This window comes from Pholis gunnellus, assembly GCF_910591455.1.
Source record: "Pholis gunnellus genome assembly, chromosome: 12".
In the NCBI taxonomy this organism is placed as follows: Eukaryota; Metazoa; Chordata; class Actinopteri; order Perciformes; family Pholidae; genus Pholis; species Pholis gunnellus.
In genome coordinates, this window is record NC_136539.1 from 3,957,718 (window position 1) to 4,009,030 (window position 51,313).

A 51,313-nucleotide genomic window follows, 5' to 3' on the forward strand; every position below is an offset into this window, starting at 1 on the left:
GAGGTTAAATATGGCTCAGATACTATTTTGGGGGATAGGAGCAGTGCTCAGAATTCGATGGGAACTCCAGCGCATCAGATGTGATTACAGCTTTCCAAGACTATGAATCATCACAGCCTGCTTGTAAACACTTAGTTGTGAACTCTTGCGTGTTGTGCTGCCAACATATGGCCGAGTCTGGCCTCTTTACCCGGGCTAATGTCAGTTAGTAGGTAGGATTTACAACTGAGTGTCTGGCCCGGAGGACCACCGCCATGACGGGGCCCCTAAACACAAATCCACACTACCGTAGAAGAGGTTTTCCAGTTATTATGCTGCTGTGTAGAAAAAGGTGGAGCCTCCTGCTTGTCACGTTTCACGCAGCGGCTCTGCCCCTGCCCACTTCCCCAGCACATGGGACGGTTGGGGCGGGTCGTCGACGCGCACACAGCCGCTCCGCCTTACGAGGCGTTGTGGAAGAAAGGATCACAGACCGGGAGACTGCATTAAGAGGCGATAAACAAGCATGCGATGCATGTTTTTTAGAAAGGGAAAAAGAAACATAGCCACCACGCCGGTTAAGCTTCAGTGTAATAGGATTCCGGGGTTGGGTCTGTAATGCGCCGTCCCGTTGTGCGCTCATGAGCCGCGTCAAAGAAATCAGATTTCTCTGGGCGACTTGTGTTTACACAGGAGCCGTCCACAGCCACGTTTTAAAGCACGTAAGCGAGCTCGTGCTTGGACAGTACGGGACTGTTCTGGCGTTTTGAGTCGCTGCCCATGCAAACAGTGGAGGACCGGAACAGAGAGAGACACGCTGCAAAACACGCCACCATATAAATATATGAATTGACGTGACATTGGATGTGTGATTTTTGGATGACATGCAGCTGATCGACGGGCCGAGCACATGTGCGTGTAGCAAATCGCTTGGTTGCGTGCAACTTTTTGCCGTGGATGCGGACAGGGAAACTCTTGCAAACTAACCACAACTACGCCCCGGCCTCGGTTGCAGGGAATGGTACATCTGGATCGTTTATTTATTTTGTTAAACTAGTCTTTTTAGTACCCCGCGTCGCTGTCAACGAGCCTGGACCGAGTCCCGCCGGGGGTCGACATGGAGAGTCCGGATGAGAGGGAGATCAGTCCCCCAAAGTCGGACAGGAGGTTCGCCCTGACGTACATCGGCTGGTCGTCGCTCGACAGGCGGACCACCCTGCCCATGCTGCCGTGGCTGGTGGCGGAGATCCGCAGGAGAAGCGAGAGGGGCGACTGCGGCCCCGCGGTGCAGCCGAGGGAAGTTCAGCTGGTCCTCAACCCCCCGTTCGTCCGGTGCGTCCCATCCAACAGCAACTGCTCGTCGGTGTTCATATTCGAGCACAAGGCGCAGCTTGTCTCGCGCTTCATACACAACAGCAACGACCTCACCTACTTCGCCTATCTCACGCGGGGCCAGCCCGACAACCCGGAGTCCGAGATGTCCTGTCACGTCTTCAGGGCCAACGACCCCAAACAGGTAGGGCCCCCCCACCGAGAGTACAGACAAAAACACAGTTGACACGTGACACAACAGCAACTATACCAGGAAGAGAGAGTGGCACTATTTTCTCAGTCTATTGTTCTTCACAGTGATGTTGATGGGAGCAGTAGAATAATCTGTTATTAATGTTATTTCTGGATTATTGCACTAGATAAGTGAGTTTTTTTTAGTGACTTCACACTTCTTAAAACTGCAGTTCAAACAATACCAAGCCGTCTTTTTAATGTTTTCATCATATTCCAAAAAGTCCCGAGGGCCCGTAATTGTAAATGTGATGTCAGGATTTACCTGTTTACTTTTTCTGATGGACTGAATCTAGCTCCACGTGTAAGCAGAAGCTATAAAAGCTATGTCTTGTGCAGGGCCTGGAATAGAAATCTTCTTTTAGGTGACAGCTATGTCCTTTAATCTCAAACACAGAGAAGATTAGTCAACGGTGCAAACATGTTTGCTTCGGTATTAAGTATTTAGGCCACCGGTCAGTCGCTGCGAATGATAAACGGAGCAACCCTGGATTGTTTTTGTTTTTGTTTTGTTGGCAAAATTAATCCATCTCTGTGCTTTTCCCCTTTTTCGGGGGTGGTGGTCAGACATCTCTCTGGTGGCTGTAGTGTGACAACAACAGTATAGGCACAATATCGAGTCAGCACATTTACACGCTGATCAGCATGCCACTCTTGAGTAATGAACTGAAATGTCGTAAGCAGTCAAAAAAAACAAAAAATCAGGAACGTGGGAGTCAGTGTTTTAAAGAAATTGAGCTGCAGTCATGTTTTGTTTTTTTCATCTTTGCTGAAATGCACTTTTTGGGTGACAGTGTTTCAGGCCCTGTGCTCAGGAGTTATCCACAGTGACACTGTGGTGGTGTGTGTGAGCTTGCAGTAGTGAATTAGTATTGTTGTATTAGTTTGTTTTTTGTTGTTGTTGTGTTTTTATATATGAATCTTAGGTTCTGGGGTTGTGCCAACAAGATTATTCACCTGCTTTAAGACCAGCTGAAGTCTTACACTCTGTCGATGTTATTCCTGTCTCCCCAAACAAAGAAACCGTCTCAAATCATGTCTGCACACTGATATCCAGTGATGCTGGCGTTCTGCATCGATCTCAAATCCGCCTGCGTTGTGTCATGTTTCCTGTGGTGTGTGCAGGCTGTTGGTTTTGCTGGTGAAAGCTGAGAGCAGAAGAGCAGAAGAGCGCTCCAAGGCAGACGCACTCTCGAGGTGTCGGGCCCCTCTGCTGCCATCCAAATGTTTACAGCAGTCAGGGGGAGAGGCATCTTGAACATACCTCCGTCGGCGTAATTACGCAGCAAAGAAACTGGTTTGGCAGCCGGCGAGCGAGCAAATGTGCAAGGTGGTCCATGTGGAATGCGTGGCTTATTCTACCAGTGCACCGCCACGTGTAACAGTCTGTTGCAGACATCGTTAATGATTAGATTATTTCCCAGGTATTTCATCTTTATAGTACAGGGCTACAGGAGTTCTCATTGTGCTTCGGTGGGTTTTTCTGTGTCCCGACTGAGTTTGAAGACATTCTTACTCTTTGGCTTGTTTTGGAGTGACAGGCATGTTTTTTCTTTTTAAATCTATTCTGAGCACGAGGCCTGAGGAAAGACCCCTGGCGTCTACCAATACGATGTGAAAGGTTAAAAATGAAGCGACGCTCGTGGAGTCCTGAAGAGGGGCAAAGCTTAGCTGGCTCTGTAGATTTTGTACGAGTGGGAGGAAGAAATGGAGTTTTGACAAGAAGAATTGCTTACAAAGCACAGTCTATGAATAAACATGGAATGTCCTATTGTGTGTGTGTGTTCCTATGTTTTGAAACCTCCTCGACTTGAAATGCAACTTCGGTCCCCGTGTAGGGTTTTGATGCTGTCGTTAGCGGTTAAGCATAAGGTGCGGCCATTCTGTGGCATTACTGCACTCTTGATTGGTGTGTCCATGACAACAGGCTCCACATAATAGTTCGATTGTAGCGTTTTTACTTGGCTCAGAGTTTGGGACGCTCCTTTACGTCCCCAGTGAGAGACTCATGACCGCATGCTCAAATGTAACTCTCAACTCATCTCCATTGGGCCGTTATCACGGCAGCAGTAGACAGCCGGAGCCTGCTCAGTGTAGACCACAGGCCTGCGTGTTGTCCACCTCCGCTCCCACTTGGACCTGGACCACAGTGGAATCTCTCACTGTTGTCTTGTGGGTGCTGGTGATCATTCAGCGACACGTAGCGATAGTGGGACACAATCTTAACTGTAGAAAGTCTAAATCAGCATTTAGGAAACCTCATTCTGTATTTTGAAATGGTACAAAAAAAGTCCTGAGTTTCTTTTCCCATTCTTTGCTATTGAGCGGTGTTGATAAACTTGCTGAGTCAGACCTGTGCTTGCTTTGGTTAGCCGATCAGGCCAGGTTGCCGTGATCTTGGTCACATTTCCTGCACAATGAGAAACTATTCTAGTTTGGTTTTCATGATTGATGATAAAGTGTTTAATCTGCAGTGCATTGGGAACAAATTGACTTTATTCATATGTTGACAAGTGTTACATCTAAGTGAGGACGCGTTATGCTGTAAAGAAGTAGCTTTGCATGCTTGGAAATAGTTCCTGCCTTTACCTCCATGCTTCAAGAGTCAGCTGACTCCATTTATTTCAGTTGATTCTTTTTTCTATGCTGTAAAATACATTGGTTTGTCTGTGCAAATCACATTATGTAACTGTTTGATTGTATGCACAATGTGAGAGTAAATTTATAGCCAAAATATAATTGGTCTTGTTCTGACGTCGTACTGTAATGACACGCTAAAGACACACGCCAAAATAAAAGTGTCTGGAGGATGTAAAGTAGAGTTAATGTCTCTGCTCTCTTGAAACATTGTGATATTCCATGATCACATGAGCTTCTTGGCCCATGTCAAGGTGATTTAAGAGCCTTCGGGTTGCTTTGTGTTGAGTTGGGACATGAACTTTGTTACACTACAGTGCCCAGTTTGTGTTCAGGCAGATGGAAAAGCACTGGGACGACCTGAGGTGAGGTGAGGTGCCTTTTGGAACCAATCCTTGGAGAGCTCCCGCCACACAAAGACGGCTGTGTTTAAAGCAACAGTATTTATCCAGGTTATAAACAAGCAACAGCAGATGCCTCTATTTCATGAGGTGCTTTCTGTTTCAGTGTTTCTTTTTAAAAGTTGACATTTGAAGTTTGGACAAATTGCTGTTATTGGATTTATTTATTTTGAGTAACTTTGCAAGAACTTACAATTATGACTTTCAATGTAAAAAGAAAGCATGTAATCTTGGAATTGCTTCTGTTCTGACACAATGATAACCTGTGTGTCTCTAAAAGAAGTCTTGAATAGGCTTAATTGCAGATGGTGTGTGCAAGTGTGTTGGGTCACCAGCGTGCGTTGGTTTAATGGTGCCGATAAGGGCAACAGAACTATGTGGCCTGCTACTGTTTGACCTGATATTATTAAGGGCGACTGTTGGTTTGACATGACATGAGCCATGCAGTGAGAGCGCCCGAGGACTCCACCAGCTCAGAGCTCAGAGGGAAACGATCCTCGTGTTGGTTTTCTCCTGAGCTCTAAAGCTGCTGCTGTTTGTTTAAACGGGCTTTGGATCACATATATTGTTTGATAAAGCCAGGCAATGATGGGTGAAGGTTGGATGTAAAAACCAGTTTGAAGAAGCATCAGAGTGGGAGGCTATGTTTGAATAGGTTTCTGGGGGGGGACAGCTCTTTGCCTGTCTGTGCCTGTCTCCACCCAAGGATTGAGCACCTTTACTGGATCTGTATTAGGTTGACTGCAAATAATTCATCAGATCAAATGGTGCTTTGGCGTCATCTTACTCATGTATAATCCAGCAGTGCCCTTACATGTTAAGATGGCGCCGTTGGTGTTTTATTCCTACACAGGCCTTACAGATCAGACAGTGCAGCTGTGATTCTCTGAATTACCTTGACCTTTTTGTGTCGGTACTGCTTTGGCCAATGCTTTTCTTCCCCCCGACAAAGGTGTTTTTATGTGTCCACATTGGCCTCTTCTCTTGAAGTTTGCTGTTATTTCAAAAGGTGCTTTGACATTTTACAAAGATTCCAGAATTTAATTTAGTTATATGAATGTATTTAATTTTTTTTTAATGTAACAAAATGGGGCTGCTAACTGCATTTCGTTGCACAGCCCTGTTGTAACAATAACAAGTGAACCGTGTACCTTCGAGATGCACTTAGCCGTGTGGGGGGCCAATTATGAAGAGTAAGTGAGGAGCCAGCTGGCAGTGAATGGCAATTATGAAATGGGCAATAAAAGGTGTTTTTTTTTTTAGAAAGCTTGAGTCGCCTCAACCGCCAGACGTCCTTGAGCTTACAGCCGTAACTGGCTCCCTGAAATATTTTGTTGTTTGCCGTAGCACAATGGGAGAATAGCTGTGGACAGATGTAGAGGTGCACACATACATACGTGCGACCGATCGCATGATCCTCCTGGCGGATATGATGACAATTACACAGGTCGGTGTTGTTCGAGTGAACAGATGGCTGAGCAACTACCCGCCACCTGCCCTTCTTCCTCATGTCAATGCAGCGCTCTGTCACCAGCCACGCACGGCTCTGCCCCCTGCGAGGGCAGGCACTTGGAAAACGGGACTTTAAAATAGCTCATGTGGCCACAGCAGCAGTGTGGCCTTTTTGATCCCTCCAGTGTCTCGTACATAAACTGGCCTCCATAAAAAGCAGGACGTTTGTATTTTGTTTACACTCGGCTCTTTCCTGTTCTGCCTGCCCTCCCGCTTCTCTCCTGTGGTTCTGGTCACACCTCTGATGTAAGACTGATGTTGTTACATAACTTCCCTCCTCAGTCTACATAATAAATGTATTTGCTCAACAGTCAGTTGGCAGCTCTTATCAGATAGCCGCTGTTTGTTCTAGCGCTCATTGTTGTCTTAACCAGAGTATTTGACTGACCTTCACTGTGGCCCTCGTTCTTGCTTTTTAGAGAGCTGGAACTCTGGGGGGGGGGTCTCCACCAAGAAGAATGAAAACTCAATTGTAAAAGTGGCTCATGACAGAAAGATGAACTGCCTTTTAAATTCCGTAGTGTTGCATAAGAGTACGCTTTGAAAGACATACATTTTCTGTCGTGACTTGTTTGGTTTTTTTCCTGGTCTCTCACACACACACACACACACACACACACACACACACACACACACACACACACACACACACACACACACACACACACACACACACACACACACACACACACACACACACACACACACACACACACACACACACACACACACACACACACACACACACCAGTACCAGGCTCAGTGACCTTCAAGTCCCCGATTCCTTTCCAGCTCTTTGTTGTGTCCTCTTCACCATAGAGTGCGGGCGTTTCCTGTCTCCTAACCTACTTCTGTTCCCGATGTGGTGTTTGGTCTGTCTGTTGTTGACTAGCCTTAGTTAGTTCAAATATTGTCCCTTTTTCTTTTGTTTTTTTCTCAAGTCTTGAGTTATTTCAAGTCAGATGAAGTCAGGTCATGGTATTTGTTAATCCGAACATGTTCTTGTGTGAACTGCAGTTGTCAGCCAAACATAGTTTTACTTGTTCTGTTGTGACTGCTCTTTGTGTATTTAGTCAACAGGTGCGTCCCCAAACCCTGCATTGATTATGATGTGATTTTAAACATTATAGAAACTAGAAACAACTCTCAAATGGTGCCTTTTGAGTTAAAAGAGTTTTTGCAAATGATGTTGTTGTGTCTGTCTCAGTAGTGTTGAGTTATGTTATTCTCCTGTGTGCAGTCGTGAAGGAAGAGCTGCAGAGAAAAACCTCCTCCTTGGCTCCAGTCCGCTTCCCTTTCCTCCTTTGTTTTACGCTTTTCCTCGTTAATGTCTTCCTATTTGTCATATACCTCCGGTCCACTCCTGTCTTACAGGTCCCTGAGGTGATCAGCAGCATTCGCCAAGTGTCCAAATCAGCCTTAAAGGAAGACGCCAAGCCCAAACAGGAAGCCGACGAGGCCTTCTACAACTCCCAGAAGTTTGAAGTGCTTTACTGTGGCAAGGTAGAAATGAATGAGCTCCTTACTAATGAAGTGTTTTTCCATTTGATCTAGGCAAATTGTATTAATGCAGCTGAATTTATAACAAATATCCAGGTGACAGTGCTGCTCAAAAAGGCTCCTGCCACCCTCATCGACGACTGCATCGACAAGTTTCGTCTGCATGAGGTCGAGCGCAAGCGCCTGCGACCGGTCAGCGGCCGGCGAGGGTCCACAGAGGGTGCCCCCGTGGAGTTCCTCATTGGGGGAGAAGGAGACCCCCTCTCCTCTGCTCTGAATGAGAGTACAGAATACACGGAAGGCCCCGGAGTGGAGGACATGACTGGAGGTGGAGGTGAGAGAATCATGCCTCAAGCGCTCAAAGCTGACTCTGCAAGGAGCTTCACTCAGATTTTTACCGCACACAACTAACCGCTCGCTAAGCCCTGCACCCCTTAGTTACTGTTGCTACGCCTGTCATGTCTAATTGCCAGCAGGGGGCAAATCCTCTGGTTGCAAAAAAGAAGTCTGATTGTACAGAAGAAAATGACCCAACTTCTGACTCGATTTACTACCTCAGTAAACACCGTGTTATTCTCTTGCATTGTGGAGCTAGTTAGTATGTATTCTAATTGTATTATTCTCATTATTGCATGCAAGTACGGAACACGTTAGATAATTATTTGATTAAACTGGATGACAAACTGCTGCATTCTGATTGGTCATGTGGTGGACCTATGCACCAATTAGAATAGCGGCTAAAATAGTGTGAATGTGAAGAAACAGCCACGCGTGGCTCTGCTCCGTGTGTCTCAGGTAAAAGCCTGTCGAACAGTGCCAGTCAGAGCAGCCTGCGGGGAGCGTTCCCCGAGTGCATCCTGGAGGACTCCGGCTTCGAGGAGCCCCAAGAGTTCCGTACGCGCTGCAGCAGCCTGGCCGGGAGCCTGCAGAGGAAGCCGGGGGAAGGCGTCATCTTGGGCCCCGTGCGGCGCAGACACTCGAGCGCTCCGAACCACGTTCAGCCGTCTGACTCGGACAAGAACCGCACCATGCTCTTCCAGGTAAGAGGACATTTGACAGTGCAGTCAACCTCCACGAGAAGTAATGATGTGCTGCTCTTATGCTGATGTCTTGGTTTCAGAAATAGTGGTTTCTTATCTCCGAGTCCAGATAACTGGAGCTGGTAGAACTCAGCACTGAGGAGCTTTATCGTAACGGCAATGTACTCGCATCAAAAGATAGCTGCTTTGTTGTTGAGTGCTTAGTTTGTAACCGAGGGCCTGGCCAGGACCCAGGGTTCTATTCTATTTTAATTACAGTATAAATGGACATTTGTACTGAGCTATTTTTAAAAATGTTACTATTTGGATTTACTCCAAAATTGCAGTGGCCGTTAGGTTTATTGGACTCTAAATATACATCCTTTGTCAATGAGATGGATGGATGTTTTTTATGGATGGAGATATTAATGTTTTCAGCTTGTCCATCCGTCCCACTCTCCTGAACACCTTGAGCGAATTTCTTAAAATTTGGCACAAACTAAATCTACTTGGACTCAAATTTGAACTGATTTTGGAGGTCAAAGGTCACTGTGATTTCACAAAATACAATTTTGTTCTCAACTGAAGAATTCGTATGCTACATATGACAATTGCATACAAACGTCTAATAGCATAAGATTATGTCATTTTGGACATAAGTGGATGTAAACCGCAACTTGTCCGGTTTATTTCTAATTTGTGTATTTCTAGTTTTCCCTGAACTCAATCTGTGACACCAGAAACCCAAATGACCCGCTCGCTTCAAGTCATTTTTGGATTTTGAAACACTCTCTTTATTTAATTCTGAGCTTCTTGCTACTGCAAGTCATTTTTCTGTGCACGTGGCTGGCCGTAATATAGCAGCGACTGGCATCGGGCCGTCTGTCGCAGCTCCGGTTAAAGAGGCCGTAACTCCTGCGTAAACCACTTTGTGGGCAGCATGCGGCCCACGGAGCGAGCCGGCTGCCATTCCTCACACACTATGTCCATTTGCTCATGAAGCTAATTCTAAAAACTAGAGCACAACGCTCAATATGATATTGCACATAGCAGTCAATTGTGGGAAAAATCGTTGGTGCAGACTTGTTGACCTCGATTTTCAGAGTGGGCTTTTATGTGTGTCGCTGAACGGGTCTCAGAACAGTTGACACTGAGATTCTCTTTGACTCGAGTAGAAACGGTGTGGTGATATTGTTTTGTGTTCGTACTCTTTTATGTATCTGTATGTGGTCTCACATGAATCTGTCTGACCCGAAGATACTTTTTGTGTTTTCGCAGGTCGGGCGTTTTGAAGTGAATCTCATAAGTCCGGACAGTAAAACTGTGGTGCTGGAGAAAAACTTCAAAGATATCTCATCGTGCTGTCAGGTTGGTTTATTCTTACTCACTGCATTTACACTAAAAGCCTCTCTGTCTCTGCTGCGGCCCCAGCAATAAGATAAGCTCAGACTAATTTGATGCATTTCTTCTGTGGACATTAAATGCATTACTGCCCTCCTTTACAGCCCAGCAGGCCTTTTTATTTTCATTTAATTCTGGCGTCTTTATCAGTGATGTAGAAATATGTTCTTTTTTTTTTTTTACTGTGCATTGCTATCCCATTTTTTCCATCCAGGATAAAGATAATGCACTGTCTAGCGTGAGCAAATTGGCCATTTCACTAACCTAATGGAAAACGGAAATGGTGTCTGTAAAGAGCCGTTATGGTATCTGAGACGTGTGCTGTTTTATTAAGTTGCAGCTCGATGATTTATATCGCCGAACTGAATGCAAAGATCCAAAAGTGTGGTCTTCCCTTGCCGTGATTCATTCTAGTTTCCCCGTTTATCTCGAAATGTGATGCAGGGCGTCAAGCAGTCCGACCATTTTGGATTCATCGGTCGCGACCAGTCCGAGGCTGGTCCCAGTCAGTATGTGTGCTACGTTTTCCAGTGTGCCAGCGAGTCGCTGGTGAGTCACGCAAAACACGCCACTTCAGCTTCCGCTCTTAACCCGATACTTGTATTTTACTCCTCGCTATCCTTGCGTGTGCGTGCTTGTCTCATCCCCACTTTTCTGCCGCGTACGTCAGGTGGATGAGGTGATGCTGACCCTGAAGCAGGCCTTCACGACAGCAGCGGCATTGCAGAGCAACAAGACCCCGATCCAGCTATGCGAAGCCTGCCCCATGCACGACCTGCACAAGCTCTGCGAGCGGATCGAAGGTGAGCCGCGGGAACTCAGTCGCTCCCTCCGGCTTGAGTCATAAATGTGTCGATGCGTGGTCAGTTTCTCCGAGTTCATGCGACACGAAAGGGCTCTAATTCTCAGTTCCTCTTCTGTTTCAAGGTCTCTACCCACCCAGAGCAAAGCTAGCTATCCAAAAATATCTCTCCCAGCTGACTGACAATGAGCAGGCAGAGATTTTTGAGCGAGTTCAGGTAAGGTTCGCTCAGCACGCCTTATTAGCTGAAATTTGTGACATATTGACAGTTTTTTTTTTGTGGTTGATTTTTGAAGACTGCTTCAAAGCAGTGCTTTTTTTTTCCTTCTTGTGTTTTGAGTGTTTGTGTATCCATGTCTGCAGAAACTGAAGCCCGGGTCGGACCAAGAGGAGAACGAGCTGGTGGTTCTCCATCTGAGGCAACTCTGTGGAACCAAACAGAAGTCCCACCTCCACATCGGAGAGGCCCCGCAGGTAGATACTTCAACCTCTAGAACCTGAAAAGAAATCATAGTTACAGATTTGATTTCTTTAGCTTTACTAGAGAACCGAAAAAACATTTTCACTCAAATCTGAATCAAATGTAGAAGTGCGAATGCCTAAAACATTTCCAAGGGCCTTTAACAGCCTTGAAACTTGAGAAAAGTCACTTTAGTGCTGAAAGGTTAAAACAATTATTTGGTTTTATTTGCAGAAAAGCAAAGAATTTCACGTTGTCTCAGCCCTCTGGACCTCTCTGTCTACAAGTAGTTATTATCCTAAGGATTGTTGTGTGAATTATAGCAGCAGTTTTAAATAGACAAGGCCACAGAAAGGAAAAAAAAATAGACAGGATTGTACAAAACAAGATAGTTTGAGTCCTTGGATTCCAGTCAAACTGTTTTTTCTTTTCTATTGATAAAGCAACTTTTCTGTGAGTGAATGTAAGGTTGCATAGAACGTGTTAAGGTCATCACAGTATAATGTTCCTACAAAGAACTAAGCTGGTTATCAATTGACTGGCTGTTACATTCAAGAAGCTTCTGCGGGGACAGCATGCCATGCAAGTATGAAATGGTAGTGGATAATTACTTTAGCATGAGGTCACACATTTTTTATTTCTGTGATTGTTTCCCGTTCCTCTGCCCATTGTCATCGTCTGACAGAATGCAGCAAACAGCTCATCGGCAGGAGACGGCACGGCCGCCAGCAGTCGCTTCAAACTCGACGTCCTGAAGAATAAAGCTCGCACCTCGCTCACCAGCTCCCTGGAGAACATCTTCGCAAGGGTGGGTCACAAGAAAGAGTCTTTCTTTTTATGACACATTTTCTTCTCTGCCCCTGCCTCTATCTTAATTCAATGTTCTGCTGTTAGTTCATCAAAGGTTTTGTTATGCCTCCTCACCCTTTGCTTGAGGCATTATGTTTTTGGGTTATTTGTCTGTCCCGTCCGTCCCGTTCAGGCGGCAACCTCTGGGTCTGATGGGTCTGTTTTAAACTTGCATTCTCTCTTATGGCCAGCAGGGGGCGACTCCTCTGGTTGCAAGAAGTAGTCTAATTGTATGGAAGTCTATGAGAAAATGTGACTACTTTTGTCTTGATTTATTCCCTCAGTAAACATGAGTTTATGGTCTTAATCTTTAGTTTCAAGTCTTCTTCAATACTGCATAATGTTCATTTCGTAAATTATGGTCCATCTGGAGACAAATAGACCATAAAGCAGAGAGTGTTTTAGGGCAGGCCAACCTTGTGATTGACAGGTCGCTACCGGAGCCGTCACAGTGACGACGTCCACTTCTTATACACAGACTATGGTCCTGTTCTTGTGAACACGATATCTCAGGAACGCCTGGATGGAATTTCCTCTAATTTGGCACAAAAAAAATCCTCTTGGACTGAAGGATGAACTGATCAGAGGTCACTGTGACTTCACAAAACGTGCTTTTGGCCCTAACTCAAGAATTGATATACTAATTATGACAATATCACACAAATGTCAAAGAGGATAAAATGATGAAGTGATGACATTTTGGACAGACGTGGATGTAAACTGCAACCGGGCTGGTTGGCGGAAACGTACAACCGCGACGCAGTGATTCTGTTCCTCTCTGTCTCTAAATTGAATCTCTGAATCTTAATTCTCAGCCCCAGACAGAATGTGGCCACTGTGTTGTCTACCTATTATGTGTCTCTCACTCTCTCTCTCTATCAGTTGCCGTTTCTGTGTCATTGTCATCCAGGGGATTTGGATTGACCCACATCTGCCAGTGAGACAGCCGTATAATTCCTTAGTGGAGGGATCCAGGCAATCTGAGACCTCTGCTGCCATCTGTTATTGTCTCAGAGAACTTAGCTCAGCGCTGACATGTTAACGTTATCAAGTCAGGAAATGTTAGTTCATCATGATTCATGTTTTACTCCCTTCTTGAAAATACAAACGGCACCTTCTGTCGTGAGCGATAGCTACATTTTGAAAAAGGATTGTGTAAACATGTTTTCATTTATGTTCTTTCAGAACTTGTTTTATATTGTGTGATCTCCTCTGTCCCCAGGGGGCCAGCCGGATGCGGGGCCGTTTGGGAAGCATGGGAAGCATCAGCAGTTTTGAAAGGGTAAGTGTTCCTCGAGGGGTTAACACGAGAATTCCCAGAACTTCACTCGAGGGGCTCTGGGAATTCTTACTTTTGACCCAGTGGCTTTTAAAAGCATGTTATAGTCCATCTCCGTCCTAATGATTGCCTTTCACTTCTGTAAGTGTCACTAGCTGGAGGCGGCCAAGAGTTCTTTTCTCACGTGGAGAACATTAATCCCACATAGTCTCATCACACAGCTGCACTGCCCAAAAGACCGAACAGCACAGCAGGGAGTGAGTCTACAGAGCTGTCAGTGGACCATTTGGGGTTGTCGGCTCCACGGTGTCACCGCTGTGCAGAATGTGGAGCGAGTGTGCGATGTAGTCCCTCTGACTCCCCATCAGTCATGATGGAGTTACTCCACCGATGTTAGCGTCGCACCCCTGGAACGTTGTCGGAGTTGCAGTGGACGGATTAAAGGACAAAGGATCCATCCGTCCCATTCTCCTGAAGGCGATATCTCAGGATTAGGGAATTTCTTCAAATTTGGCACCCGTACTCAAGGATGAACTGATTAGAATTTGGAGGTCAAAGGTCAAGGTCACCGTAACCTCACAAAACACATTATTTGAAGATTTGAATGGTTTATACTAATAACGGCTAATGTAGAGATGATGAGCGGGCTACAGAGGTCTGGTGAACGCACTTCTTTCCAATTCAAAAACTCAACCGACGCTGACTCAAGTGACGTCACTTGAGGCAATTCATCAGATTTACACCTCGCTCCTTACTGGAGCCACAAAAGGCTTTACACCACTTTTTTCACATGTCAAGTAATACTCAATGAGACCTGTAAAGGGATTTTGATGTGTAAAAGTAGTGGAGTTGTCCTTTTAAAGCGCATGGTGCTCATCCTATTTAGCGCACGGAGATATTAAATAGACCCTCCGCATTTGACTTACTTTACCTGTTGCATCAATAGTGCCATCCCGTCAGATTTACTGTAAGTATGGAACGCCAAATGAGGGAAATTATTCACATTAAATCAGCCGTCAAGAGGCCATGTCAGCAAATCCGGCTGTTCAATCCGTTATAATCACGATGACACAGACAGCCCTACTTATGAGGACAAAACCATAAGTTGTATGTTGTTCAATGTAAAATGATGTGCATATTCTGTCTGTGCAAGGAGAATCTGGCGTCTTATTTTAAGGCTCACCTGCGCCCCTCTTTGTGACATTAGTGACGGTCTGAAGAGTGTTGTTTGCCCTGCGATTTGGTCAGGATGTTGATGTCGAGCAGGAAATTCAAGTCAGGATGTCCAGTAGTGATTCTGCTGAGCCATGCCCGTCCTGGCTCCCCCCGCCTTCCTTTCCCCCGTCATAGGACAGCACGACGCGACACCCTGATCCGCTGAGTCACTTCATCTTATCTACCAATCAAAATTCAGCTGACATCTGCCATGATATACACAGGGTTAACGGGCCGAAAGACCTTTTCAACCCTGCAATGTGATGAGCGGTGCAAAGACCTTGGAGAGAGTGACGGTAGCTCTATCAGACCTTGCATTGTATTTTCTCTGTGTATTGAAAGAAGCGGCACAAATATTTGCTGAATATCTCCCGCCATGTCAGACCTCAGAGAGGGAGGTCTGTCAGAGCAGGGAGGGAGGGAGATTGGAGGGTTTTCATGTGGAGCTGAGCCACTCGGGTCCTCCCCACCAATCAGTGTGTGAGGCCGTGAGTCACGGGACGCTGTCCATTAGAATACAATAGATATGGGTGTTGTGCTGCCAGGCGTGAGGCAACTCAGAGTCCATGAGTGGAGAGTTAAACGTGGAACGTTGTTTGGCTTTACGCTGGCTAGGTAAGTGCCTGTAACTTGAGTATTTTGGGTGGTGTTATTTTTTCTGGAACAGGGTTACTAGCAGTGTGTGGTTTGCCTGCCAAAGGTATTTAATGTGATATCTTAGAGGACTTTGTTATCATGCATCATTGTGTCACTGTTTCACTCTGTCATCCAGCTGTACAGTCAGACACATCAGAAAAATCCAACCGTTCTTTAACATCTAATTAGAAAGTCTCATAAATGTACATAACTGTTCAAGTTTTTTCACCTATGTACTGACATATTTCCGCTGCTCGCATTCTGTCCCCCTCAGCAGGATGAGGAATCGCCCGGTCACTCCCCTCCCGGCTCCCCTCCCGCTTTCCCCGACAACGGCAGCAGCGACCCGGAAGCCGGCCTGCAGTTCCGCCGGCGCGCCCACACCTTCAGCCATCCACCTGTGAAGAAACGCATCTCCTTCGAGGGCCAGCCGGCCGCCCAGAGCAGACAGCCTCCGCTGCGCAGACAGCAGTCCGTTAACCCCGAGCTGCTGCAGAGCAGGTAACTTATGCTAGTCAGTCCCGGCCTTACTAGTTCGAACCCGTGGGAGAAAGGACAATATGCATCTCTGAGTAATGTTGCAGGAGTGGCTGTTTTGCACAGGGTGAATTGCGCTAAAAAGCTTCTCCAGGAGTGAGCTTTTGTGTTTTGTTTGACTATATATTTAATGCTAACTTTTGCTCAGAAGATCAGAACCTGTTGCTTTTCTTTGAATCCGTTTTAACGCTAACTAAATATTGAGTTAACCTTGGATGTTCACTCAAACAATGTAATCTATTTGCAGTGCTCTCTCCACCTCCCGCTGCACTATCGCTGAACAATAGCGTCGCAAGCTTCCTGTCACTGTTTTGATCCCCTCTTGTGTTCCGCAGCGTGTTTCTGTGCTCCCACCAAAAAGCTCATTCTTTTTGTGTGATGTGTGTTTTGTTTTTTTGTATTTGTGGGCATCTCATGTTTGGCTCGCCCAGACCCGTGGCCGTCTCGAGAACGCGCAGCGTCTCGGAGAGCGAGTCCACGTTCGGCCTCCCCTCCTCCTTCTCTGCCCCCACTTTCCTGAAAAGCATTTACCAGGGCTCGCTGGGCTCCCTGAGCTCCCTGGCAGACAGCGGGAGCCTCAAGAGGTGAGAGGGGGGGGGTGCGCTCAGACAAAAATCCCCCCCCCCTACTTATACCCAGACCACCAAGGGACGGGAGGGGCAAACGGGTCTTTGCTGGGACGGCAGTAGCCGTATGTACGTGTTGGCTGTCCAAACCTTTTAACACCCAGCTTTTTCTGTCTCTGTATTTTCGTACTTTTTTATCCACAGCAACCTTTTTAATAGTAAAAAATATTTTACAGCTGTTTCCTTTTATTCCCACCATCGTCTCTGCAGCTGGACCCCCCCCTCTCTTCCTATTTCTCTCAGAAGTGGAAGGGGATGCTGATATCCTCTCCTGTTGTATTTGCATGTGGATTTCAGGCTTCTTCTTCTTTTTTTGTTTGCACGGCAAAACTGTGTTTACCCTGGATTTACAGCCTTTATTAACCACACATCACCTTTTCCTGACCAGTGCCACCCACGATGCCTCAGGGACTCTTAAGCATCACGCCGACTCAGTTCAGCGGCGTATCTACTTTGAAAGGTTGCTGTTAATGTTCAGCTGCACTAATCTGTATGTTCGAGGAAAGCAAGACACACGGCTGACACGGTCTAGCAGGTGTCTGCATGGCAGAAAGTAAAGGTCAACATTTGCATTATGAATGAGATTCAGTGGAGCAGGCATTGCAAAATGGCATTTCCACAGGATGTTTTTCCTCCTCCTCCAACCCTCTGAGTGCTTTTGTTGATAATGCAGCAAAATGCAATTGATTATTTAAATAAATACAAAAAGAGCAGGTTCAAAAGACACCTTTTTGAAAAACGCCTCGAGCTGCAGAGTATTTAGATGTGAATATGCCAACATATTCCCAGATCGCTTTATCTGTTGCACCGTTAGATAACTTCACCCCAGTGCTGTCTTTTACTTTGTGACTTCTATGAGCAGGAAGACATAACACGAGGTAATGTGTCAAGTGAGGAATTTTAATCTGATGTATGCAGAACAGCTGAGAGAGTAAACAACCTGGTCTCAGTGACATTTGTTTCAACAAAGGTCACTTCCTGTTTTTCCACTGTGCGCACGATGAGGCGGGCGTCCGGCCGCGCTGACCAAGCTTGTTAACTGCTGTAGCTGTCGAGTGATCCTTGACGAGTGGCACGAAGAGCTTTGGTTCTTTAACGGAGGAGAAATGTAATTTGACATTGACATTCCGTTTTCACGTTCAACAGCTTCGGTGTGTAAATGTACCATTCAGTCTGAACTTACACTCGCAAAAAACACTTAAAAAAAGAAAAAAGAAGAAGAAGTTGGTGCCAGGATTTAAAATGTATCAGTACAAATCCGATCATATAATGAATGCGTAACTTTTAATTGCACTGGTGCTCAGAAAGTGCAATGCATAATGCGCTGCAATATTTCAGAGAGCTACATGATCATGTTCATTTCACATGTATGTATAGTAGTTGAAAGCAGCCTTACTAGTTATTTAAGTAAAACAACCCAACCTGCAAAAGAATATCGACATTTCCTTATTTCTGCTGCTATTGGACTAAATATGTTGTGTCGGTGATGGCATCATGCATCTTTATGCTTGCGCTCCATCTCACCCACCTTTTTATGCACATTCCATGCTCAAATGTGAACTTTCCACATAAGAGTATGCACTTTATTTTAGTTGTTACGCAATAACGCTGTTCAGACAGGACCTTTTTAGAACCTGCCAAGTTCCCTACAGACACGGTTCCCTTTGTCTGCATTGTCTGGTTGTTGGCAGGTGTGAATTTATGGCTCCGATAAATGTGAAACATGAATAACTTGAAACGGCGAACATGAAGCTGTCCAGCAGCTCAGTAACCAGCTTTTCTTCTCTACTAACAAAAAGTATTTTTCCCAGAAAAGCAACGAGCACGCATGCGCCTCAGCTGTGGCTGTCTGTGTGGCTGATCTTACCTAACAACACTACCTTTTGCCCGAACAGTAACATGGACATTGGGAATCAGTCGATGCCTGGTGCATGTTGTCCTCATCGGTCATTTTAAGCTGTGTGTGTGTGTGTGTGTGTGTGTGTGTGTGTGTGTGTGTGTGTGTGTGTGTGTGTGTGTGTGTGTGTGTGTGTGTGTGTGTGTGTGTGTGTGTGTGTGTGTGTGTGTGTGTGTGTGTGTGTGTGTGTGTGTGTGTGTGTGTGTGTGTGTGATGAAAGAGTGTCTGACACCTGAGTCGTTTGCCGGGCGTCCGTGACGCTGCTCTCCTCTCTCGTAGCAATGGGGAAGGCAGGAAGAGGACCCTGTCCACCTGCAGCGGAGACTCGGTGAGCGGGGGCCTCCCTCCGACCCCACGCAGGGTCTCCTGGAGACAGAAGATCTTCCTGAGGGTCGCCTCGCCTATGAACAAGCAGCCCGCCTCGATGCAGCACCCAGGTCCGGTAACACAATCCCTCAGTCCGCCTCTGAATAATCCACACGCGCATAGAAAATGAGGACATTTGATTCTTGTGGAAAATTCGGACACTTCTGACTTTTACATTGCATGCGTCTGTGGGGAAAGGGGAATATTCCCACTCCCTCCTTGTCAGATAAACGGTGATAAAGGAGCTTGTGAAAGTGATCCTCCTACCTGTTCTCATGGCCTGTCTTCTTGCCTTTTACGGTCTTTCTCATCATACTCAAGGGAGCTTAAACACGTAGCCAGTGGATTATCTCCGGATCCAGGGCATTAGCAACATCTTAGCCTCACAAACTTGGATAGCACAACACCGGCATTTGGTTCATATAAAATATTGAGACATTAAAAGGATGTGCTTTCTTTTTCATGTTGTGTTTCAGACTACTGTGACGGCAGGGAGCTGTTGCCCCTCTCTCCTCGCGGCGCAGGTCTGGACCCTCTGGGGCGTCTGCTGCCCCCGGCGGGTGACCCCCTGTCCGGGGAGAGGCCTAAGAGGACGGGGGCCGACTACCGGGCCCTCTGGAAGACGGCCATCCACCAGCAGATCCTGCTGCTGCGCATGGAAAAGGAGAACCAGAGACTGGAGGGTGAGTTGTGTTTACTGCTGTGCACATAAAGTATTACAATCACCCCTAGGACGAATGCTTCCTTTGGTCACATGAGGGGACAAATATGAGGAATCTTTAGTGTATTTGTTTCACTGCAGACACTGGAGGTATTTTATGAATCGTCACGGGGCTGTTGTTGTTGAAACAGGCTCACACTGGGTCGTATTGTTAAGATATTTGTTACAGTGGTAACTTCCAGTCCCGTCCCATTTCCCCGCCAATCATGAAAGTTTTGCACTCAGCCCTCACCACACGCTCTCACACTTGCAGTCTTGTTGTTCCCCGCTGAAGCTTTGCGAGCGTGGACGGAGGATAGAAGGCTCCTGCTCACGCCTGTCGTCTGTTTATTTTGAGAGGTTGAATGTTGCCGTCTCGGTTGGAGATTCTGGAGCAGTGGCTATATTTAGAGCAAAAATGTTTCGGGGTTGCGTATGCACGCAGTTATGAACACATGCAGATATGCAAACACACTCGAGCGCTCACTGGGTTTAGCTGCACGTATGAGGAAAAACCAACAGTAATAGTTGAAATAGCATTTGTAAATATTGCCCTCTAATGGCCCAAGTTATGAAGGGTGTATCCCAAACTTTATTTTAGACATCCATTTTTTTCCTCTCCTCCCTCCACAAGCACTCGTCTCTAAACAGGAAGTTAGCGGGCAAGAGGAGGAATGGAGAGGAGAAGAGGAAGTAGAGGCCATTTGGGACACTTCATTAGCTACTGCATTATCATAAAAGGCATCTTTACAGTGAGGTGAAGTAAACCCCACATTGTAAATGTGTTAGAAGTCTAAGACCATAAGATTTATACACATCTACCTCAAACAATGGACAAAGAACAGCATGTCAAATTATAGCCTGGCTCTCAGAGGAGGACAGCCATTATATTATATTACTATAATATAGTATATTAGATTATACAATAATGCTATATTATATTATATTATGCTATATTATACTATAGTATATTAGGTTATATTAGATTATACTGTATTAGATTATACTATAGTATTATTATATTCGATTAAACTATATAATATAAAATTAGATTATATAATATAATATTATTTTGTATACCAACACACCTTTTTCCCTTTGTTTGTTAACATGACATCACTGCTGGTCTGAGGACCTAACTGTGAATATCCCTTTATAATAGAAGGTAAGCGATGTAGAAGCAGCCCACGGGATCAAGGCAGATAGATGTCTTGCATGATTTCGGGTGTTGGTTTATTATATTCCTTCAATTTCAGCTTCTTTTGTTTGCATGTTCAGGGCTGATCATACATGGTTCATGGTGTTTTTGTTGTACCTCTATCCCTCTACCTTGATGTAGCCTCTCTGTGCCTCCAGCATAATACAGATGGATCTTTGGTGTTAATGTGGCTTTTGTGTTTCCACGGCAGGCTTTCCATGGCAACTGGTGACAAAACGCGCGAGGCACTGTTTCCACACTTGCTTTCAAATCTGCCGTCGTTTAACGAGCTTGTTTTACACAAGTTTTATAAGCACAGCCTCCTTTTCTGTACCTTTTTTGTCTTGATTTTCTGGTGCAATCAAGAGACTCTTAATTGACAAAATGATGTTGAATGTTCCTTTTTGTCTTTTTTTTTTTTCTTGTACCGTTGATTGTGTTGCAGCAAGCAGGGATGAGCTGCACATCCGCAAGATGAAGCTGAACTACCAGGAAGTGGGCCAGTGCTCCAAAGAAGCGCAGGCCTTGTGGGAGAGAAAGCTGACAGCCCCAGGCAGAACGACGGTCCCACAGGACAAGGAGGAGATGTGTCGCGCTCTCCACCAAGGTGAGAGACGAGTGTTTTTAAGGGTTGTTGTGAGGACGTGCCTGGTGTATTTGTGCGTCTGTGAACACATGTGTTCACTCTGTGAATGTGTGACGTATTGAATGAGCATGAGTGTTTTGTGCAGGTGTTCCTAAGAGCAGGCGTGGGGAGGTCTGGCTCCTCCTTTCCCAGCAGCACCGGCTGCGTCACAGGCTGCCCCAGCGCCAGCAAGCCCCGGACATCCTCTACCAAGACCTGCTGAAGCAGCTCACCGCGCAGCAGCATTCTATTCTGGTGGATCTAGGTGGGCACAGGTCCTTCCTCTTGAAATGCTCACAGAAGCTATTTTTTTAAATGTTCAGATGTAAATGTTATCTTTGTCCTCTCAGGCCGGACCTTCCCCACCCACCAGTACTTCTCAGCCCAGCTGGGCGCAGGGCAGCTGTCCCTCTACAACCTCCTGAAAGCCTATTCTCTGCTGGATACGGAGGTACATACTGTAACCCTGTTTCTTTTCCCTGCCATAGTGTGGTGAATATTATGACATTTGTGTGTGTGTGTGTGTGTGTGCGCCACACAGGTCGGCTACTGCCAGGGCATCAGCTTCGTGGCCGGAGTGCTGCTGCTGCACATGAGCGAAGAACAGGCCTTTGACATGCTGAAGTTCCTCATGTACGACCTCGGCATCAGGCAGCAGTTCAGACCCGACATGGTCTCTCTGCAGGTCAGTACACCGCTGGCCGGCTGGTCCACTAAACTAGAATATGAGGATCTCATTACTATTTGGTAACAGTTTCAGCTACGGAGTCGTTTAAATGCGTTTGAATTCCTGCGAGATAATTTAGGGATCAGCATCAGAGGCGATAACTTGTTTGAGGATTCAAGGATCATTTGTCATTATTGCGCAACCAAATTCAGTCCTAGCCCATTTGTGACACAACACATGACGAACAAAACAAGACAAAAACAGTAGTGCATTCCTGTTGAATGTAAACAGCAGCAAAACAAATTCAACATGAAGAAAACCATTGTCCATCGTCATGACGTAAACACGGAGTCTATCGCCTCTCGTCCCACCGGAGTCCTGCTCTCTGTCTTGCTGTCCGCTCATCAAGTGCTGCTTGATCCGGGATGAACGATGGAGTCAGGTCTCTGTGAAGATGTGGGCTCAACAGTCACCAACCTCTCTCTGCTTTCATCCATCTTATTTTTTTGCGACCGGGCATCAGACAGCCAGCAGTAGGCTGGGTGATGGAGTAGCCTCCGGTCCTAGCTGGGTTAGCTTAGCTCCTATCTCTTCTCTGCTCCCTGGGACAGTATGGTGGCCTTTGGTCCGGCAGGTCTGCCTGGTTTTGTTGGTCTGTTAACTAACCTGACCCTCCAGATGGTTTGGTACACAGAACCATCTGAGAAGGAGTTATTGAAAACTGTTTGGAAAAGTGCAGGCACTTCCAAAAAGTGGAGCGAAAACCTCATTTTCATCAAGAAAAACCTTCAGTGTCGTTCTTTGCTCTTCTTTCAAAGAAGAAATACTCAACAGTTCTGATAGAACTGATGCTACTGCAGCATCGATGCTAACATCTTTAGGAGACGCCATTGTTGTTCTGAACAAACAGTCGTCTCTCTGTGTCCTGTGTCCACGCCACTAGCTGCCAGCAGCTCATCAAAGGACTCTGATTGGTGCAGACACAAATGCATTATACTTGAAGCCTGACAAGATGGATTTTAATGTGATATGTGATCATGAAAATCTAGCTCCTCTGCAAGGTAAATAAATCACAGCTTTAACCGCCCTGTTAAGTAATAAAGTGGTGTTCATACAGCAAATGAAATCCTCTGAACATTAAAGCCACTATGAATAGAAGGCACGCACACGGCAGACTGCTTCAGTTTTCTCTCAATAACAGATTGGGCTCAGAATAATAAGAGCATTTCATTTTGGTAGTAATAAAAGAGCTATAATCACAATAATGCTTCACACTGTGGCTTTGAATTTAAATGTTATGCCATACAATTGGAAACTGCATAGCAGTGACAATCCCACTGGACTTTAACATTCAAGTTTTAGCTGCCGTCTGCCGGCTGTAAAAGGCCTCGTGTAAGTTATTAGTTAGCAACAGCAAACAGTGTCTCCACCTCTTATTCAAGCCACACCTGCATGCCTGCTCTGTTGGCTTCTGTTAAACATCAGCTGACCTCGCCGGGGTGAAAGCCCCGACAGGCGTGGTGATGTTTAATCCGTAACAGGTAACCATTTAGCCGAGCAGTTACTCTCCACACTGCAGCTCTGCTCTTTGAGGACTAACTCCAGAGGTTGCAAAGTAAGGAGGACTTTGTTTATCTCCGTGCAGCGGCTCAGCACAAGGAGGTAAAAGTATTACTTGTCTTCTTTGTAACCGTCAGGAAATTGTAAGACTGATAACCGTCTAATTTTAGCTCGGGCTAACTTCTGCTTCTCTTTTCTGTCGTCTGCGCATTTCACTGTAGCACACAGTATCACTGCAGTAGTTAGCACAGCCCCCTCTAAAGCTCGGCCTTGACGCGTGTCTGAGCAGGCCTCTAAAGCAACACTGGTACTGCCAGCAACTAAGCTCCCAGTGAGGGTGAATGTTCTTCTGCCAGCTAATCATTCTCGGACTGCTCTGTTCCCTGCAGATCCAGATATTCCAGTTTATTCTGTTGTTTCTCATCTGTCTGCGCGTGTGTGCGTGTGTGTGTGTGTGTGTGTGTGTGTGTGTGTGTGTGTGTGTGTGTGTGTGTGTGTGTGTGTGTGTGTGTGTGTGTGTGTGTGTGTGTGTGTGTGTGTGTGTGTGTGTGTATGCCCATGCACACTTGCCTCTGTGTGTCCTCCCAGGTTCAGATGTACCAGCTCTCCAGACTGTTGCACGACTACCACCGCGACCTGTACAACCACTTGGAGGAGCACGAGATCGGCCCGAGCCTCTACGCGGCGCCGTGGTTCCTCACCCTCTTCGCCTCACAGTTCCCGCTCAACTTCGTGTCCCGCGTCTTTGGTATGTTCTTAGGATAACGGCTCGCTGTGTTTCGCTCACACGCAAATGCTCATCTGGCCCTGTGAGAATGTCAGCTTTGGGAAAAAGTGTGTTCAACATTTTTATTGTGGTGTTTGTATGCGTGTTTCTTTTCAGATTATATATTTGTCCAAGGGACCGGGGTGATCTTCAAAGTGGCTCTCTGTCTGCTGAGCAGCCATGAGGGGGAGATAGTGGAGTGCGACACCTTCGAGAGCATCGTGGACTATCTGAAAACTACACTTCCTGCCCTCACTCAGACCCAGATGGAGCAGACCATTGCCAAGGTACAGAGTGGGAAGTTGAAATAGTACGATGATTGGCACAATGACACATGTAAATGTAATACTTCTGCACGAGTGGCCACTACATTGTTGTGGTAAGCCGACAGGTTCTTGATACTTGTTGTGATGTCTTTAGAGGGGCCACGTTGTTACAGACCCACAATGCAAGGCACGGTCCCAACGAGAATGCATATTTAGATAAAGTATTAGATAACTAATCAAAAATACAAATAACAAAAGTCTACAAAGAAAACTTTAACAAAGCATTTTGATTCCATGTGTTTTTACAAGTGGCGACACGGTGCAGTCGACTATTCAATGATTGGATCTCGTGAGCCCGATTCCACAATCTCACAAAATTGTTGCTGTGACGGGAAAATGTGGTTAACAACATGAGGCTTCTGTAACAATCAAAGAATACATTTATTAGTTAGAGCACTCAGATAAGTATGAACATTATCAGTGTTAGATATTTTTTGAAGTTCTGACCGATTCGCTAAAATCAGCTGTGGGAGTAGCGTCTAGTTGTGTCTCGCTGTCTATTGATCTCAGCTCTGTGTCAGTACTATGGACCGAACACATACATCTGTCCTTTTATATGCAGTGCTATTTATTATTCTAGATTGTTTTGGTCTAAGTCGCGTAGTGTTGGAGATATCAGCCGTAAAGATGTCTGCCTTCCCTCCAATATAAGGGGAATATATGGCTTGTGGTGCTCAATGCGCCAAAAAAAAACCCATTTAGAAACTCAACAGCAATATCTCTTTCCAGAAATCATGAGCCACAGACTTATTTTCTTTCAACCGTAGTTCCTACCTGAAACGGCTCACCAGGTCTGGATTATGTAGAGTAACCGGGTCAGGATTTCTGGACAGAGACATTGCTGTTGAGTTTTTTTCAAATGAGAGAGAAACGAGTGAAGGGATGACATCTCTACGGCAGATATCTCCCCAAAACAATCTAGAGCGATCAATAGCACTACAGGTAAGAGGAGAAGTGTGTGTTTTTGATTTTGGGGTGAACTGTCTCTTTAAATAGAGGGGAGTCATTGAGCAGGTAGGACTAGTTGGGGATACATGTTCTCTATCATTGGAAAAAAAGGTTTTTCTATCCAATTTTATCTCCTTTGGTATAATAAGTAAACTATTATTATACCAAAGGAGATAAAATTGGATAGAAAAACCTTTTCTGGATATGACTGTGCCATTATTATCCAGCAGGTTAATAGTAGAGCAGAAGTTTGGCAGTATTGTATATTTGTATTTTTTCAACAAAGCCCATGAAAATACCAAAACCAGCATCATGTTAGTCCGTCTCACAGTACTTTCTGACTTCTCCAGACGGTATGTGGCTCTCAACCCCATGCCCATTTGTTCCTACTGAAGATGTAAAGCTTTCAAATCACTGACTCACCCTTTAAACTCACTATACAGACTCATTTTGCTGGACCTTACAGTTACCTTTTCTAACAGTATGGATATACTGATGACTTTTGTAATCCGTTGTTTGCCAGGTGACGGAGATGGACATCTCCAAGCAGCTGCACGCGTACGAGGTGGAGTACCACGTCCTGCAGGACGAGATGTTAGAAGCCGGGCCGCTGCCCGATGACTCCGACCGGCTCGACAAACTGGAGAAGACCAACGTGCAGCTGAAGAAACAGAACATGGACCTGCTGGAGAAACTTCAGGTAGGGAAGAGAGAAATCACACTCCACAATTGTTACCTTTCACCCACATCAGTGGTAATGGGAGTTTGGGAAACAGCAGCAAATGCTGGGTGTATAATTTGTAAGGATATTTGTTGTTTTAATGATGACTTATTGAGGGAATTGATGTGTAACTGTGGGAGGTATTTAAGGTGTTGGTCAGTGTATGATTCCTTCTTTTGATGGACTGGTGAACGACTGTCGTATTTGTTTGGAGAGCCACACTGATGCCACTGATAATGCCTCAGACCGCCCGTAGATGGCACTAAAACACAAGTTAAAAACCTTCAATGAGAACGACAGCGAGACAAAGAGATTGAACACTAACTGTTCTCCGAATGCTTTTGACATTTTGATAAGTTGTTTGTGAATCTGTTCAGCGGGGCCGCTGAAGTCACATGACTGTACATTTCTGAGCGCCTCACGTTAATGAGGGACAAAGAGGTATTGAGCTGCTCTCATAGCTGCTGTGACTAAGAAAAGAATAGTGGACACTTAGTGCAACATTTTACAAGTGAATTACGCAAAGCCTGGATTCTGCACGCACCACAATCATATCAGATCCTGTGCTATGGTTCTGGTAAAAAGTCGCACGAGTGCCGACTTCCAGCGGAGTTCTCAGAGTCCGTAGCTCCTGTGCTAGATGTTTAAGCCCCCTCTGTCTTTGTATCGCACCCCTGTACTCACTGAGGCGCGACATCTCTGTCCTCCAGGCAGCACGGCAGAAGATCCAGACGCTGGAGACGAGCGTGGAGAACTTCCTGTCTCGGGAGAGCAAAATGAAGCACGTGATTCGCTCTCTGGAGCAGGAGAGGGCAGCTCACCAGAAGACCATCGAACGCATGCGCTCGTGCGTTCCCCCTGACGCCCTGACAGATGTGGAGATGACCCAGATCAAAACGGGACCCAACGGGAAAGCCAAAACTGCAGCCAAGAAGCCCTGATAGCGAGCAGGGTGAGGGGGGGGGGGGGGGGAGAGACTGAAGTGAACAAACAGAGACTGCTTCAGCGGGGAAGCTGCTGAGCTCCAAGGCGAATTGTTGTACAGCTGCACAAACGTGGCAGGCTTTTGTAAGTGTGTGACGTGTGGACTTTGTACGGGAAATATCTACGTGGTTGTCGTCCGCATGCGATAGAGCAGTGGGAGGATGGTTTCAGTCGTACATTAGCGAAACAGACTGCTTGCAATCGGTGCGTCAAAAGCTGCCTCTCCGTTCCACTGCCAGTTTGAAAGGTGAGATCAAGATGCGCAACATCCTCCCTTTTTTTGATTTTTTTTATGAGTAATCACGTGGGGGATTTTCTAGTTTGACACAAGTGAGAGACTTGTGTCTGCCTCTGCGAATCCTTTTTAAAGCCGCATTGATGTATTTGTTACTGGTCTCTGTAGCACCACAAAAGCAGTTAAAAGAAGTTGCCTGTTGGCAAACAATCCTTTGGACCTCAGGTTCAGCCTATAGCCATTACCTGTGTGTGGGTGGGTGTGTGTGTGTGTGTGTGTGTGCGTGTGTGTGTGTGCCCTATTGTTTTTCTGTGATGGAAACACTGCCTCAGAGTGCTTTGTCATTTCCTTGTGAATGTAATTTCCCTCCAAAGATCTGTAGTTCTGTTGTTTGTTTTCCACAACAGAGACACCTGATGTTTTTGCAACATTAGGCTTTTTAAAACTTTTAGCAGACATGTACGTTATCTGGGCGCTCGGCACCACACCACTGCCTTCATGTGAGAGAGATCTTTTAATACGTGCACTTGCGAGGCGCAAAGCGCTTCGTCCAAATCTAAAGGGCAGGATGTGAGGTCGTCTGCCTTCTCGGTTTCCTGTGTGAGTGACCGCGGGGTTGCATCGTTTTAGCGCTGCTGTTCAGACGCCGAGGCCGGAGGTTCACTCTCCCCTAGGAGGTGAAGAAAAAAAAACAGACTGAGGTAGAGGAGTGATCTGAATGAACATCACACAAGCTTCTGCATGACATTTCTTTTTTTTTTAAGCCCCAGTGTTAGACAAAACTGGCAACACCCTCTCTTCCTGTAGCTCTTGCAGGTGGTGGGACTGCTAGCATCTAGATAGTGTTGATCGGCCCAAGATTGCAGTTGCCTTTGCTTTTTTGGTCACACAGCCGATTCGATGTTTGCAGCAAAACTCAAGTGTTTAGGTAAGTAGAGAGAGACCGCAACGGAAGCAAGAGGAACTTAAATTCAGTTCCCTTTTTTGAGTGTGGTCGAGTCCCTCCCGATGCTGCGTAATGTATACAGTACATGCACACACACTTGCATGTAAACAAGCTGTGCGGTGAACTGTTTGACTGCACGGGCAGACGGTTCAGACGAGTTCCACGTCCGTCCCTGGCTCCCTCCTCAATTTAGTCTTCATCCCACCTCCGTGTCTGACTCACCTTCACCAATTCTGATTGAAAGCAAAACATGCCTGGGCTTCACTCTGCTTTCATAAAAACACCCTTCCATTAAACACCAAGGTGATGTCTTATCACGGGTAAAGGCACTTACCAGCGGCGTCTGTCAGTCTTGCTGCCTTGAGTGACACGTGGTGGTGACACATGTTAGTGTCAGTGTAAAGTTTTTATTCTCAAACTTTAGCCCAAGCAGACGTGGCCTTTGGCATACAGTGCGATACGTCTGTGTTCGGCAATCCGGTGTGTTTGCATGCACCCGGAGGCACTTGCCTATACTTTTCATGCCGAGTTACAGGAACTAGTTACTTACATGAACCGTTTGATATGGTGATGAATTCTCCCTGTCGCGGTGAAATGTTCTTGTGGTGATCGAGGTGACGCAGTCTGGTCTGCACCAATGAATATTAGAGAAATGGTCACCTCTGAACGGTCAAACATCTCATTTTGAAATCTGTGGAAGGATACGTAGGACGCAGCCCTACACAGCTGTCCTTTTGCCGGTGTTTTCCTCATCTACAGTATTTGTGCAGAATATAAATTTACCTTTGAACCAAAGATGTGATTGCTTTAAAAAAAATGAATGAATGAAAATGTAACGATTTCATCCAAAATGCTGTGGTTCATTATGTATATTTTAAATATAACATCTTCTTCTTTTGTCACTACACCTTTGCAGCGTTCTTCTGGTTTATATTAAGACAAAAGCTTGAAAAGATACCAAATATTGGCAGTAAAAGCTTGAAGAAAAAAGACAGTTGGCCGACTTGTTTACTCACTGTATTCCTTTGTGCCAAAAAATAAATGATGGCCTTTTAATCTCCATTAATCGGAGATATGAGACCATTTTGTCGATATCCAATGTGGTCAGCAAAGAGTGTTTATTTCACATCAGGTGCTCGGAGTCCTGGCTACTAAATAGCACTTGTATCGCCGTGTTGTAAGGAAAGACACTTAATAATTGATGTTTTTTTCTTTTTTTTTCTGTCGACACGAGGGCTACGCAAAAAGACACTGTCATGAATTCTTCAATAAACTTCACCTTGCCTTGTTTTCTGTCTACTCATGTCTGAATGTCTTCCCTGCTCAGAAAAGCTCTCATAAAGAAATCATGTTGCTTTCCTGCTCAACAAGGTAACACTTCAAGTGTAGGACGTAGCCTCAAGCTGAAATGGTTTGTGTGTGTGTAGACGTATTATTGCGTAAAAAAGGCCAAGGTAGGCTCCGACAGTTTTAGAGAGTCTATATAAAGACCTTTCAAGAGTTGTACTTTTGTTAACGGGCAAAGAGAACTACAGGTCTCCAGTGGGAAACAAAAAAATTACTCTGTGAGATTGTACCCTTTACAAAGCAGCTGAAACATTCAAACAACTGTACATTTCTGAATTAGTCATATAGTGAATGAAATAAATACTCTGCTTGTCAGTTCACTGAATTAAATGAAGATGTTTGATGTAGTCATTCTACCAATGGTGCTTTATATGACTTGAATTGTGATTGAGTGTCCTGAAAATGAGCTAGCAAGGGAGTTAGCCAGTTGAAACCGTTAGCTAGCGATAGTTAACAGAATATGGTACATCGTAGCATTTGTTAGGTTAAATTGTTTGATAAGCTGTTGAAATAGGTAAGCAATAGTAATAGGGCAATTCTTAAAATGTATAAAAGTAATGGATAAACAGGTGAACAGTATAGCCTACTAGATTTAGAAATGTGAAGAAGCTTAAAGTAGGGGGGGGAACGGGGCAATTGTAACAAACAATTCCTCCAATCAGAAACCAGCTAGAGTGGCGACACTAACTGTGCACATGCTCAAGTCGGATTCTCTCTTTGCTATCGAACGTTTAGATGACTGCAAAATTAAACGTAATACATTTTATTTCTAGTTTATTGGTTACAAATCAACATGAACCCCTGATGTTAATATAAGTGTCTCTAGCTGGCATACTAGATTTGATCAATGCTGCAAGATCAGTTTCCCCCCCGAGCCACATGGCCCAATGAAGCGCCTCGTCTGTGTTAACCAGGTAAGTCTATGGTGTTGACTTACGTTTCTTATAGAAAATTAACATATTTCACTCAATTTAAAAGTCTAACATATTTCAATTAACATATTTCACTCAATTTAAATGTCTCATCAATAACATATATAGTTAAGTTTATTTATATATATATATATATATATATATATATATATAAATAAATAAAGGAAAATTAAAGACATAATTATACATATAAATATATATATAGTATATATGTTTTATATATATAATTATGATGTGCTTTTAATGGATACATACTATATATATGTCTTATATCCAAAGATGACTAGTGTATTTAAAGTAGTTGAGTTATGAAGGAGAACTAATGGATAAATGGTTGAAATGGATATAATGGATAAGCAGTTGAAACAACTCGATAATATGGTTAAAAAAAATGGGAAAGTAATGAAAGTTATGCAGAAATGCTTCAAATGGCTGGTTTTATCTGACGGGGCTTTAGGGGCACATCAGACCCAAACACATGTTGGGAACCACTGATAGCTTCTTAGCCCTTTGTCTAATCTGTAGTCTATGCACATGAACAGTGAGAGCCCGGCAAGAGCTCCGCCAGCCACGGAGGGTCTTTGAAAGATAGCAGCCATAAGACCAGCCATTGTTTTCCGAGGAGGGCCTTGCCCAGAAAGGTCTGTTGAGTGTTGCTCCGATCAGCCTCTGCCAGGCCTGGAGCTCGTCACACATACAGTAAAGACGCACAAACGACCGCCAACCAGGAGCCTATATCGCGCACTAAACAAAAGGGGCCACATTCCTCGCGTATTCCCACACGAGGACACATCCTGCAGCAAACGGGGGATGAGTGGGATACTGGGAGTCCACTGGGGATTGGCTGAGAACGACACTTCCTCCGCCGAAGGTCTTATCAGCTCTGTTTGTGTTTTTCTTTCTCTCTCTCTCTCTCTCTCTCTCTCTCTCTCTCTCTCTCTCTCTCTCCGTCTTCTCTGTCTCCGTCTTTCAAGCCATATCAACCTCCCACTCTGCTCCCCGCTATCCTCATCCCTCCCGTTGGAATTGGGAGGCTTGATCTGAGGCTTAGCTGTGATATTTACTGTATTGTGTTACCTACGGAAGAAAATGTAGCAACGCAAGAAGACAGGTATGAATGACAGACTGAGAACACAAAACGACACAATATCAGTACTGAAACTGATAGAACCGCCAGTGGTTGACACAGGACTGTTGCTGTCAGGCAGCCCTCTATTAGAGTGTGTGTGTGTGTGTGTGTGTGTCTTAAGGGCATCAGAGCACGGTGTTAGCAGAAAGGGAAGAGTGCGTGTGAGCCGGTTGCTGGAGTGAAGGGGTAGAGGAGGAGGAGGAGGAGGAGGAGGAGGAGGAGGAGGAGGGAGAAGGTTAGAAAGGGTCCTCCTGCCTTATATGGGAATTCATACTGCTGTGGCGCAGTCTAAAAGCTGGAGTTGTTTCAGTGGAAAACGCTAGACTTACAGCCGTCAGTATCACAGGTCACGGAAGATCTGCACGCTACGGTTCAACTTTTACTTTGCAGCGCGGTTATCACATTCAAATCGATAATGTGGTTCGGAGGCAAGAGAAAACAAACGTTACACAACTCATCTGAGCGGCACCGGGGCTCGCGGGTTTGCAGACGGAGATTGGGAGTTACTGAATTTGGAGGATGGAGATAAGGGTGATGGGGGGTGGGGGGAGGGGTTTGGAGAGGGAGAGGGAGACAGCTGGAGGGGGGGGGGGAGACTCAGGTGGGCTCAGGCTAGTCCAGAGAGAGGAGCTGGCTCCCCAGAGGCCAGGAACACACACACACACTTACTCACAGACACATTTCACTGCGTCTCATAGTTCAACCTTGATTTCTCTCCCCATCTCTCCCCCTATAATCCCCCCCCTCCCCCCTTACTTTGCGGATACACAGACTGCTCCAGCTCTTTCAAAAGCTCCTTTCTTGAGTCTCTTCCTTCTCTGAAGCAATGAAATAAACTCTTCACTCCGGCTGCAGCCTTGGATTCCAATCAGCTATCCACACTGTACAGACACACACACACACACACACACACAGAGCGCTGCCACACTGACATGTTTTAGTTATCACGGTGACAGATTTGCTTCCTACAGAGGGCTTTTCTCTCTCTGTACCTGTCATGGATGGAGCTGCCAGAGGGGTTCAATGGCCAGAGCACAGGAAAGGCTGAAGGAATAGGGAATTTCGCAGTAATGAATCTGCGGGAAGAAACACACACACACACACACACTCTCTCTCTTCCTGTTCTCGTCCAGTCCATTCCTTTGGTTTCTCGTCCATCGAGAGCAGGTAGATCCACGAACGCTGCCTGCAGAACCTTTTGATTAATGACACGCTTGTCATGTCTGAACCCTCTTCATCTTTATTCCTGACGAGAGTCACACTTCCTCTCCTCACCTCACACACCCCCATACACCGCGGCAATCTGGCAGACACACCGTTCAAAAGAAAAAAATATCCCCCGGGGGCCATGCTGCTGCAGCACATGTTGGGCAGCATCGCCCGGCTTACCTGATCCGACGTTTCATTCATCTGTGTAGCCTCTGGAGGCCTGGGAAATACACACGCCGTCCTTAGACGCGCACATGTGGGGATTACAAATGTATATGTGTTTAACACACACACACACAAATGCACTTTAAACCGCCATAACCGAAACCCTCTATTCCCCCCTGGCCTCTGATGCTCCGTGAGCGTGCTCGCAGACATCTCGTGGCGGGGCTGGTGCATACATCATGACGCTTTCAAAACACAAGGCCAAAAAGAGGTGAGGCCCAAACAACCGTAAGTAACAAGAAGATCTTATCGGGGCCATTTTTTCCCCGAACCTGGAGATCCCTGGCAAAATGTGACAGAGGTCCCCCGGGTGATTTGGACAATCTGAGTAGAGACTTTGCGCCCGGGGACCCCTTATAATCACATTATCGCTGGCCTCTGCCTGGCCCTCATCACCTCAGCACTGATTGAAAGACAAACACAGGCGAGAAGAGGAGGAGGAGAAAGAGACGGCGAGAGACACAAGGAGTGCTGGCAGGCTGGAAGGAGGGGGTGGTCAGACAGACAAGGAGTGAGTCAGACGGGCAGATATCCTCCTACATGTAAGTCTGTCCAATACAAGTGCAAATGATATGTCTTTGAGCTGACTTTATCTGTTTGTGTGTTTGGGGTTAAGCCCCGTAAGACCTGGGTGTATGATATCAGCGATAAGGGACTCTGGGTGTGAGGTGAGGTTGGAGAAGTACTTCTGACATCATGCAGCCTGCATGTTTGTTTGTGTGTGTGTGTGTGTGTGTGTGTGTGTGTGTGTGTGTGTTTGTGTGTGTGTGTGTGTGTGTGCACATCCTTTTTCCACAAGGCCACCAAGGGGCACACGAGCACAAAGACGAGGTGGTGGGCAGAGCCTGCGTGTGTGTGTGTGTGTGTGTGTGGTGTGACTCAGCGTGCTCTGGACGCAGTCTGACGTCAGCCTCTGGAAAACTCAATGAAAGCAAAAGGGATTTGTCCGAGCGAGGCTCGCGCCAGAGGTTCAAGGGTCCGCCACCTCTCTGGCTCCTTTATGAACCGAGAGTCTCCCCAGAGCATCACTGGGTTGTGTTGGAGAAACTCTCCGAGCTCAAGGCAGAGATGATGATTTGGCGATGTGCTATGTGCTCCTTTTGTTTTGTCTTTCCACCGAGCCACCCAGCTGTTCCTGTGAGCACGGACCAACACACTGGATTTTACTGTGTTTTAGGGGGGGGGGGGGGGGGGGGGGGACAGCTGTACTTGTGTGGCCCTGGGCGCACCCATCATTAGTGCCAGCCTCGCTCCACTCTTCCTCAATCCCCTCACTCGTTCCAGATCTCTCTCTCCCTCTCCCTCCTTCCCACATTGTTTCCCAAACAGCACCGCACCCTTTTATGATATTCGCTGACCCAGTTCATGCCAGTCTTCCCACCTGTCCCTCCATCTCAACCGAACACTGCACCCCTGGCACATCTTCACCTCCCCGCTGTCTGCCACCAAGGTAACACGCACAAAAAAACATAAAAACAAAAGCAACATTCATTGTGCAGGTAAAAGGCTGAGTGCTGTGCGCTCGCCCTCTCAAGATTTTTCTTGAATAGATCATTTCCAAATTGATTCAAGCCGGGCTTGCGTCTAATGGTCTGTGTGGGCTCTGATGTGAACAGGAGATGATAAAACACCCTGGTGCTTCTGAGCTCTGTTTGTCAATCATTTTCTATATCCATGACTCCAGGTCTTTCTTTCTGCCCGTACCTCCTCACTGCCTTTTCTTTGTTTTATTTTGTCCTCTCAGGATCTCATCATCTGCTCCCTTTTTCATAAGACCCCTCTCTTCCACCCCCACCCCCCCCCCCCAACCCCTTCCTATCTACCTCTCCATCCCATTTCTTGTGATACTTATCTGTGATACTTAGAGGTTGATTTCCCACTGTGTGTCATTAACCTTTCTCTCTCTCTCTCTCTCTCTCTCTCTCTCTCTCCTCTTGGTTAAACCCAGGGAGCACACATTTGGCTGTTGAAGACGCAGGAGACTCGGGGAGCATGCTGTGTTCCCTCAAGTGGGATGTGGGGTTACACCAGCAATCATAGCTACAACCATATTAGCCACCGAATTGATACTGTAAAGGCAACTTCTCTCTCTTTTCGTATACCAATATATCCTTCTTCCTCGCTCTTTGTTACATAATTACTCTCAAACCTTTTTTTTTTTTACACGTCAATAGACACTAGAGGTGTCAAAGACACTACCTGATACCAACCACACCTCCCTTGTCTCTGCCATGTGACATAACACCCGTGCAAAACATGAACGCACATGCCATATTCGTCACCGTGGATGCAGTCGTGACCCAAGTGCAGAAAAATGAAAGGTAATCTTTGTGCCTGGAATAAAGAGTCTGTGGACTTTGCTCTGAAAGTGTGTCTAATCACAATGAGTGAGGTGTAATTAATGCTTCGTTGGTTGCGCCGTGTGTATGTGCAGTCCAGGACCGTGGGTGAGAGGATGTAGTGTGTGCGGTCTCTCTCTAACAAGCTCCCACTCACCCCGGTGGAGGCAGGCGAAGGGAAGGCTGGAGTGACTGCGAGGCTGTTAGAGGCAAGTGGGTTTGCGTTGGACGTGTCCGTGTCTGTGTGGTGAGTGTGTGTGCTTGTCCAGTGAGTGTGTGTGTGTGTGAGAAAAAAAGAAAAAAAAAGCGTGCGCGTGTGTCCTTTTGTGTGTGCTGTACTGGGATGTGGAAATTGAATGGAGCCTTTCAGTTCTACTGCTCGTCTCCCCGGGGGTGAGAGACTGGTTGCCATGGTTATCCTGGAATCCTGCCGCTAATGGGTGGGAGTTTGTGTAGCTCTGGCAACCTGGCCTGTCTAGGGCGGAATACGTGTGTGTGCGTGCGTGTATGTGTGGGTGTGGGTGTGGGTGTGGGTGAGTGCACCAAGGGGGGTGTGGTTGGGTGGAGGCAACATTCTAGGACACAGGAGGTCACATATGTGAGAACACAAGCTTCCATTCCTGTACGCTCCCGCGCGCATTTATATGCAAAAAACGCGGACTCTTGTCGCGTGCACGTGCACTTCACAATGGATACTCTGCAGAAAATATCAGATGAAACCTCCATGTCCACCGACAAACCTCTGCAAGGCTCTAAATCAATAGCGCAGCGCTGCTTGATGTCATAGTTGCAGGCTGAATTCACTGTATCTCCCAATCCACTGTTGCAAAAAGAACAAAAAAAACTCACCCTGCAAAGTCAAAATTACAAGCATGGTGGAAATCACAATCACGCGGTGATGAAATAATCTTGTACTTTTGCTACATTATTGCAAGTGTCGAAACATAATGCAGTGAAATGGTTAAGCTCCGCTCCCCCGTCATCCCCATTACCATCCTTTCACCCTCGGGCTAGTGGGACTCTTAACCGGGCACAGAGAACCCCACTGAACAGGAACACAGTGGATAGTTGATAATGAAAAAAAACCTCCACACACAGATTTGTGTAGCGAAAGATTCACCCTCACTGTTTTTCTCTCTGCTACACAATTTCCAGATATGATTATAAATGCTTGTCCACCTCGCAAATATGTGTGCACATTTAACAGTACATGCTAACTGGGATGTGTTATTCAAAATAAATTTGACACAGAGCACTTAATGGGGTAGCGGAGCGAGGAGGGGCATGTGCTATTGTGCAGAGAATATATGCCCGTGATATGCAATGTGACCAGATAATCCTTGGTTTTCCCAGTGTTCTGGTAGAGGGGATCAGTCCCTGCTAGTCACACAGATGTCTTGGCTCCTGCTCCTCTCCCGAGACAGATCCATATATATGTCGCATGAAACCCCTTGTGGATTTAAAGGAACTCGGTTTGGGAATTTACTCTCTCTCCATTCCAGTCAGTAACGTACGGCCAAGTCACTGCGGCCTGGAAACATTAGGGAAAATGTTTCTCTTGTACGGCGGCCAGCACGCATAAAAATAGAAAATAAAAGCAGTGTTGTGATTACAATCATGCATGATGCATGCAGTGTGCGCTCTGGATGAGGGACCGGGGGCCCAGGGAGATGAAATCATCTGTAAGGAAACGTGCTGCTGACAAGTTGTATGTGGTTTGATTCAGTTTTTTTTGTTGTTGTTGTACTGAGCCCCTTTCAGAGCGTGGCCCCGTGAAAAGCGCACAGAACCCCTTCAAAACGCAGCGAGCGGAGGCTGAAGAATGTGGGCCGGACTTGTGGTCAAACCCAGCTAGTCGTCATGGGGGGTATAGAGGGACCTTGTAGATCCACCCCTTGCTCCTTAGCCCAGATTTATGCCACGCAGTTATATAATTCAATAAACACTTCCAACCCTGCGGCTGAAGTCCAGCCACAAGCCACCTAACCCTCAGACGACATGATCAGCATTTTCAGTTGTTTTTACTACCAACTAATTATTGAACAATTGGTTTAAGAAAAACAGCAATCATTACATGTTGGAAGATGGATGACATATTTTTGTATGGCAGCTGGATAACACAGAACTGAAGGTCTATATTTGATTCGTAAAACATTAACAAATACATTTCAGCCTCTCCTGTTTCGTGCTAACTCTATGTCCTGTTGAGCCAATATCTTACCATCTTATGTAATGCATTCCTTCCCCAGCGTGCTGCTATACAAGCAGGCGAAGGAGCAGTGACAGTACATTTAGTGGATTTGCAGAATACACCCACATCCCTTTCCTAGCTCTCCCTCCTCATCAGAAAACCCAGAAAAACTTCGGACCAGGTCACTGTGAGAGTTTCCTCTAATCCTTTATTTTGCATGTTTCCCTCTCTCCTCCCCAAACCCTTGGCCTTTTTTTTTTCATTTCCACTCAGACAGCCTGAGCCTTGACTCTGGGCCACCCCATGCTCTCACTGTCCAACTATTTAACTAACCGCAGTGAAACAGCTTTAATTTCAGCTTACTGCTCGAGCCTGGCCGAATGCGCCGTCACTTGGGGGTCTTTCTGGAGAGCTGTGGTATGGGGCCCCCGACAGGCAGGTAGACAGGCGAGGGGGAGAGCAACGTCTCCCGCCCAGTTAGATCTCAGAGACCCCAGAGACACATACGTCAGTCAGAGCGGCCTCCCTCAGAAGCCGCTCGGTTAGTTATGGCTCTTTTAAATGCTGCCCTGCACCTCTGCTCGAGACACAGAGGTGAGAGTTATTGGAAAGACAATAGTCAACATCTGGATGAAAAAAGTATTAAAGACTCTTTGGAGTCTATTGAGTGTATTACCTGCCATATATATATTTTTTGTCATATGAGAATTTTTGTTGGCCCTGTTCTGCTGTATTGCAGCTAAAAATGACTTATAGGTAATGGACTTAGAGGAACACTCTCCTCTACCTGTTTTAACTATGGCCATCATTTCAATCATCTACTGTACAACATTTTACTCGTCACAATCTATTGCATGGACATGGGCATCTGGTCAGACCCCTAGCCTGGCATTAAACCTGGCAGTGAAATCTCCCATTTAACTAAGTCCAATCAGAAATGAAAGTGCATGCACAGAAGACATCTCATGCGGCATTGTAAGTAAGTTGTAGTTGCACTTCTTGAAAATACACTAAAGGTCAAAGATAAATCAGGAAGTAGCTTTGTAAGTATAAAGGTACTGTGAAGAACTTTTCACTGGTTATGAAATAGTCTCTGTTTAAAACTGATGCCTCTATATGACCTACATAAGCAAACGAGACCATCAGAGAGAAGATTGGCTATTTCTACATGGTTATTCTAAAGGCTTGTCGGTGCCACCGGGTCGGATTGGAAATCAAACTCCTCCAGTTAAGACTCCAGCGGGGCCTCCGCCAGCGACCGGCGGACAGACCCAGATCCGGCTTCCCTGTCGCCTTCAACCTGCAGTCGGAAGCTCCGGCGGGAGGTAGAGCTCAATGCTCCTCCAGCCAGGAGTAGAGCTTTTCCTTGGTGCTCTGCAGGTCCCCACTGGGAGCCGACACCACGCTGTTGGAGGCCCATGCCGTATTGCTGGGCCAGCTGGAGGGAAGGGAGGCACGGGAGAACCAGAACCAGGACGGCAAGTAGCTGACTGTCAGATGCCTGCTGCAGTAAAACGAGAGGTTTTCTAAAGGGATTCTGGTTCCTAAAAAACACTACCTCCTTTGTCCTAAAATCTACACAAAATGAAAGTATAAATTAAGTAAAAAGTGACATTCAGTGTTGTTCATTTTCAGCATTAAAGAGTAAGGATTAGTTCAACATTTTGGGAAATATTCTTATTTGTTTCCACACAGAAAGCACTCTCATGTCCTCAAAATAAATGTGCAACCGGAGCCAGCAACTGTTTACGGTAGCTTAGCTTAGCATAAAGAATGGAAACGCATGGGAAACAGCTAGCCTGGCTCTGTTCTGGGTGTGTTGAAAGGGGAAAAAAAATAAAATCTGCCATGTTTTTATAGCTGAGTCGTCCTTTTTACACTGATCAAGAGAGATATAATGTATTTGTGAGCCGACTAGATGCTGCCGAGTCAACCTGGTCTCATTCCCAACTCTGAAGGTTGGTCAGTTCCCCACATTCTTTTTTTTCTAAACCTTATTAAGTGGTTTGGTTGCCTAAACCTTCCTCTGAAGCTGAAGTTTATTTTGAAAAGACACAATGCAAGTAACGAGTGGAAACTGACATGCTGTCCATGCCATGTCCAAAACTGAGGCCAGAAGGGTACCAAGAGCGTCTTACTGTATTTTGAAGCTTAGGATCATTGGCCAGGCGTCGGTATTTGACAAGTTGGTTGAGAGAATACGTTGGCCAAGTAAGTGGCTAGCCAGGCTAGCTGTTTCCCCCTGTTTACAGTCTTTATGCCAAGCTAAGCTAACTGGCTCCAGCTACATCATTATCATACAGACAGATAGTGGTTTCAATCTTTTCAGACTGAAAAAGCAGTTCGGAAATCTTGAAAACATTTGAAGTTGCATTTTTTGGGGCTCCGGAGCTTCGGAGGTCAACAGTAAAAATTCTTAGCTTTGGAGATGCAGTGTTTCCCACACATAGACTTTATTTTGGCGGGCCACCAAGGTTAACAGATGGCCAAGTATATTTGGCGACCAGTTTCTGCATTTTTAAAATAATTAGTTTTGATCCGTCCAATGCCTCTGTGATCGATTAGTGGACTATAGGGGCCTCAGACCCCGGGAGGGACTATGGTGGCAGACTGCTACACTACACTCACCCCTTGTTAGACTCACACGCTTCTAGTGACACATTATTCACACACAAGGTTCTAAAACACATTGACAACGGACCTGTCTATGAAAAAAAATGAATACCTATACGAAGAACGAATATCCGAATAGTTGAATATTCAGGTCCAGCCCCGAGAGGTGAGAAGTTGAGTCTGTGGCACCTTAAACCAAAGACCGCCTATCTTTGATGACACAGTGTACTGACATAACCTGGGGTACATCTCCACACCACTGCACTAAGGTGAGAAGATAAACAACTAGAAGTCACCAAAAATGAAGGTTTGTGATAAGTGTTATGAATGATACATTTTATCTGATTACTTACTGTATTTGGTTGCCCTGCAAAAGTTTGGCAGAGTAAAATAGTTCCAGAGTAAAATGTTACTGTAGCGGATTGGTAGCCAAATTAAAAAAAATAAGAACCAGGCTGTTGGAAAAATATTTATTTTTCCTATATTTCAAGTTATGACCAAAGTATAAGGTGAAAACAAAAAGTGAGAAGTCTATGTTCCAACAAAGGTGGATATGTGTGTGTGTGTGTGTGTGTGTGTGTGTGTGTGTGTGTGTGTGTGTGTGTGTGTGTGTGTGTGTGTGTGTTTTTTTGCTGACACAGTAGGCTGTGGATTTGTCTGGATGAAGAGGAATACATTTATGGTTTTTGAGGAGTGAGGGCCCACACCAACCACCCTAGGGTCTTGTTATCCTTCTCCTATGCCTGTGCTCTTGGGGCGACTTTAATGAACACTCCTGTTCCAGCCCTCTTCCGGCTCCAGTCAGGCTATCTACAGGGCTGCCCTCATCCTCCCTGTCTGCGCCCTGCCTGTACGGCAGAGCAGGTCCCTCTACAGCGAGAAGGAAGACTAAGACGGAGGCAAGCGAGGAGGCTGGGTGATCGAACTGAATAATTGATGTGCAGGGTTCGCTCGGGAACACCTCAAGAGTTTGTCTGAACACACTGACCACCATATGTGCACTACAGATTTTAAGGAGAAAATGCTACGATGAGGTACGAGTTAAAATGTTTGAGTATCGGGCATTTAAAGCCAGATTTACTGTATCTTATATAAACAAACATTGCTTATTATAAAATATCACTGATTACTAAATATCAAATTGCTACGGGCATCAGATTAGAGTATTCAGTAAATTAATGTAAACAGCAAATTAAGGAGTGAAATCATTACGCCGCCTGACTGATAAGAGTCTCAAATGTGCTCCGCTAATAGGGCCACAACAAGCTGCTGGGGGCACCTCCCATTACCTCATGGGTAACGGGAGGTGATAGTGTCAGACAGCCAAGAAACATGAAGCGAAGACAGGTTTCAACAAAGTGTCTCCCCTTTGTGATGAAAAAAAGATGTCAAAAGCCGTCTCATGAATGTTCTCAATAAAAGTTCTGAACTGAGTCGAGGAAACACGCTTGATTTACGAAGTCAAGTGAGAGGTGAAGCAACAGCTGTTGGCAAACGTCATGTTTAGGAACACGTGAAAGGTCAATAGTTTGTGGGCTATAAAAGATCACGGACACTTTCATTGTAGATCCTCTCTTGACAAAATGATACATTTGACCGAAAGCAAGAAACACACACTATTACTGATTGACACTATGCAGCCAAAAAGTGCATGATTCCTGTTGTATGGTCTGGTACAGTCTTAAAAACACAAGTGAGTTTGTTTTTTCTTGTATTTTAGGGCAAGGGTAACAGCACAGTGCAGTGTGTCAGACTGTACAGTATATGTGTAAGTGTGTGTCTCTGAATGTGCAAAAAGAATCAGAGAACTAACACTTCTGGAATGCCCCCTGCAGAGCGAGGACTTCGAGGGTTGGATGTGTGTTTATGGGAGCGTTCTTGGCAAGAAGAGGCAAGGACCCAGTCCAGAATAACGGCACAAGAGTGGAATGTGGTACAGCGGGGAATATCCTGAGTCAAACACAAGGCAGTCCTGGGGTCTGAGGAGGAGCAGTTTTTTTCGTGGCAAGACTTTCATAAGCAGCCCTTCTTTTTTATTTTTAAGATAGATGACACCCCGACGCACCATCCCATTGTGCGGCTTGACAGCGCCACATGGATGCCCCGCAATCGGTTTTTCATTCGACTCTTTTCATTTCACACCAAAACTAAATTAGAAGACCATGTCCCGTGGAATATCTTTCAAACCTGTGACTCATTCACTGAAAAAAAAAAAATCTCTATCCAAATGTGAGAGCCTCAACTGTGGCAGTGTCGAAGTCACAGTGAATGTGAAGTGTTAGTATTTCTCTCCAGGCTGTGCATTAGGCCGGATGCCACGCACCTTCGCCCACATGCCTCCCACGACCCAGCGCCCGTATACACAGGGCAGAAATCGGAGCCCAAGCTGCAAGCAGGCAGATAAAGACAATCTCATTGATGTAGGAGCAGCTCACTGGTTAAAAAAGAGACATCTCTGACACAACCCTGCTTGCGTTACCCTTGCTACAGAATCAGATTAACCACCGCAAAACAAATATTGTGCTGAGGCTCGAAGGCGTAGAGTCAGCTTCTTACATACATATCAAGCAGTTATGGTGGATCTGTGCATGCGTATATATATATATGTGTGTGTGTGTGTGTGTGTGTGTGTGTGTGTGTGTGTGTGTGTGTGTGTGCACGGCCATAAACCTGGTGTTTGTAAGGAAAGACCTTTAAGTGAAACATTGACAAGCGGCTCAATCCATCAATTCCTTCAGGAACCATGTCTGCGCTTGTAATTCCATAAATACCCGCTGCGGAGCCAATGAATGACATGTTCCACCCACAATGCAGTCTACCATCTACGCATTTTTATACTTTCTGGTGTGTCTTTTCTTATGGGACAAACATGAGAATTCACAAAGGAAGCTAAAATATAAACCTGTCTTTTTGGGCATTCGAGGGACATTTTATTCTTCCTGGTTGAGCTGTGGCCTGTTTTTCTTTTCTTTGCCGTCTGTGTAATCTACATAGTGAGCCTATCAACTCCACAGTACCACCCACAGTACACCAAAGGACGTTTGACAAACACCACCAGCATTTCTGTCTTGTATTTCTCGCGCTTTACAAAGTATTCCTCCTGCTTTGTCTGTTTTTTTTTATCATTATGTACAAGAATTATGCTTGATGTGCAACAGTTTAGTATGAGCTAAGACTGGGCTGGCTCAGTCAACTCATATGCTCTACTCTCCTTCTCCCCCTCTCACTCCCCCCGTCTGTTTCGTCTCACTCTCTTTGTCTTTGCCGTTTTTCTCTTGCTCTGTCTCTGCCAGACCTCTACTTTACACTCCCCCTCCTCCCTCGCCTCCTCCTTGAAACCAATTCCTTGGCAACCAGTTGCAGCGTCTCCCATAAAGGTAGACAGCCTCTCTGTGGTGCCACAGCAACCCAATGCAACATCAGACAGCGAGGCATGCTACATTATTAACCAAGAGGGGCTGTTGAGGACGGCGCTGTGTGGACATGAGGGAGGGAGTGAGAGAGGTGGGGATTCATGGGGGTTACTGGGCCCGAACTGCTGGTTCTTGCATTATAAACTCCAAAGGGGGAAACATGACCACGCATATAAGCACAGAGTAAAGCATATGCAAACAGCGTGAGCATGTGAGAGAGAGAGAGAGAGAGAGAGAGAGAGAGAGAGAGAGAGAGAGAGAGAGAGAGAGAGAGAGAGAGAGAGAGAGAGAGAGAGAGAGAGAGAGAGAGAGCGGTTACATTCAGCCAAATCCACAGGGGGATCAATAAGGAACATCTGGGTCTGGGGTGGACAGGGTGTCTGTTTTTTTTGTTTTGTTGCAGTCAGTACATTTGCCTGACACCTCACCCAGATTCTCTCTGGGTTTATACATGAGGGGAGAGGAAGAGGAGAAATTGCTGGGGGAGTGCGATCGTTGGGGAAAGGTGTTTGCTTTTCTGCTGGCAGGATTTGCCTGCTCCAAGGCCAAGGATATATTACCGGGAGTGCTCGCATCGTAGTATTTGGAAGAAAATGTACTATTTTTCGGAAGAAACCAACATTTTCTTTTGCTACTCTCTGTTTTCATAAGAGTTTACGACCACGCTAGCAGCTCTGTGAGACTGTGTTTAGGCACAGTGGTGCTTTGAGCTACATGCTAACATCAGCACAATAGCAGGCTCGCAGTGACGATGCTAACACGCTGATGTTTAGCTGGAATCGTGTTCACAATCTCAGTTTAGAGTGTTAGCATTTGTTAATTAGCACTAAACATAAAGTACAAAGTCTAGAGCCTACCCAGTTTCATGTCATTCAATACAAAACTGTCGAGACATTTCCCTTGAAACCACAAACGTGAGCCTCGTGATAGAGCTAGGTAGAAAAGTCAGAACATCACCAAAGTCATCAGGAAAAGGCTGCAACTTCCGAAACGTTACAAAAGTGAAGCTAAACATACATTCATTCGGCCATGAGGGGGCAAAAAGAAGTCTGGTTGTATAGAAGTCTATGAGAAAATGACTCTACTTCTCTCTTGATTTATTACCTCAGTAAACATTGTAAACATCAGTTTATGGTCTCAATCTCTAGTTTCAAGTCTTCTTCAATACAGCATGATGTTCATTTTGTAAATGATGGTCCATTTAGAGTCAAACAGACCATAGAGCCGAGTATGCTTTGGGGCGGAGCTACTTTGTGATTGACAGGTCCCTACCACGGCATTGTCTGGTCTGGGTGTTGTTGTTGTCTTGTTTTTGTCTCACAACTTTAGCCTTTTCACAGCGTGTCTTTTGTTTGTGAAAGTTAAATGTAACATTTTGGTTGCCTAAAAATGTCTTATTCAGCATTCGGTTGAACTTAGCTCCACCCTCTTGTGTCACTTGTGATTCTAATGAAACGAGATGGGGACGGCCAAAAACCTAGATGGCCAACATGTCAAACTCAAGGCCTGCATATGTCCGCTTCTTCTATGGTCAGGATTCATCATCTCGGGACCGTGCCTGTACAAAATATTTGAGATATGTGGTGGACAGTCCAACCCTACTGTTTGTGTGGCAAAAAAACCCCTAAATGATGCAATTTTGACAACAGACAATGAAATATCTAAAATATTACTAAGTCGTTTGGTTGAGGCAAACTTTCGAAGCTAAAAAAACATATAGGAAGAGTGAGGTTAGGTAGCCGGAGTGAACAACGATAGCCCTTATGGTGGAATAGACCAGGGGTGGATTAACCTGCAAGGGGGCTCCAGGGCAAAAGTGAGCTGCGGGCCCCTATTGGCTCCTAAGTTCACACTCTTTCTGTAAGCAAAAGCAAAAAAATATTCTGATAACAATCCCACAAGTCAATGCATTTTATAAATGCAAAAAATAAAACACTGTTGTATGATTGGACACCTGGCAAGGATGACAGAGAATGATCATGCGGAGTGTAAAAAATCTGCAATAACATCAGTTGATAATGTTTTTTAGTGGTGTTTACCAAAAGAAATTGTCAAATTAGTAGAACATGATGCACTCGAGGAAGTCTGAGTCCCCAGGACAGTTGTCTGCATTTATAAGCCTGGAAACAGACAACAAGAAGAATGCCAACTATAGATATTCAAAGACACAAAGACATATAAAAGGTATTCTGTAGTTAGATAACACAGGGCAAAAAAACCATAAGGATAAAGAGGCTGTCAAAACAAACAGATCTATCAACTTCATCAATCCATTTACTTGCTTCATTGTTGACCGCATATCACAAATAATTATTGTATGATGAAGTGCAACCTCCAGTAGGCCTGAACATGATTAAAAGGAAACGCTGAAAGGATTTCTCTACTGTATTAGCCAAAAATTTCATTCTGAATATGCCGAACTACAGAGCCCCACAGACGTCAGAGTCACGGCGACAAAAGAAAAACATCATCTATTCTTCATCAGGTAGTTGAGTCTCTGGCAGCCCACTTCATGTGCCTGGAGATGAATGCGACTCTGCTCAGTCTGCTCCGCACTTTAAACACGACAGGAAAAAAAAACACACACAAATGTTGAACCGGAGAGACAGACATAGAGAGCACAAATAAAAAGCTGGGGAGGACTGAAATCGAAAAAAGAAAAGTGGAGGAGATGAGGGAGACTGAAGTGGAGAGAGAGAGCAGGGAAAAAACTAAAAAATAGAGAGGAACGAAGAGTTGGAGGGTGGTTTACTGGGCGAGAGAGAGAGAGAGAGGGGGGGGGGGGGAGCTAGAGGAGGAGAGAGGAGAGGTAATGAGGCCAGTGACTGGCTTTACACCTCGTCTCTGTGGAAACTAATTGGGAGAGAGCTGGAGGGCACTAATTTGAGCACTCTGCTGGGTAAATGTAGTGCAACGAACTATGAAGGGTAAATCAATGTACTACCGCTCCCTACACCTCGCCTTCTCTCTCTTTCTCTCCACCTCGCACCCCCCCTCCCTCCTCCTTCCATTATTGTTTCCTAATAAAAATTCCATTGACTTCAACTATGCTTGTGGGCATAGAGGTATCGACCTGGGTAGGTATCATGCGTGCTGATGAGGTGCAGCTCACCGGGAGAGGAGTTCAGCTAGTTAGCCGTGCAAACAAACATGTGGCATGGTTCCTATACTGAGCTCAGCTCAACTGTACGTACTGTAAGGTTGTAGTGCTGTATGATCGGCAGGCGCATTTCCCATCAGTCCGGAGATGCAGTGTATCAGAAGGGCCACAATGACCGAAACGCAGCGACGCTCCCTCGGAAAGTATCATGTGCAGCATGTGTGTGTTCTCTCCCAGGGCGGTGTGCCGTCTGATGGGAGAAAAAGGAAAACAGAATGTATAGTTACCCCCCGTAGTGAGGCCATGGGTGGTTGAACAAGGAGCCAGAATTTGTGTGAGTGTGGGGGGGTGGTCTTAAGGGGAATTATCTTCGCCCTCAGGCCCAGGGATGTAGCAAGCTTTTCAGCCTCGCATAAGAGACGAGCTCTCGTCGACACACCGACACAGAGAGAGAGAGAGAGACTTGACAATGCTGAAAAAAAGAGGGAAACAAAAACTGAGCTATGTGTTTTAATAGAAGGAGAAGTTTGGTTATTCATCAGATACATCAGTTCTGACTTCAAGTGCCTTTATTTATGTCGGTGTATTTTTTTATGTAATAAAATGGACAACAAAAAGTTGTTTATGCGTGTTTGTCTAACTCCACCTTCCATTGTGGTGCTCTGAAAGATGCTGATCTGCTCCGTTTGCGGCCATCTGCCCCCCCCTTCCTCCCTCTCTATCTCTCCCTCTCTCTCTCTCTCTCTCTCTCTCTCTCTCTTTCTCTCTCTCTGCGACTGTGCCTTGCAGCTTGGCCCCCTGGGAAATAGCTGTGGATAAGTTATTCAATTAGAGGGGCATTATTGGCCCCGCTCTCTCAGAGGACAGAGCTGATGATGCTGTGATTATACCGCTCTGCATTCCTTTATGGCTCGACACCCTCTGCCTGCGTGCACGATTGTGTGTGTGTGTGTGTGTGTGTGTGTGTGTGCGTGCGCGCGCAAGCAGTGTTTGTGGGGTGAATGGATGCGGTGGGGGTTAGAAATAGGGTCTATCAGAGATGCTTGGGTGCTTTTCAAATGTTCCCGTTCTAAGTTTGAATTGATATACGCTCCCGCTTCACATGTGGGCTGACCACGCATCGTCTACAAGTTCTGAGTGACTAATCGGTGTGAGATGGAGAGTCTCGACAACTCCCACTGGCTTTCAATGATCAGCTCATTTTAGAGATATTCCTTTATTGCAGAAGTTGCAGTGGACGTGTCATCACACCTCTTGATAATGACAAGCAATCGTTGACCGGATTCACGCCGGGGTCAGGTGATTTCTTTTGTCTGCAGAACACCGGTCAGGACAGTAAACAATGAGGCTCGAGACAAAGAAAAGTAGGGAGGGACATCTAAGCGGGGCCAACACAGAGGCCCCCGCACGTCCACATCCAGGCACGTTCTCTCTCCGCGGACCAGTGAGGTGGTCTTTAAAGCGGTGCCATGATGGGTCGGCCCTATCTGCCCGGCGCAGACCCACAGATGCCCTCCCGAGGGGGACGGGCTTGAGGGGAGCAAGGGCAGCAGGCCTGGAGCCTCATCTGCTCTGCCCAGAATACAAATAGGTCAGTGTGTTGGGAGAGGAGAAGCACGGGGAAGGACACACACACACACACACACACACACACACACACGGACACACTGACCATGAACAAGAAGGGGTCCTGCCAGCTGAATTCCTCCATTGGCCGTGATGGGAAGGGCCATCTGGTATCAATGTGGGGAAGTCAAGCAAGCTTGTGAGAGTACACACACACACACACACGCACACAGCCGACATGATTTAGTGTCTCTAAGAGATGCGGGGCAGCACCTGAACATCGTGTCATGGACCTCACACATTCAGAGACTCCCAATAGTGAGACACTGCGTCCCCATTTACAACATTCAACTGAGATGAGCTGAGCAGACAATGTAAGTTCACTGAAAGGTTGCACTTTTACATATTACAAAGGGAAATAGACCAAATTTCAAGCTAGTTTATTACCAATGCAATAATATATATTTATAAGTCTGATCATTAAGAGAGCCTCTGGGACAGAACCCTGGAACTCGTTATTTTTACACAGACTCCTAACCTCCGTAGAGTACAATTCCAAACACCCCTGGACGACGTTTAATCCCATGTCTTGACCCTGCTTTTATGACTGCAGTTTAATTTCACTTCTTTGCAGCCCTGGGCTCAATCGTTCAGATTTCTCCTGTTTTGGAAATTCCTGGAAGTAAGAAAAACTTCAGCCGGGGTTAAAAATAGACATTGTTTGGTCGTGATGTAATCCCGTGGCTGTATTTTAAAGTTTTCTTTCTGCTGCCGGTGCAGGCTCAACACACTGCTGAAAAGGGAAACTGATTTACTTTGGCTTACTATCAAAACCCCGGCCCGATGAGGGAAGGCTTGCACGGGGTAAATCAAGTAGAAAATAAGCGGGGTTGAATTATTTTCAAAAGCCAGCATGCTTATTAAGCCAGAGCAGGCCCCGTGGCAGCAGCTCACGAAAAGAAAACAGTTCTGGGTTTTCCATCTCACTATTTCTTGTTCTCAATATCAGCACCTCTGCATAGATACATAAACTATCAGGAGGACACCAGGAGCTTTACATCAGCTTGCTGCAGAAGTCCAAGAAACGTGTGCGCCATAAGAAGTGTTCTGTACAGTATATCTGCTGGTGGCAAAGTATGAGCAAACAAGAGTTGTAAAGGTCCGGGTAAGCGCTACTGTTCGTGTACTTTGTACAATGTTTCAGACACTCAGCTACAAGCTACAGAGATGAATCTGGAAATGAACCTTCAGCTCGGAAACAAGGAATTGATTTGTCTCCCAGACGTTCATGTCCTCTCGCCGAGAGACCCGATTACGACCCGAGCCTTCCCTCCGTGCTCTTTCGTTAGTGAGATAAGTTCTGTACACAGAGGCTCGCGTATATCTCAAGCATACTTGTCTCCACCCACCATAGTCTTATGTCTGGAGGAAGAAATCATTTGTTGTGCAGCAATATGAGTCTTTTTTGATTAACACCCCCATTCTGCTTCCTTGGCGTGCCCCCGCCTCACCTCTCTTTCTTCCTCCCTCTCCCTCCGCGCACATCCATCTCTGTGATTATTTAAACGGGTGCCAGAAAAACACTGTGACCCGTCTAATTTGGACTGTGTGAGAGCGCGGAGAGGAGAGAGGGGCCCTGCGATTTTCCACACTCCCTTCTTTTTTTTTTTTTTTTACCGAGCGGGGAAGTGGCGGGTGAGAGAGAAGCTGTTGCCATGGCTACCTGCTGGCAGCTTCTGTCCTTGTGTTTTGAGAGCACTGGCTGTTCCCTCTCTACCCAACGCCTGGGAGGGAGCGGAGGGAGGTGGAGAGGAGGAAGGAGGTGAGGAGAGAGGCTGGGAGGGGTCGAGCTGCCAAAGGGGGGGTGGGGGGGGGGGGGCAACAAGAGGTCTCGTCGCGAGGAAACCAAAGGGCTGCCGGCTTGGAAAAGAGCAACAAAAGAGCAACACTGTGGGCTCTGGTGGCTGATCAGCCTCTGCTCTACACACACCAGTGTTGATGACAGGCGTGACAGCAAGGGGGGGGGGGGGGGGGCTGGAGGAAGTGGTAGTGGATAATTGCTCCAGTGCTGCCGTACTAGTCAGGTGTCTCCACTGCCATGTGGGGAGGCTGATCTCTCATCCACTGCTCGCTGTGTCTTCCGGTTGAAACTCGGAGCGACACAGAGTAAAGCAGAACGTTGATACATCTCAGGTTTCGCTTCAAGTTGCCGCCACCGTTGCCGTGGCGACCCCTCCCCAGCACACGTGTCAAGGTGTTGCATTTTTTTTCCCGCGCTGATATGTTAATTTGCAACCTTTTTCGCGGTATTCCCTACGACGCTTCCTGTGTGTGTGTACATAAGTGACTCGGGTATTTGAGCGAGGCAGGCTCCACCCTGGGTCTAGCCACCCGGTAAGCTGATCCACGGAATGGATAGCTACGGAATGGACGTAATACGGAGCTAGCAGTTTTTACAAACACACAGGTCTCCTTGTTACTTTCCTAGCTACCCTTTCATCCTCTTAAGCCCAGGAGCTGTAGTTACTTTGTCAGCTAATCCAAAGAATTTCTGTCTCTGTTTTTTTGGGGGTTTGTCTTATCTTATTTGCAGAGTAAAGGCTTGCTACATGCATGCTATGTCCATCAGCGCTTGCTCGTTTGCGACTTATTGCGTGTGTCTGTATCGGTGTTAAAGTTCATTCTGGGAGTTTGCGTGCGTGTGTTTGTGTGTGCGTGCGTGCAAGAGCTGCGCGGTTGCTATTAGACACAGCGTGCTGCTGAGGCCCCGGTGGTCATGCTGAAGCGTCGCCCTCCCCCGCCCCCGCTCCCCCCCTGGCAGGAGGCTGACCTTGGCAGGGCCTGACACAGAACTGGCCTGGAGGGGGATCCACGGAGCTCCACGCCAGCCCACT

General features: G+C 46.0%; 1 protein-coding gene across 6 annotated transcripts; it reads left to right on the top strand.

Annotated features, from left to right (window-relative positions):
- The first annotated feature begins 449 nt into the window (after positions 1–449).
- tbc1d4 (TBC1 domain family, member 4) lies at positions 450–29,645 on the top strand. 6 transcript variants are annotated; one of them, XM_079170014.1, is made up of 23 exons: positions 450–1,495; positions 7,467–7,595; positions 7,689–7,926; positions 8,388–8,632; positions 9,890–9,979; positions 10,457–10,561; positions 10,683–10,815; positions 10,940–11,031; positions 11,178–11,288; positions 11,960–12,082; positions 13,346–13,405; positions 15,528–15,754; positions 16,222–16,374; positions 18,593–18,750; positions 19,156–19,369; positions 21,027–21,184; positions 21,309–21,467; positions 21,553–21,653; positions 21,744–21,887; positions 24,018–24,177; positions 24,313–24,482; positions 25,993–26,169; positions 26,901–29,645. In XM_079170014.1, the coding sequence occupies exons 1-23, from the start codon at positions 1,097–1,099 to the stop codon at positions 27,129–27,131; spliced, it is 3,777 nt and encodes a 1,258-aa protein (XP_079026140.1). In that variant the 5' UTR covers positions 450–1,096; the 3' UTR covers positions 27,132–29,645. The 6 variants fall into 6 exon arrangements, with proteins under 6 accessions (XP_079026140.1, XP_079026141.1, XP_079026142.1 ...); XM_079170015.1 differs by having other exon boundaries at positions 19,156–19,362; positions 21,023–21,184; XM_079170016.1 differs by having other exon boundaries at positions 15,531–15,754.
- Positions 29,646–51,313: the final 21,668 nt, after the last annotated feature.

Excerpts from the sequence above, each read along its gene's own strand:
- tbc1d4 (XM_079170014.1), top strand. The coding sequence starts at position 1,097 with ATGGAGAGTCCGGATGAGAGGGAGATCAGTCCCCCAAAGTCGGACAGG. Across the intron at positions 9,980-10,456 it reads ATATCTCATCGTGCTGTCAG|GGCGTCAAGCAGTCCGACCA; the intron begins GTTGGTTTATTC and ends AATGTGATGCAG. Across the intron at positions 21,654-21,743 it reads ATTCTCTGCTGGATACGGAG|GTCGGCTACTGCCAGGGCAT; the intron begins GTACATACTGTA and ends TGCGCCACACAG.